The sequence below is a fragment of the Eupeodes corollae genome, chromosome 3 (genome assembly GCF_945859685.1).
Source record: "Eupeodes corollae chromosome 3, idEupCoro1.1, whole genome shotgun sequence".
NCBI classification, from domain to species: Eukaryota; Metazoa; Arthropoda; class Insecta; order Diptera; family Syrphidae; genus Eupeodes; species Eupeodes corollae.
The window spans coordinates 64,347,842-64,419,930 of record NC_079149.1 but is presented as its reverse complement, the minus strand read 5'-3'; the positions used below and the strand labels follow the sequence as shown (position 1 = coordinate 64,419,930).

Sequence of the window (72,089 nt, the reverse complement as noted above, 5' to 3'; positions counted from 1 at the left end):
TGAAGCCCGTGCATGTCACAGTACTGTGCAACAGGTTCATCGCATAACAAAACACATACAAAATAATTTTAATGTAGGAAAAAGTACGGGTTTGGTGTTGCTGGACGTTGAAAAATCTTTTGAATCCGTTTATCATGAAGGACTATTACATAAGCTATTAATTTTCAATTTTCCTATGTACCTCATTAAAATTATAAAATCGTTTATGTCTTTAAGAAAGTGTGTTGTGTCCGTTAACAATTATCTTTCCCAAAGCTTTATTTGTGTCGCAGGGGTCCCCCAAGGATATGTACTTGGTCCAATTTACTACAATGTGTTTACGTCTGACTTTCCAAGACTTCAAAATTGTGAAACTGCTATCTTTGATGACGACACGTGTATTTATTCTTCAGATTCTCGAAATAGAAAGCCTGTTTCTTACCAAGTAACAATCTTATTCTTAACAGACACACTTATTTATCTATTAAATTATGTATTTCACCGTTTTTAATTTATTTTCAAATATTATTATATGTTTATTTATTTATTGACTTTTTTGTATCAGTTTATTTTTTACTCATTTATTTAATATTTTGATTTATTGTTTATCTATATAATTATTGAAAAGTGTGGATACAAATAAAATATAATATTATAAATGCTCATGTGACTTTTTTAAATGTCCTACGATTTTACGAAAAGGAATTATTACGACTCTTTTATTAAATTCTATTCGAAGATTAAAAGTTTGAAAATTGTTCGCATTATATTACGAGTATCCTTAGGAATTAAAAAAAAAATAACGTACACACTACACACGCTATCATCAAACAATCGACATCGACAAATCTTTATTTTCTACCTTTGAGGTTTTTAAAATGATTACAAACAAATAAATGCTTGAATTCAATTGACTTAGATATTTAGCACCTTTATCTTAAATACTTTTAAAGTGATTTAAACAAACATCATAAAGGTAGTTCATTAAAGGAAGAAAACAACATAATTATGATGGACATTATTTAAAAATCTTCAAAGAATATCTATAATAGATTCTCCAAACAGCAACATTTTAACTTCCTCTATAGACTTTACACACATTATGTACATTTCCCTATTTTTTGAGAACAAATAAGACAGCCCCTGAATAAAACACCTCTTACAATAGAAAAAACATCACATCACACATTAAAATGATTTCAAGGAAATATTGTGGATTTAATTACACATTTTGAGAAGATATCTGAAAAAAAAGAAACATTACTAGTATGAACCTAAAATCAAATTATCGCTGTTGAGGTGAGTTGGACAAAGTTAAACAAAAATGTATTTAACTAAAAGAACCCCGTTTAAGGAAAATTTCTATGAAATTAGTTCTATATCTAAAATAATATATATTTTAAAAATATTAAGATGAAAATGTGTTACTTTAATTCAAAATTCAAATGTATTTTATTTTATAGTTATAAAAATTTAAACTTTATGCAAATACCAGAGTTGAGCAAAATTTATCATTTTTTCTGTGTAACTATACTAAGTAAATATCGTTTTTGGCTACGTAACTCTCCAATAGTAATAGTTTATGTATATTCACCATGAACGCTCGCTCTCTACACGATTTATGTTGCTGTGGAAATCAGAATTTAATAAGTTTATCATACGAAGCCTTTGAAGGCCTCATCCGAAGAAAACAACAAAGAATTTAAAAAGTGTGTCGGAGACAAAACGGATCCTTGGGGCACACCAGTACTTACATATTTTGTGGATATCAGAATTAAAACTGTCTAATTGTACAAAGAAAAAAATTCATATAAACTTAATTCACACATTTCAGTAAAAGAGTTTAATGCCAAACTCTATCAATAGCCTTTAAAATAACAATGAGTATAAACGCATTTTCTATAAAACTTTGTGACAACCACTGGAACTATTACTACTAAAGGCGCACTTTTATTATTTCATAAAATCCTTAAGATTTCTTTATAAGCTGAAATTTTAAAAGTGTTTAAATTTCCTTGAAAAGTTGACGTTAATTGACTGTCGTTTTATTTTTATGACCACAGTTGTAAGGTTTTCCTCATAAAACTAAGGTTTACATACCAATAAACCACAAACATCACTGACCTCAAGTCCAACATTATCTATGCCCATTTAAGTTATTCCTTTTCTCTTTTTTAATTTTCTTTAAATCTAAACTTATTTCCAGATTATTTATAGAGAATAATCTTTATTCAAAAGACAAATGCACAATTCCTTTCTTACAGACTCTCACTTTTATATAAAGAGTTTTTTAATTGGATCGGGTAGATTTTGGCGTCATTTGGTTTCATCTGTTAAATCTTTTGTTTATTATTCAGTTGCTTATGCCAAATCATCATGGCAAGTTACACGATTAAACAGCACGTTCAAATCACAAAACTTTTTTTTATCAACATTTCTCGTCGGGACTTCCTGCATAGACAACGCCACCGTTTGTTTGGCCCTAAAAGACTTTTTCCTGTGGGGTTTCTTGCAGTCGCAGCCCTATGCAAATAAACTACAATTTACCGATGACCTTAAGGTGAACATATCAAATGCCATCCCTCAAATTCAGTGGGACCTATGCGGAAGAGTCATTGAAATTCGGACCACTCAGATCCGTGCTACCGTAAAAAGCCAAGGAAGACCCGCCCTTATTGAAAAACCCTTTATTAACAGATTCTACAAAGAAAATGTATACCCAAATACCCTAAAGAATTTGTTTCAATAGAGCAAAATATGTGTGACCATAGCTTAAATTTTGAAAAAAGTAAATAATGCTTTGTCTTACAAAATAATTTAAATGCTCAAAATCAAACTTTAAACCAACTTACACATTCAAGTTTTTGAAAATAATAAACTTGTTGCCTTTCAGTAAAAAAGCCTCATAAGCCTTTACTCGTTAATAAAATATAATAAATATTTTTTTGATTATACATAATGTATGTTGGTACAAAATTCAGAACTTTAAATTGTTTCGCTTTTCATCTAAATTTAAAATGTTCCAATTTGGTTTTTAATCTACTCAGTTGAATAGTTTTTTTAGTAATGCAACTAAGTTCTTGCACTTTTTTTTAAATGTTTATTTTGAAGAAAATGTTACAAATTAATCTTTCAAAGTTATTCCCATCGTAACCTTCAACTTTTTGTTATATTTCTGGTAGAAAGTGTAAAACTTTTGGGGCTATTTAAGAATCAAAATCAAAAATTGATGTCCACATATATGAATGGAATTGGCGATGGATTATAATTACAAGGGCTGGGGTATAATATCCTATTTGAGGAATTCTATAGATAGGTTTCATCGAATTTAGGACGTACTGTGAGACCGATAGTGTTGTCAAGCTGTAGAATGCGATGTTATTGTATACTTACTGGTATTGTTTTTCGCACATGGCTTGACTTCTGCTACTTTTAGGAGCTTTCGTTCGCTTCAGCGCTTAGGCGTTGTCTGTTTTTTTTTTAATAAAAGGACAAAATACATATAAATCTTCATTTTCCTTAGAATTGTTGATAAAAACCGTACTTTTCTTTACAATATATACAATTTTTTTTTCAACACTGAGCACTGAAGATCTTCTCGAAAATAGTGTTTTTGTATAGTTCATGATATTCTGGATGGTTTCAAAATTCCAAGACATTTATTAATGTAACCATCTATTGGAAAAAGCCCGAACCTAGCTGCACACCTAAAAATAATACGTAGTAAAGCCTTATTAAAACGTTTTTCAGATTTTTTTTTCAAACACAAAACCTTAACTTACTTTATGAATAAATAAAACAAAATGTGGTAAATGGAAAAACGAAATAAGTTACTAAAACTCATAATGCATAGTATAATACCAACAACAGTCTGCTGAAGAGTTCAAAATAAATTATAAGAATTCTTCTATCGAACATTCTTAATCTTAATCCTTTGAAATTGGTAGCCGAAAACAGAAAACAGAACTCTGATAAAAAACATATCTATCGTCCATTTTTTGGAATAGAGGTAGCTGATGCATACGACACTCCTATACCCTACACACAATCAAAAATGCACATTTTGAAAAGAAAGATGGAAACATAATAAACAAAGGCACAACAAAACCATATAAAAGGTGCTATCATTTATATAAGAGTATAATCTTTACAAAAAATGTTTTTATATACCTAATAAATAAACATTAAACAATATATATTGAGAGTCGATGCCTTAAAGTTAAAACCAAAAAAATAAACTTTTTGTCAATTTTCTCAAGCCAGAAGCAGAGGCAGAATCAAAAGCAGAAGCAGGTAACATCAGAAAACATTTTAACTGCGAAAAAGGAAGGACAAAAAACTATTGGACGCATTTTAGGAAACATAGTCCTTGTTAGAGAGGAATTTCGACCCAATTAGAAAAACCAAAATGAAGAGGGTCCCTTTAGTTTAGTCTGCATCAGGCCCTAAAGAAATCGAAGTTATTGTTCTTTGTTTCATTTCGAGGAGGCTTACATTTTTGTTTAGTTTAATATCTGTTGAAGTTTACGAGACATTCAAAAATTCTATGATAATTAAAATAAATAGGAATTATGGTTTCGTTTTAAGTTTGTATTTAGTCATCAAAAAGATAAAATTGATGGCTCAACGCAGTCTGTAATCATTGTATAAGAAATCTAATAATATAATAAAATCTTAGCTTAAATAAATAATGTGTGATCATTTTCTTGCAATTTTGTATAACTTAAAAATAAAGTATGATATTGAATACTACAGAAGCATTGCTTTAAAACAGTTTTGGGTTTCAAGTTCTTATCATAAGAAAATTTAACCATAAAAACGTGCCTCTATTGACCAAAAATATATATGTTTCGTTATATTGATGTTTAAATTTATTATTTGGATCAAAAATTCATAAATTTTGGAATTAATCACTGGTGGTTCTAGGTAGATTTAATATGTGTGGTGTCAGGTGGAGGAAAGCAGTTACCTCCCTCAAAATTGTTGATCGATAAAAAAAAACATTGATTACCTAGTGAATGATTTAAGAGAAGTGGGTATTTCAAAATCGATTGTAAATAGAAACAAAATATTTTAATACTACTATTACTATTGCATAACTGGTCTATTACTGACATAGTTTATCAGCCCAACAGTTCCGAAAACACCAAATACAAAATGTTTGTCAAGTTTTACCTCGGCATTTTGTTGACGAGGTTGAGTTTTAGTACAATCTTTGAAAAGATACAAAATTATCCCCCAAATACATATATCCAAAAACTGGACGTATGCAATATTACCCGTGTTTGTTGAAAAATCTATCAATAGTATAGTAGGATTTTACACGAATAACAAAAACAATATCCGTAGTATGAATACTACCGATAAAAGTTAGTGTATAATCTTACTACGAATGGGTTTTTGACATTTATACGAATCTCGAATGGATCTTACGTGATTTCGTTCTCAAATGTTGGTACGATTGATATTGCATTTGTATTTCGATGGCTGTGTTCGTTGAGTAGTTGTGCATTTGAAATCATGTGTTTTCATTTGGGAAAAAATCAATCTGTTGCTGTTGATATTATTTAGTTTTGTTAATGAAAATGGACTGGTCTTATTTTGCAAGAGAAAACAATAAAAAAGATAATTAAGTTTTGCTATGTTTCCACAAAAGGTTTATCTCAGTTTAGATTAAATAAATCTTTTTGGTGTTTTCAACGTACGAAAAGATTTAAAAATGAAGTATGTTTGACAGCACTTTCTAAAATGCAAATTGTGTTTCGATGTTTCTTATGAAGTGCAAGTGAGATAGTTTGATTCGTGTTAAACAATGAAAAACTGAATAGTTCAGCACCATATAAGAATATGCTACCTACTATATATGCAACAAAACTATATTTTCTGTACACAAACGTTTAAATAAACAGACCATAATGCATTATCTGTAAAACCAACTACTCCACACAATTTTTTTCTTTGCAAATTTTGACTCGATTCCGATCCCCGACTAGAATCAAGGCGAATTAAGCTCATTTCAACTCGATTCAGGTATATTAAAAATTAAGGCGGGCTTCAAGTTCGCTTCAACACCATATGTTAATGGAGTAGTGTACAAACAGACTACCTTCTTAAAGTTTTTATTTTATATCAAAGCTGCAATTGCTAAATTAACTATTTTTATAGAATCTCAATTTCCAGTGGTTTTCTTACCATTTCTTCTTGAAAATTGTCCATTTTATTAGTTTAAGTTAGTTTTTGCCTTTTTCTGAAGTAAATATTAACAGATGTTCTTTTAGTCATACCAATTTTTAAATACACATAATGTGGCTGCTGATGTTCAAATGGTAGACATGTGCATTTAAGAGGACACAAGCGTCCATAGGTTTTTTCTTAAAACCAACCTCTGTCTATCAACTCCTACTCTCACCTCCACGTGGTGAACATCGGGTGCCTAGTACCTCAACTGGAGATTGGGTTCCAACCCCAGTGGAAAGTTGTTGGGGGCAGCAAACGAGAGAGGTGGGGAGAGGTGTTTCCACTAAGGCACCTCTCCTTATCCAGACGGCAGCGGAGGAATTCCCGAGATGGAATCAACGGTGGCGTCTACAGTTCCAGTAAGGTTGAACTACTTAGTGAACACCTTATAGGGCTTCTTCGACTTATTCGGAGCCCAGGCCTGTAAGGAGCGGTTTTATCCGGCTCCCCATCCTTGGAGTTATACTTAGGATCTGGCCCTCCAGGTTGGAGGTTGTGCGTCGGGGTGACTTCCTGGCCACGTAAAAGCTTTCAAAGTTGCGAAGCACCAACAAGCCTCGGATACGGACGGATTTACTGTTGACAACCAACGCAAACGAATAAAGGACAACGAACTTCGGATATGCACGTGGAATGTTAGGTCCCTTAACAGACCACGTGCGGCCGAAGAATTAGCGGAGGCCCTAGAACGATATAAAGCAGATATCACCGCCATCCAGGAAATACGATGGGATGGGCCGGGCAAAAAGAGGATGAAAAACTGCGATATTTACTATGGTGACTGCTACCACGAAAATCAACAGCGCTTATTTGGATGCGGATTCGTCATTGGAGCCAGACTTAGGCAAGAAGTCTTGAGCTATAGGTGCATCAATGAGCGCCTCATGACCATACGCATCAAGGCTAAATTCGGCAACATTAGCCTGATATGCGCGCACGCCCCCACAGAAGAGAAAGACGACAACACCAAAGATATGTTCTTCGAGCTCTTAGACAAAACATATGAGCAGTGCCCTAGCTACGATATTAAAATAGTCCTGGGCGATTTTAATGCCAAGCTAGGAAGGGAAGACATCTTTGGTGGAATAATCGGGAAGAACAGCCTGCACGACAACACTTCCGACAATGGATTCAGGCTCATAGATTTTGCTGCGGGGCGAAACGTAATGGTAGCCAGTACGCGTTTTCCACACCTCAACATCCACAAAGGAACTTGGACTTCTCCAGATCAATCTACCGTCAACCAGATTGACCATATTGCGATCGACGCCAGACACGCTTCCAGCATCATGGATGTACGAACTTTCCGAGGAGCTAACATCGACTCGGACCACTACCTCGTTGTAGCCAGGGTGGCACTTTGGATTTCCAGACCCAAGGCAAAACAGGGAGGTGCTGGGAGAAGATACAACGTCGAACGGCTACAATCGCCAGAGATCGCCAAATCCTTTTCCGACCGAGTGACAAGTAACCTCTCTCGAAGTTCTCTGCCGCCAACACAATGTATCGAAAACCAGTGGCAACATTGCCAAGATGCAATCAGAGAAGCCGCCTCTGATGTGCTGGGTTTCAAACAGCCACCAACAAGGAACCCCTGGTTTGATGAGGAATGTCGGCAGGCAAATGCAGCCAAACAACAGGCACGCAAAGCGGCGCTGCATAAAAGGACGAGAGCTGCTCGTGAGCTCTATGAGCAGAAGAGGCGAGAGGAACGCCGACTTTTCAGAAGGAAAAAGAGAGGGCATGAGAAGCGTGCGGTCGAAGATGTTGAGAGGTATAAAAGCAGGAATGAGGTTCGAAAGTTTTATGAACAGGTGAAACGAAATTCACAGGTACATAAACCTAGAACCGAAGGCTGCAAAGACGAAAGTGGAAACATCATAGTGGAAGCGCAGTCAATGCTGAGGATATGGAAGGACCACTTCTGCAGACTGTATAACGGCGATGAAGAACTGAATCCCGCTGTCAGGCAGGATGACCCATTCGAAATAGACGACGAAAGCCAACAATCCCGTCCTCCCGACTTAGACGAAGTAAAGATTGCCATATCTAAGTTGAAGTCTAATAAAGCCGCTGGAGCAGATGGCTTGAATGCCGAGCTCTTTTAAGCAGCTGGAGATAAGTTGGTTAGGAGCATGCACCAACTTATCTGTAAGATATGGTCGGAAGAAAGCATGCCCGATGAATGGAACCTCAGTATTGTTTGCCCGATCCTGAAAAAAGGAGACCCTCTAAACTGCACCAACTATAGAGGAATAAATCTACTTAACATCACCTATAAAATCTTCTCTGCCATAATATGTGAACGTCTAAAGCCCATCGTCAACAATCGATAGGTCCTTATCAGTGTGGTTTTAGACCAGGAAAGTCCACAGTTGATCAAATATTCACATTACGGCAGATCCTGGAAAAAACTCAAGAGCACCAAATCGACACCCACCATCTTTTCATCGATTTCAAGGCCGCATATGACAGCATCTACAGGGACGAGCTGTATAGAGCCATGTCTAGTTTTGGCATCCCTGCCAAACTCGTCCGTTTGTGCAGGATGACCATGGAGAATTCACGCTGCTCCATAAAGGTTGGAAACAACTTAACAGAACCTTTTGATGTCAAAAAAGGTTTTAGACAGGGTGATGCGCTGTCATGCGATTTTTTTAACATCGTGCTTGAAAGAAAAGTGCAGAGCTCACACGTCAACACTAGAGGCACTATCTTTCAAAATTCTGTCCAATTACTGGCATATGCTGATGACATTGACATAATCGGAAGAACTCAGCGTGATGTCAATGGGTCTTTTGTGAGTATTGAGGCAGAGGCGGCAAAAAATGGGTTTAACGGTTAATGAGGGCAAAACAAAGTACATGCTGTCGTCTAGAAAGGACATACAACACCGACGTTTTGGTCAAAACGTCACAATCGACAGACGTACCTTTGAGGTAGTCAAGGACTTCGTCTACCTAGGCTCCGCTGTAAACGCAGAAAACAACACCAGCGCTGAGATCAAACGCAGAATAACTCTTGCTAACCGCTGTTTCTTTGGACTAAGAAAGCAATTGAGTAGTAATGTCCTCTCTCGAGGGACCAAAGTGTTGCTATATAACACCCTTATCATCCCCGTCCTGCTATACGGTGCAGAAGCATGGACCATGACAAAAGCGGATGAAAGCACCTTGGGTCGCTTCGAGAGAAAAGTTCTTCGTGTGATCTACGGTCCCGTATGCATCGAAGGGGAATGGAGGAGAAGATGGAACGACGAACTGTACGGGCTGTACAGCGACGTAGACTTAGCAAGAAGAGTAAAAGTCCAACGACTAAGATGGCTGGGTCACGTAGAGCGCATGGAAACCAATGCTCCGGCCCGGAAAGTCTTCGAATCCGCACCCACAGGACAGCGCAGTAGAGGAAGACCGCGGATCAGGTGGCGCGCACAAGTGGAAGGTGACCTCACCCAACTTGGAGCGCGAAACTGGAGACATCTAGCTAGGGACCGAGCTAGATGGAGAAGTTTGTTGGGTGAGGCCCTAGTTCACACAGGACTGTAGCGCCACCTTAAGTAAGTAAGTAATGTGGCTGCTGCCGATGCGTTTTCTTGGGAATTTTTTTTAATTTACTATATATAGAATGTCAAAAAAACACTAATATTTTTGTTTTCCAATAATATAATAAAATATAAAAATAAAAACAAATATTTAGTTTTGGAACGGACGACAAAGAAGTACAAAATAATGTTTAAATTTCAATAAAAGATGAGACTTCCAAAAACTATGCATATTTCTTACCTTCTTTTCAAACTAATATTAATATTTAGCCATAATTGTTTATGTACATATGTACATATATACTTAATTACAAAAAACAGAGAATATGAAAGAATATATTAAACATAGCTCAGGAACCCATTGTTTTCTTCTGCCGCGGTGACTGTACCTTCTTATTTAAAGCATTTTTATCTTAAGAATATTTTCAACCCTACCTATAATTGGAGTGGATAAGACCCTGGTCACCAGGTCAGCTTTTATTTTTAATATTTGTTTTATTCACTTTTATTGATATTTAAATCGAAAAACAATGGTTTCTAATAGTAAAGAATATAGTATTATTATCAATGAAAAAAACACCGTTGGGAGGATTCTGGGACTAGACCCAAGGCCGCATTGAGAGTAGAGCAACCGGGATGGAAGCCCCAGGGCCTAAACAAACGGGGGCCCCACAATAGAGACTTCAAAAATGTTTTTGTTTTTTCAAATTCCAACTAGTAAACATCTTTTTCTTTTATATGTATTTTTGTTGCTTTTTTACTTTGGCCTACAGCCTACAGTACTTTGTACATACATGATTAATTATTTATATAAATCTTAAATAACAGAAATCATTGATCTATATTTGTTCACTCCAATTAGGCAATCAGTGAAATATCAAAATCTCAAATGGGCCTGATAAGAAGCAGTTCCAATTTACTACCTTGATGGAGTACCCCAATCGCTTAATGGCTGAGTGGGGTGGTACTTGCCCGCAACCTCGGAGGAGTTTGTGGTCTAGCAAATGACATCGGTCTTTGGCCTGCTAATATAACAAATGAAATGATCCAATATTGGGCGAAAAAAAGATTCCACAAAATTTCAAAATTGCGATCACAGCCAGTACAGAGCGGCACCCAATTCTGATTGAGAGCAACGAACCTTCTACAGAAGATGAATGGTCTCGAAACCGCTTTGTTTGCAACGTTTTGGAACTTTAGCTTGGAGCGATTTAACGCTACAAACAAGATGTTGCAAGACTTGAAAATGATTCTTGAATCGGCAATGCGTGCACTAGAATCATTGAAATCATTCATCGAATCCAAACGAAATGATTTTGAAATACGAGGAAGCAGCCAAAAAAATATCCCATACTGAGGAATATGTACAATCACGCACACGCACCAGAACGAGAAATGTGAGGTTGAATCCGCTCGATTATGGGAAAGCACAAGATGCAAATCTGGCACCCAAGGAAAAATGCAAAGTATCCGCCTTCATCCCAGTGATTGACCAGCTATCCATTTCTCTTACTGAAAGATTGCATGCTTATGAAGCTGTACGTTCGAGATTTGGATTCCTGAATTACATCGAGAATATTAATGCTGAAAATTTGCACCCTGCAGCAGAGGCATTGGTAAAAGTGTATCCGGATGATTTAGAGCTTAGTCTCTCGAAAATCAAAATTTCAGACCTACATACATTCAAAAACCTCGAAATTGCATTCAGAATGTATTTGGTTTTGATGGTAACAAATTGCATTGGAGAGCGCTCATTTTCAAAAATGAAAATTACAAAAAAGGCTTCGAACCACGATGGGACAAAACCGTCTATCGAAGCTTTCTCTCCTGAGCATTAAAAGCAATTTACTCCGAGAATTGGATTTCAACGAAATTGTCAATGAATTTTCGCGAAAATAGCTCGAAAAATTCCGTTCGTTAACCCTAAAATTTCAGATAATTCTTTTTTCCGTTTATATTTATATGTGTTTGTTCAATACTAAAGGAATCTACTTGAAAAACTCGAGTGAAAAAAATGGTTTACTTTATTTTAAAAATATTTGGGGTCAGGGGGCCTCCGCTCCTTAATTGCTCCGAGGCCTCTGAAGCTCTAAATCCGGCGCTGGCTAGGCCAAAGCGCGTTTTTTTTTAAATGTTGTTTTTAATCAAACAAAATCTAGTAAAATCCTCATTTCTTACACATTTTTAATTGTAAACTACAAAGGCAAACCAAAAATACTGCCCAAAGAAAATAAAATAAAACTAAATATAGCCAAATTAATTCAGTTTTTTAATTATTATTATTATTTGTTATTAACATTTGTAAGTGGTGAAATAAGCTACTTATATTGGTAACGTCTGGTAATAACTATCTTGATTTAAAAATCGTTACTCCTTGGATTTGTATATAAAAGCCACAGTTTCGCCATGTGCAGTGTAGTTCGTATATTATCCCAGGTAGTAGGTATTGGATATATTTAATTGATTTAAATTTGTGAAAGTTCTTAAAATTTGTTTAATTCCGATTTGATTTGGTTTTTATATACAAAGTCCTTTGGTTACATTCATGCTAAATAAACTGTTCTATCACGACTGTCTGTTATCCACTGTTATACTGAACATGATTTTAAAAGAAAAATCGTGTCATTCACAATGACAACTATTTGAGTGGTTTATTTATTGTAGTTCTGACTACAACCACTTTTTATTTTAAAAATTTTAGTGAGAACACAAACCAATTTATGTGACAGCTGCATTTCTAAAAATAAATATTTATAACTTTAAACACCGCCATCTGTGTTTATGAAAACACTCATGAAGATAATTTAATAGGGCGACATCTAGATATTTTTCTTTGCACTATTCTTTAAAAAATTTAAACCGTCGAAAATAGGGAAAGATTATGGTGTTCAACAGTAATTTTCCTATACAAAAAAGAAAAGACCAAACCTAGGTGAGATAAAAAGGATGTTGACGTTTTAGTTATTCTGTAATTCTGGTAATTAAAATACCTTTTTTTTCTTCTAAAATAACAAACAAATTTTAACGACAATAATCGTTGTTCTGTACTATTATAATATCTCGCCTTTAAATAAGAAATATTGAGTTGTGATTAATGCATTTTGCTTTATATTGACTTTTGATTCGCTTGTAATATAAACCACTTTGCTTTGTTTTGCTTGTGATAAATTATGAATATTCATTAAACCACTTTGCTTTTCTTTGCTTCGAATTGAACTTTTTTAGAAAAAGAAACTACTTTGCCTACTAAAAACTGATAACCATTGATAACGGACACGAAATCTTGAGAAAAAATAAAGATTTTTAAATTAATTGAACGTACCAAATATCACCACAGAAGATAGCTTTAATTCAAAAAAATTACCACCTTTCAAAGTTTCTTTGAAGTCATTAGAAAATAATCAGGGAAGTTATAACGATTAATTGTCGGTAAGGACTACTTTAGGACCCAAAATAAAGAAACAAACATTACAAAAATATATGATGCAGTTTTTTGCTTTGATATTTACGATATCAAATAAGTTTTCAAAAAAATCATGAAAACATCATGAATCACGTGTCAAGGATCTAAGATGTTGACCTTGATCTTTGCTAAGTGACGTATTTCAAAACTGTCCTAATACTAGTAGAACTTAACTTTGAAATTTCATGAAATTAATTGGTATACAGCTGCTAGCTAATAATAGCTTTAATATTTAAAATTTGAATTTTAAATCAACCAACAAATCCTGAAAAAAAGTCGTAATCGTCCTAAAATGTTCTGCTCATATAAATATTCCTGAAGCTTAATAAAATAAAATAGGATGTTTTTTCTTCAAGACAAAAAAATCATAGTAAATCAAACCAAAGCACAAGTTTTTTAGAAATAGTTTAAATAAAAACAAACAAATTTAAAAGCAATGGTTGCTCCAACTTGCATAGCCCTAAATAATCAAAATCCTCATTTTTACAGAGAAGACATACACATGCCAAAACATAATAAAATTTGTACAAAACTTCACCGAGTTTTTCCAAAATAACCTGTTAATCTTATAAGCGAAAATATCTAAGTCCTTCCGTCCATCCTATTGGCTTCAAAATGATCGCTGGCCTGTTCTCATTACGCGTTTCTTTTTTTTTTTCACTTCAGAATTTCAGAAAGTAGTAAGCTTATAGCAAGCGTCAAACTACGGTCAGAGGCTCATCATAAGTGCATGTGTTAGTTGTTAGTAAAAAATAATACAAATATAGCCTAACACACGCACAAAATACAAAACAAAATTAGCATTTAACCATTGAATAATTACTATTATTATTATTCAATTATTCAATTATTATTCAATTATTCAATGATTTAACTATTACAGAACAAAAAATAAAATGAGAACGTTTACGATAGTAGAGCACTGGTTCTAAACAATGATTTTAATCCCACCTTATTTAAATTTAAATCTATCGATGAACACTTTAAGTTATATAAAATGCTCATTGGACTTAAAGCTTCATTCTTCCAATAGTTAGTTCTATGAAAGTCAATATGTATAAAATCAAATGTGCGCAGGTGATGAGTTCCGCCCCGGTAATACAAATGTACACAAGATAGCAAATAAGGTGCATCAATTTCACCATTAATGAGTTGATGAAAAAATACTAAGTCATTATTAACACGCCTTTGATGGAGAGATTGCATTAGAAGAAGTAGAATATGATGTTCATAGGGAGGCAGATCATAGGGATCTTCCCAAGGAAGACCTTTTAGGGCAAAGCGAATGAAATTATGTTGAATTGATTCAATGAATTTCGTAATAGGGAGTCCATACCTGCGATGCATATTCAAGATGAGGACGAACATGGCAATTATACAAAGAAAGAGTAACGTAGGGATCATTGAACTCCTTTGCCCAGCGTTTTATAAAACCAAGCATAGAACATGCCTTATTAACAATAAAATTAATGTGATGTGTAAACTCTAAGTTGGAACAGAAATGTACACCTAAATCTTTAAATGTGGGGACACGATAGAGTTTTTGCTGCGATATACAGTAGTCAAACACGTTACTGATTAGTTTTTTAGTGAAAGTTATAGTCTAGCATTTTAAAGGGTTGAGTAAAAGGCTATTTTTCCCACACCAAAATGTGAAACTATCAATGTCGACTTGTAAAAGAATACGATCATGGGTGGACTTTATGATTTTGAAAATCTTCATATCGTCAGCCAAAGTCACTCGACCGTAGACATGATGATACATCGTTAATAGACAGGAAGAACAGAAAAGGGCCAAGATGGCTTTCCTGGGGAACCCCAGATTGAGCAACAAAAGGTTCAGAATGATAATTTCTAAATTTTACCTCGTAGGATCTGTTTTCAAGTGCCTTAAGTTTAAATAAAATAATTCCGTGGCTAAGTTGGTCAAAAGCTTTAGAAAAGTCAGTGTATACACAGTGAACTTCATAACCTTGTTCTAAAGCGTTTGAACATATGTTTGAGAATGTGAGGAGATTAGTAACGGTTGATCTTTTTTTCACAAAACCATGTTGCTGTTCGCAAATGATATTTTTACTAAAATATGCTACGCTTTCACAAACTACTTGTTCAAATACTTTAGGAATGCAAGAAAGCTTTGAAATGGGCCTATAGTTGCTTATATCCGACTTGTTACCTTTCTTGAAAATTTGTGTTAGAAATGACTTCTTTCATATACTGGGAAATTTGCCTGTTCTTAGAGAAAGTTTGAATAAAAACCTAAGGGGCATTATTACACTTTTTTAGTACTATCGGGGGAATACCATCAGGACCGGCTGAGCAGTCATCATTCAACGCAAATAAAAGATCAAGGACCGTACTCTGTAGCACAGGTATGTGACTACAGCTAGTTTGCGAAAAAGTGTGAAGATTATGAAAATATACTTCATCAACTTCTTGAGGGCTATTAACAAATGACTCACGGAAATTCGATGCGAAAGCGTTACAGATAGGTATCAAAAGTTTTATCTAACGAAAGGTTCTTGTAAGTGAAGTTAACTGGAAAGGCATCTGATTTTTTCTTTTTAGGATTCTCTTACAAAGAGGTGCCCATATCAGTAACATAACAAGCATATACAAAATTAGAAAGAGATTTAAATTGGTTAAAGAGTTCAACATAAAAAGAGAAGTTGACTGAAGACAGAGTTTTGAGATACGTTTTCCATGCCTTATTTCTTTTGTTACGCAGTAAACGCAATTCTTTCGTGTACCAAGGATGGCTAAAGTTTGTATTTCTTGATTTCTTTATCGGTACATTTTTTTCAAAACAATAATTAAGGATCCTATAAAAATTTGAAACTGCTTCGTCAATGTTAGAAAATGCTAATGTATCAGCAATTCCAGAAATGGTTAAATCTTCAGACAACTGCTGGAAATTGGTTCTTCTGAAATCAAAATTATATAAGCAATCAAAAGAATTACTGTGATTAGTAAGGTGATTACTTAAGTAAAAAAAATGTCCAAAGGGGGGTGATATTTGTCAATATTAGTAATAATTCCTAATCTAGATTCTAGAACACGAGTACTAATAGCGTCAGAAGAAAAGACTAAATCGAGAATTCGATTTTTTGAGTTTTTAATACAGCTTGTTTGCTGTAAGTCAGTAAGAAGGACTTTATCAAGAAGAGATAGTTCCATTTGTGAAGAAGAAGGAGAGGCTTCAAGGCAGGATTCGTCTTCGGATGGAATCCAGTCAATGTGTGGTAAATTAAATTCACCTAAAAGTAAGATATTGGTGTCAGAGCCGGACAAATTTATAAGATAGTTTAATGCCAAGGAGAGATCGTTACAAACAAACTCCAAACTTTTTGGAGGAATGTAAACGTTTAAAATGAAAAAAGTCTTAGTTTGTACCATTATCTTTACACATACCAGTTCAATTGATAATACAAATGGAAAAGATACAGAAGAAGAGAAATATGTATTTTTTACCGCTATGAGAGCACCTCCACCTAAATCCTTTGCATTACACGACGATCGTTTCTGTAAACTTCGAACTCTTGACTTAAAAGTTCTGTGTCGGAAAAGCTTGAATTAAACCACGTTTCTGTCAAAACGAATACGTCGTGTGGAAATGATTGGGAGTTAAGAAAAATGTCAGTAGTCTTGCTACGAAGTCCCCTTACGTTTTGGTAAAAGAGCGCAAGCCTGTTAAGTTTTTTGATTTGTTTTTCAAATAAACACCCTGTTTTTGACTTTGAGTACATATTTGGGTTGCAAATATAATCAAAGTAAGTGGGATTCGTTATTAATTTAAAAGAGGAAACAAAGCTTTTGGGTTTAATGATCTTAGTACACCTGATAGATGAGCTGGAAGGTATGCTCTTGGTAGATACTAAGTGGGAAGTTATATCTTCTGGCGTAGTAACTGGGTCCAGACGAGATATAAAAATTATTTTTGGTTTGGAGACAGCTTTGATAGGGATGACGTTGTTTATTACAGTTCCTGTAACGGTGTCACTATTGGAAGCTAGATCTGAGGCAACAACAACTTAGACCCGAATCAATTTGTTTTTTTTTTTTTGCGAAAAACATACAAAAAAATAGAGGAGTTCCGAAGGCGTATCAAGACTATGTGAATTACCGATCTGAATTTAGGAGCAGCATTAAACTATCATTTATTAAAAGTTGAAGATATTCACTGGGTGCAAAGCAATTCGAACATTTGATTTAACAATTGAAATAAATACAACATTACCCATTTTTTAATTTTGTTGATTTTCTTTTTCTCAATTTATGAAGAGTGATAAAGAGTGTGCTAAAGTTAAAACAATCAAGTGAAATTAACTCGTGATTTAAATTGAAAATCGAGTGAAATTGTTTTAATCCTATTTAAAAAACATTAGTTATACCCCTATAACCATTAGCGAGTCGAAAGAAAAAACGTATCAGTTTGAGGAATTTGTATTACCGTTCGCGAATTGAGAACCGTTGATTCGACTTAAATGTCATACATTTATCGAAGATTGATCTAACTCTATTGTCGTTATCGAATGTTCGTTTATTTGAACGTCATTCATGTTATTATTTTTTCGAAAGTTCATATTGTGTGAGAACTTATACATAAGCTTATATAAAAGAAATATCGCAAAATAAAACAATGTTAGCTCATATGTTTATTTAATTTCTTTTATAAAATAACATGAATCAATGGATTTTTATTCAGCTGCAAGAGAACTAATATATATCAGTTCGAAAAGCTAGTCGAACTGATGGAATCCAACCCAAATCTAGCGAGAGGTGTTTGAGAATTTGGTTCTTCCAAAAAAAAAACCAAAAGGAATATTGGGACCGATTTGCTACTACCCTCAACTCACTTGGGCCACCTACTCGCGATGGAAAAGAATGGCACAAGGTAATGTGAGTTTGAAAAAAAAAACTTTCCCAATAAAACTTTTATTCTTTTAAATCAAAAGAAAACTTGCAATGAATAAAGCGGAAGGGGTGGCAACTGGTGGGGGTAAATACTCTCAAGTTTCCTTAACAAACTGTGGATGGACTTGAACAAGCTGTAAGGCCAGAAGGTATGTATGTGCTTTGGTTCATCTAGCTAAAATTTCAGAGGACTTATTAATCGGCTTACAAGACATTGAAGTGCTCAATGAAAAAGACTTTGGTGAAGCCGATAAGCAACCAATTACCACCACCACCAATTAAAAGAACCACAACAAATAAAAATTCTGAAAATGAAAGCTTCGCTTGTTACAAGGCCAAACTGTAACACAGACAGAGTTGGTAAAAATCGAAAAAGAAAAGCTAAGTTTTCTGTCCGAAATCGCCAGATTTTCAAGAAAAAGTTACGAAATCTAAAGAGAGAAGCTTGCTGTATTAAAAGCATCAGAAAAAGGAAAGAAAAAGAAAATTTTGATGAAAACCGTGGCCATGTTGAATATTTGGAAATGGAAACGAAAAAGCACGAATTGGAGATGCTTAAAGTTAATTTAAAAAATTAAAATAATGTTTATTTTCTTGTACTTTTTCTTATATTATAGTTATGAATAAATTCTATTCCTCTTTTCCTGTGAATAAAGAGTTAAGAATTAATTTTTAAATTAAATATATATTTTGAATTGAATCCCAATGTTATGTTTTTTTATTTACAGAGATTCCATTATTTAATTTCTTCTACGTTCGGCTTCTGCACTACTTGAAGTTTCGAGTTGTATTCCTTCTGTTTGTAAAGTTTATTTCCTCTTCTACAATTTCGGGATCTGTAACTCGGTATTTTATACAAATGTTATTCAAGGCACAGCATGAATACATGAATTTGTTTTGCTTTTGAAGGAGCGTAATTCATTTTCCTTTCATTTAAAACACAGCGAAATCAACTCTTAAGAACGCCAATAGTCCTTTCTTGTTGTTGCTTATTGAATAAAGACTGCCTTGAACCAGAACTTACGTTTCTGAAAGGAATAATCAAACAAAACGATAGTGGTTAACCGGCGCGGCGTCTCCTTAAATTAAAAAGTGTTGAAACGGCGAAATAAAAATATAAAATACTACTTAGTAACATTGAACATTCTCCTCTTTGGTACCACGTTTCAAGAACTGACTTAAGATTACTGCAATTCCATACAAAGGAATCATGGGTTGATCCAGGATATCTTGCGTCAACATAACGAATCCACATTTTATGGTCACACGACTTAAAAACTTGCATTCAAAACCAAAAGCTTCTCTCGAGGAAAAAACTCACTATCATTGCGTTTAAACTGTAATATACTTTCCTGCTAAGATACTGATGACGCAACTCAATCGGAGGAATGATTCATATATGTATGGGTTCCGTCAACACATCCTATTTCTCCTAGTAACCTGGCCGTTAAAAAAAAAGTAGTTTCGTGCGTTTTGTTTCGCATTGGATTACATGTTGAGACTGATCCAGGTTGGACATAATTTGCCTCCAATTACACATACAACATCTTTTACTACTAAGGAAACCGAGGATTGTGACAGGCCTAAGTAAAAATCTTTTCCTACGCTGCTCTGATAACTCCCGCTATCAAAAAAATTAAGGGCAGAAGATAATTTTAGTATAGCAGGGATAAAGGAGGTGCTTGCATTTTTAACTTGTTTAATACGAATACAAACGCTTCCTTATTCAGTCGAAAGTATGATCTGAAACTTAAGGAACTAATTAGAATTAAAAGAACTTCCAGCACAAAATATTTTTCTACTTAAAGATGATTAGGGATTTCCAACACATTTCGTTTTCTTCAAAAAAAAACAAATCTATGTTGCTTATCATTTTGGTTTATATTGTAATTTTATTAAATATGAAAATTATCAATTAATGAACAGTTTTTTTTTTTTGAAATTTCATGTGTTGACTCTTATTTGTAATTAATTTTTTTTGTTGTATGGTAGCACTGAATTTCGAAATCGAATTGTAAAGTTCGCCAACCGTAGTACGTCGAATGTGTTAGTTCGCTAAAGAAAATATCTCACTTCAAACGTTCGATTCGCCAACCATAATAGGTGTATTAAGCTTAGTTTTATATAATTGATATTACTTCTTTTTCTAAAAAGAATGTCTCTTATCGTCTTAATCTGTATTTACCAATTATTTTTATTTTTAGTAGCTTTGTTCAAAACATTGAACGATTCACTTTCTTATTGTTGTATGTGTTTGTCCAATTCTTTTTTAATACTTATTAATTGTGTTTTATTAGGCTCTTTTGGTCTTTTTGTTTTTTGGAATGCGAATAAATAAAAAAAATTACTTTTACTTTCTTTTTTAATTTTTCAACAGCTGCTTCCGATTCTATCAACTTTATGGAACCTTTTAGCCATTTGTTTTCTTCTCCATGAACTGATTTTGCATTTAACTCCCCACGGCAACATTCAACATTTCTTTCAGCTTTTCGAAGTCTCTTCCCTAATTGTATTATATATTCTATCTATTAAGTCATATTATTTAAAGAGCCAAATACAATTTTAAAAGAAACACATTTTGATCAGTTATATTTAACAAAACCTACTTTTATTTATTTTATATTCTTATATTGTTAAAACATAATATATCAATACACAGTATTTTATAAATAGTGTTGTAATAATTTCGTTGTATTATTTCTCATAATTTTGTTCAAACAGTTTTGTACATTCGTGTAAAATACATAGTATCTACTATCAAAAATAAATGTTATATTTAAAATTAATGAATTTAGCATGTAAATGAGCATTTAAGATGATCTCCGAAAACCTTTAGTTTAGCAAATTATATAAATTTGAGCTGTGAGATTTATTAACTAAATAAGGCAGATATATTTTATTGAGTAAAATAAATATTGTAGTTTATTATTAATGTGATGTAAATTAATCAGCTTATATTATGGAGATAATAGTTTTAGCATGTAACTAGCTTTTGATCGTTTTAGCTAAATAAATTCGAAAAGGATCGTTGCGATAATTTAAATGTGGTATTGGAATTGAATAAGATTTTGGATTGAGCGGATACAGAAGACTTTCCAAAATCATTACACATTTCAATAGTTTTCCTTTTACATTTAATGTACAAGTTTTGAATACATATAAAAAATAAATAAATGCATTGATTTCGGTATCAAATCACCTCAAGTTTACAGGAAATTAAAAAAGTTAATTGAAATTAAGAGTTGATAATAAAAAAAAATGTAAAATAATATGGACTTAAGTACTAATTAAATTTAAAAAATATATATAAAACGGTGTCGTTTAAATGAAATGATATATAACGAGGGCTGCTAATTGAACAAATTCGTTATAATATAACAGCACTAATGCACTTTTTGTTGTCTGGGACCTAACCAGTAAAAATAATTCAACAAATTTGGAAAATGACGTAACAAATTAATATTTAGCAGATCTTAATACAAATTTTACAATACATACATTTTTCTTTTAAACATGTGTACGAGAAAATATTTGTTTTTTTTTTGGCTTATGTTTATGACAGTAATTTTTACGATAATACATAAATACACTAAAAAATCAATTTCATTTAATCGTATATAAAATATAAATTAATTTGTAGATTCAAACAAACGGGTCACATTTGGATTTGGCAGTGGAGTTTATAAGAAAATATGTTTTATATATACACTAGTTATTTACAATTTTTAATTTTTAACGTAAAACATCAAACGGGCATTTTTGTATCAACATGTTAATTTATAACAAACAAAAATGTGGAAAGTAAACGAGAGTCACAAGACGAACCAATGGCAATAATAAATGACGCTACGGATGCTCGGTATTCCTACACCTGCAAGAGTGGTAAAAATGCGGAACATTCACAAAGTCGTAAGTCACTTCTTTTTAAAAATGAAAAGCAATAATTGATTCAAACGTAGTTTTTCTTCTGATTTAAGTTTTACTTTTGAATTTTGAAAAAGAGAATTATTTAAGGCGCAAGAATTCTTGTAATAATAAACTAGGGCTCACGGGGTAAACTAGCAATCAAAACTAAACAACGCAGGAAAAGCTGCCAAAACGTGTTTAATTGCTGGTCCGGTATGGTTTCAGTAGAATGCAATTGAGTTTTAATCAAGGACTTTTAAACATTTTTTCAATTTATTAACTGATGCAGATTGTAGCCTGTACAACGTTTATTGGTATGGAATCAACAACCAGGTCCCTCATACAGTGTATCAATTTCATATTCGTACCCCTTCAATACAAAATTTGAATAACCAAGTGCAAATTAAGTAAATTCATGGTTGATATATTTTATAGAATTTCTATAGTTGGTACAATTCATTTTTCTTGAAAAGTTTGAAGAATACAAAAAACTACAGTAATACTGGGTTAATTTCGTATTCGTACTCTGTTTTAATCAGTCAAAAAATTTGGCTTTAATAGTTTGTGACATAACTTTTGGAAATAATCAGTCAAAAATTTTGGCTTTAATAGTTTCGGCATTGACCTTATTTGTTTCAATCGTCTCGGCATTGACCTTATTTGTTTCCGAAGTTATTTGTGTCCATTCATAGAGAATTTTCTCCTTAAAGTCTTTTTTGTTCTTATTTGCGGATTCTGCGTACCCGTTCGTCCCATAAATTCTCTATCGGATTAATGTCTGGTGATTGTGGGGTGGTTTCTAGACCCATTTGTGCAGCACTATCTTTTAAATTCGTCTTCAGGACATCGATGTAGACCTTGTGATCCATATTTCCTTCAATTATGTACAGTTTTCCAAAAAAAAAACCCACACCATTTCCGACCCACCAGCATGTTTTTGGGGAAGGTATATAGCATTTGGCTTACGCGAAACCATTTGTCTGCCATCCGAGCCATGAATGTGTAACTTTGACTCATCTGTGAAAATAACCGTTTTCCAGAAGTCAAAGTCTTTTGCTTGGTATTCTTTGGCGAATACAAGCCGTTTGGTTCTGTTGACATGACTAATAAATGGTCTTTTGGTTTCCGTTGAAACCATGTTCCCGTATACAATTCCGCAACGTTTCAGTGCAAATTTGCTTTTCCACGTATTGGCGAAGATTCTGTGCCAATTTTGGTGTATTATGCTTTGTATTTTTAATTATTTCACGTACATTAATCCTCTTGTTCTGTGTGCAAATAGTTCTTGTCGTATTGCGAGTCAAGTTTTCAATCTTTTTTTCCTTGGCAAACCGGTTAACAATACTTTTAATCGCTGATTTAGCTCGATTAACTAAAGATAAAATCTGTTTATATGATTAACCTTTTTTTGGTGGTATTTTACGATGAGTTCTCGAAGTTCTTTAGAGGTTTCACTTGCCATGGTTGTTAAATTCTGAGACAAATTGACTAAAACGCTTTTAAAAATTCTAAATAACTTTAGAATATTTTAAATAATTTAACAAAACGCATTTTATTGAAAATGCAAGGGAAATTCAAGCTGCTTGGCAACTTAGAACAAAGCGTACGAATTCAAAATTGACTTAGTTTTGTAGTAGTTTTTATCATTTTAGCATTTACTTAGTAAATGATTTTTACCAACTAAGAAAATTTGCTAAAATATATCAACCATGAATACAAACTTAACATGCATGTGTTATTAATGTCCTACTTCAAGTCATTTAAGATCAGGAGAACATTCAAAGTTTTAATAGAAGAGGTACGAATTTGAAATTGATGCACTGTATATTTAGATAAACTTGCAATACAGAAGTTTCACATCATTTTAGTGTTAATGAATGAGCCTTGTCGTTTTGTCTTTATTTAATTTTGTATACTAGTTCAAAGGCAGAAAAGCTTCGGTTAAGATAAGTTCAAAACATTCCATGTTTTACAGTAAAATTAGGGTTTCGTTTACGCGTATACAAAAATTGTTGAGACAAAATTTTTCAAATTGTATGCTTGACAATTTTAGTGTAGAGGCATCATTTTAGTGAAATTGACATACTCAAGAAAAATCGCGAAGTTTGGCAATCATAAAGTAAATAAAACTAGATGGCAGAACAGTCCAATGGGAACCAGGGCCTAGTAACTTAAAACTCTCAACCATTCCTGTGTGCGAGTACTATTGTCAGGGATGGAGGGCACCTACGGTTTTAACCTGAATCCGAACGGCTAATCTGACAAGAATTTCTTTTGGAGGCTTTGTCAATTCCTCGCAAGAGGTAGTACCCGTGAATGGCACAGGCAGTGATTGAACCCAAGACCTCTGGCATGACAGTCCAACACACTAACTATCATGTCACGGGTACTACCTTTTGGCAATCTATAACTTACAAAACCAACACGAGATTTTATGAGTATAAACAAATTTTCAGCTAACTATCAATTATTTCGAGCTTGACCAAAATTATTCGCCCTATTTTACTGAACTAAGAATTATGTTGTTATATGAATTAAGACTTTGGAAAAAAAACCTGACCTGAAGTTTAAGTCACAATTTCAATAATTTTTATTTGGCATACAATTGTCGTTAGAAGGTTAAAACCATACTTTTCACTGATTTATATTCTACTTGTGTAACGATTTTCATGAAACTTCAACAAGGTTTTTTTAAAAGACCAACAATCTTCCGAAAATTCGCTTTTCAATTTTAGTTATGTCCTTCTTTTTATCCAAGATATTTTATTTCACAGAAATTTGCAACACCCATTTATATTTTCATAAAGGGAATTTATAATAAGTGGAATGCAAAATGCTGAACCAATCAAACGAAAACAATCAGAAGTTGAATATTAAAAGAATGACAGTTGATTAACAAAAAAGATGGCAACAATAATTTACATAAGTAAATAAAAGAATAGTTTTTGTTTGTATACGTATACAAATAGCCCAAACAATTACGAAAGGCTTTAAAAAATACTTAATCATAACTGTTTAACTCTAAATATATATATATATATATGTCTATAAATGTATGTTAAGAACTATTTTGTTCAATATCGACTATAGCAATTAATTATATTTATATATGTACTTACTTTAACCTACTTATTGTATAATTTTTGGCCACAAATATACAAACTACATGCTTATGTGTGTAAAATATTTTTGTTTGTTATGTTGTTGTTTAAAGCTGCTGTTCTCTATCAAATAAATTCTAAGCCTTTTGTTGTGTTCTTTAAAGCCAAATGGGACCCACACTTTTTTCAATCAAATCTACTACATCATCTCTATGCATTTCCTTGAGTATGCGAACTAAATCGTGAATGTTCTTCTCATTCGTGCTCCTACACTCCCATAGATTTAGTAGATTTTCTGTTGGATTAGGTCTCGATGCACCATATTCGATGTATTCTAATAAATTTAATTTAATCGAAAGAGTTCGCCAGTCATTTTTATCAACACGCAAAGGATCAAGAGTGACACATAAAATGTTTTTGATTTCTCGTGGAATCTTCGAGTCTGTGTATATTTCATTTATGAAACGCCCCCTTTTGTTGACAAATACTACTTGTCGCTCATTATCGGGACTCACTGGTGTGATAACTCTAGTTTGTGGCACTGCAAATGAATTATAATCATTCTCACTATTTGTTTGAGAAAAGTCTATTTCTAAACTTATGTCCATAAAATGTGATTCCTTTCTTCGTAAATTGAATTCACAATGTAGTATTGAGTTGTTGCTAAGGATGTGATTATATGGTATAACTTGTTCTTGCAAGTGACTCGGGACTTCCCATTCACCTGTGGAACGTATACGAATGTTTAGATCGCTCTCGTTTAAACTAAAGGAAAATGTTTCGCTTTCTCCCATAAACGACCCGCCCAGCTGGGACTCAATACGGGAACAAATTTCACAGCTATTTGGAAAATCTTTAACGATGTACACTCGAAGACTTCCAACAGCACAATTAGGAGCAACTTGTCCAAATGCTAATAACTTCATTTCAATCGATAAATTTTCTATACTGGGATCGGGTTGAGCTAAAATAGCAAAACGGCCCATCCGTTCGGTCATTATATAGGCAAAGTGCTTATCAACTTTTATAAAAAACTTAGAAGTATTCGTACTAACACCAATTTTAGTTATTGTTTCCCATTTGACATTAATATCATTGTTACTCGCTTCTGAGCTGTACACGCTTATGTTCCACAAAGATGGCTCTGTTAAACAATGAGGAATTTTTAGGATACAAGGTTTTAGAAAATTAAATTTAAGCGGTGTGCAAGACACTATTGTGCTGGTAATCAGCATTGAGTCGAAAGATTTAACATTTATTCTTGAAAATTCTTCGCCAAGAACAGCAACGGAAACTCCTTTTTTGTCGTAGTTGCCTAAGGCAAATTCTGGAACATACAGAGATACTTTTCCTTCGTACAATCGGAGATATCCACCAGCTTCATTGAAAACATCTTTTATGGAACTCATTTTGCAGGATCGCTTAGACACTGAAAGGCATTTTTGTTTTGACGCATAGTCGTAATCCGTTGAATCAGCTGCAAATAATGAAAAATATTTTCATATTGTTTAATTCTGTTATGCCTTGAAAATCCTTACATGTGCAAGTAGATGTTTCTGCTGTATCACTTATGTAGTCAACACTTATTCCATCAATTGGATTTGTATAGCTAAAATGTGAAATTAGTAATCTTTTCTTAATTAATTACAACTAGGAACTTACTTTGCTGATAAGTTAGGTACATCATAATGATGCTCAGATACTGCCTGTTCTCCACTAAGTGACGTGTGACCAGGATTGGCATAGTCATAGTTAACATTACCATCCGCGACATAGTTTCTGTGAATCATTTTCTTATCGCTACTTCCTACATATTTTGATTCCAGAACTGTAAGTTACATTTTTTTAAATTAAATTGAGTGTTCTGATATTGCAAATCTATTTAATTCGGTTTACCTGTCCTAGCAATGTTGTAGTCTGGACTATTTGTGATCCCTCTCCGAGCAAAGCATATTACTGCTACACCAAAAGTCATACACACGACAGCTATAAATGCGAGACCCAAATACAAGGCCCAATCAAATTCTGAAAAAAAAAAAAAAATAAATAATTTAAATAATTGATATTAACAAAAATGCTTTTCAATATTCGAATTTATAAAGTGGATAAGGGCTAGAATTCGCTAACTTAAAAACAGAAATAACAATTTTGTCTATATTGAGTTTAAAAATCAAATTTTAACTCAACTCACAGTGTAAGAAGTCTAAAAAATGTTGAGGCTCAATATGAAAGGAAAGTGCAACGACATAAAAACTTTAAAGGGCGATAGCGTCATGAATTGTAAAATGCCTTTAGTGATGTTTTTATATCCATAATATTCATTGATATTTTTTAACTTCCCATAGGAAGTTATTGTAATAGGTCCCATTTGATGATAAGCTAAGTTAAGTTAGTTGATTTGGTTAGAAAAGAAGATTTTAATACTATTTTTTTAAAAATATGCATATCACTTGTATCCCGCAGATGAGTGGGTAGTGAGTTCCAGAGGCGACATGCAGCGATGAAAAATTGCCTTTCTGAATGAATGTGAAACATGGTCGTACCTTCTTAATCCAAAGTTGTATGGAATGACACTATTAAAGGCTATGTTTAGTTTATTTTTGCTGATGGAATCGCAGTTGTAAAAAATGTAGCATCCATGAGTGAGAACAGGTATAACTAGGGTCCTTGCTGGCATTAGCCTGATTTTAAATGGAGTGATATTTTGGACGGTCGTCCACAGTGTTCTAAGCGTTTCATAAGTTTTACCTATCAATTGGTTGATGTGATAATTCCAGGTCAATGTTCTATTGAAGATTACACCTAGATTTTTACTGGAATTTACGAATTCTAAAGGGTTCTCGTTTAAAATTATAGAAGGAATGTATGTTAGATCTAATTCTTTTTTGATATAACTGGGCATTTGTTTTTCCTTGCGTAGAGAATCAATCCATTGCAAGACGACCAGTAAAATATCTTTTCTACTTCTTGATTCAGGGTGAAAACGCAGTATTCAATTAAAAGGACAGCTTTTGTAAATTTGAATGTTATCGGCATAAAAATGTTTTGATACTTCATTTATAATTAAAATAGAAGAGGGGCTAAAATTGATCCTTGGGGAACTCCTTGTTGAATCGGAAGAAATTCGGAGAGATTTTCATTTAAGAAAAAGTCTTGCTTTCTATGATTCAAAAAGGAAGAATGCAGTTTAATAGCTTCCGAGGATATGTTCAATTTGTGACTCAGTTTATTCAGAAGTATCGAGTGATTCACCATGTCGAATGCTTTTTAAAAGTCTAGTAGGACTAAAAAAGTTACTTTATCAATATCGAGTTCAGTCATTATGTCTTCAATTAGTTAGTGCCGTAATACAGCTATGTTGTGAACCAATCCGATTGAACATCGATCGACTAAAAGGTTGTTGCGACTGATGAAGCTGCTTAATTGTTTTTGCATTATCCTTCCACATACTTTAGATAAAAAAGGAAGTCTAAATTCATTACAAAGCGAGTTTTTGGTTTTGGATGCTGGAAAATGCCAATGATAAGGATTGTATTTATTACATGTGTAAAGTAAGGTAGAAGCAATGGAATAATAGCTTTATTGAAAATTGGATTCAAATCATCGGCACCAGTGCGATTGGACTTTATACATATGCAACTTTCAACTATGTCTAAGGCGGTCCACGATCGAAACTAAACAAAGTGTCTGTAGAAGTTGGTGGTAAGGTATTGAGAGATACATGATCTCTTGGAATTACTAAAGAAGCAAATTTACTGTTTAGCTTATTTATATTCATTGCAGCTGCAAAATTATTTCTTTGTTTACCTTTTCCTAGCTGGCAGAGGTTGTTCCATAGTGTACGACCCTCGAACCTTAAATCTAGACGCTTATAGTAAAATTGTAATTTTGCGTATCTAACCTCTTGAACTGCTTTATTCCGTAGTGATTTGTAAAACTCATTGAGCTCGTTAACACGGAAACGTTTCCAGCGTCGGTATGCTAGATCACGCCGATTTATTAGATCTTTAATCCTACTAGTAAACCATTATTTATTTTCGCGAATCCTAGTTTGTGTTTTCAATGGAACGTGTTGATTAAATAAAATACTAAGATTAGTGTTTAAAAACTCGACTTGGTCATCTGGTGAAGGCATTAGGAAAATGTCATTCCATGCTATCATGTTTATATCATTTTCAAGATGTGTGATATTAATATTCTTGAAATCTCTAAACTGAATTCTAGAAATCACTTGGTTTACACTTGAATTAAAATCATAGCTCAACAAAATAAGATCATGTCTAGAAAAAACTGGAGTTTCGAGCTGATCATATAACAGTACTCGATTGATTTCACTCACATAGTAATGATCTAGCAGCGTACAAGATTACTGAGAAAAATGGGTTGGTTGAATAATGTTGACTAATTTTGACAAATCGAAGGATCTCATGTTTTCAATTAACCTTTTGTCAGTTAAATGGTCGCAGTTAAAGTCACCGCATACGATAATGTTTGAAATGATAACAGTAATTTCTTCAATAACTCTATACATTTGTTCCAAATCGATATACCTATTAGGTCTATAGATGGTTCCCAAGAGAAGATTACCTTCACTGCCTTTAACCTCCAAAAGCAAATACTCGCAAGAAACGCCGGGTGACGAAGAGTATAACTTCTTACAGATAAGGTTTTCCGTGACATCCTCCGCGGTTGCACCTATCAGACCGGAAAATTCTATATGCGCTAAGAGAGTAAAATAAAAGATTTTTAGAAAGATGTCTGTACGTGCGTGTGTACGTACGTTCGTACGTCCGTAGGTTCGCGACTTTTTTTAGTCGTCCATAGCTCAAGAACCAGAAGAGATATCGACTTCAAATACATTTTGTTATACAGATAAAAAAGCAGATACATGCTGAAAGGGCTCTCAAGAAAATTGCGTGGGTGGTTTTTTAACCATAGCCATTTAAAAATAAGGGGAACATCTTGGTTAACCTTAAATATCTCATGAACCAATTACACCAGAGACTTGAATTAAATTTTATATTATATATTCTAACGTGATACCAGACAAGTATCAACTCAAATATCTTTTCAAAACATTGAGATATTGGCTTTAAAATACTTTTATCTTTTAAAAAATATTGTTGTCAACGTTCAGTAAAATTTTGAGAAAAATCGAATTGACAGTTTTTGTCATAAAAAAATAAAATCTACAAAAAATAGTACGCAATTTTTGTAAAAGTTGATGTTCGGTTCATAATTTCCCTCAAATTAATTTTATTCATTCAATTTGTAAAAATTTAAGAATTAATTTACTAAAATTGGTAAAAAATTTGTTTTTGACTTAAAATCAATTTAACAAAACTAGATTTTCAAACTAAACTATTTCTTTATATGAAAAATATTGTTGATAATTTTGATTTTTTTAAAAATAATTCAGCTAATAACTTTTCTAACCCAACACGAAAACCTACAAACTTTTAAGCAAGACAAATCGACAGACGAGATAGGAAGTTACCAGTGTGGGTTGCATCATAGCCTTTTTTTTAAATGATGCATTACATTATTGTTAATTCCAACAATCCAGTGCCAAATATCTACTTTTAAAACTTTCATGAGTCATTTAAATATTAGACAAAATCAGTTCGGCAGAATTGAAACACTTTTTGTGTTAGTTATCTTTTTTACTTCAACAGACATTATGAACGCTTATGTTGGTATATTACCAAATCAAATTTCACATGATTGTAAAAGTTTCGAAAAAAAAATAATTAAAAGAAAAACATCAATTATTACCGAATCCAAACATCCGTGATTCGATAAAAATCAAATATGTAGATGAAATAACCAAATTTCTAGCTCACAAAATTGTAAATATTGTTAAAAGTATTGAGAACAAAAAAAAGAAATAAACATAACAAAATGCTCACATTATCAGGAGTAATTTTTTTTTGCTTAAACGAAAAATGACTAAAATGTTCCAACATTAATATGTACTTGCAGTAGCATAAACAGATAGAAGCTAACAATTATGTTCACTATAAATCAAACACATCAGTTGGTTTTACTCACCACTTTTTCCTATGCGGCAAAGCCCCCCTCGGCATTCAGATGTCTGAAAATCTTTTCCGGAACACAATGATTTTACAAAGCCATTGTTTAGCGAGTGTGCACTGCCACTATCCATTAAAGCATCATCCACAGAATGAGTAATACATTTCCTGCGACGTACTTGTATACATTCAGCGGAGCATGAACTCCATTCACCCCATACCGACCAGCGTCCTGCTGAAACATTTTTTTAAATATTCTTGTACATTTATTTATATATTCTTGTTTTTGGTTCTACTGCAAGGATGTGTAAATAGGATTTCGAACACACAATTTTGTGTATTGTTTTTAAGTTTCTTTACTTACCAGCATATACATCTGAGCCATCCGAGTTAATTATATGGATGTCTTCTGTAAAAATGCAAATGTTTATTATGATAAAAAGGCACAGCAAAAAGATATTTTTAGGTACAAAGGGACATCAATTTTTTGTGTTTATAATTATAGGTAATTGAGGTTTTTAGAAAAGCTTACATTTTTCAGGATCGATAAAAGGTAAATGTGATAAGTCTCTCACAAAATGCCAACTCGCAATGAATGAGGATATAGACATTAGTCTAAAAAAATACAATGCAATAAGGCTAACCATGGGATAGAAGTGAGAGTAATGTTATTAGAAGCAAGAACAGTTTTAGATTCCAAATTAAAAAATCTCTTACAAATTATCACCAAGAAACAATTTAATGAAAGATTAGCTTTCTTGAAAAAGAACCATGATTAAATTACATTGAACCATATATGAATTGCATTATAAAAAATAAGATTGCATTTAGAAGGGATAAATTGTACATAATATATTCATTGGGACCTACAGTCCCTGGCCATGTTATTAGATTTTTATAATTATGTATTAGATTATACGCAATATTTTTAACGTTCCCGAATGGAAAACCATACATTTTTATGCAAGATGGAGCTTCATGCCACACAGCCCGGTATATAATATGATGAAGAGGGAAGTAGCTAAAGATGCGGTCACTTATTCAAAGAGTAATTCACGCGTGGAATCACCACCCACAAATGCAGGAAACAGTCAAATCATGCATTGACAGTATTTCGCGCAGAATTGAGGCTCTTATTAAAGCAAGACGAGGTTTAACAAAATATTGAAAACATTACAAAAATAACAAAAAAAACTTGAAATATTAATTTAAAAAATAAAATCTATAAATCTGTTGGTTTATTTCTATAAAAAAAGTAGAAAATTGTTTATATTTGGCATACAAAATAATTTAAATGCATTACAATATTCGAAAACCTGATTAAAATAGCTGAAAATTGAGATTTTGCATAAAGCCTGAAGTGCGTCTAATAATATGGCCAGGGACTGTATGAGTGATACGGAGCAGAGCCTTGAAAATTATTATTTTATTCATATCAAAAAGAGAAACTGCTCTAAGAAAGAAGGTTTCGAGCAAGTGCTCAATTTTATTCACATGACCCATTAGAACAGGGTGAGGTCCTAAACATATAACTACTCATTTCAATTCCACCAAATACATTATACGGAATAAGACTAGAAATAAGGGGCCTACGAGTGACATACATGTTGACTTGGAAACAAATCCAATTCAGATTCATATGAATCGATTAATTATTTAATTCTATAATTTAAAACAATTTTAGGATCCAAGGATTAACTTTCAGCTACATTTGAAAAGATTTCACGAAGTATTATTAAGATAAAATCAAGACATATAAATAATTCTTAAAACTTCAAAGACAAACATACCTGGACAACTAAGACAGTCAGAGGATTTTTGAATTTGTGGTCCATTGCAAGCTATGCCACCATTTAAAGGCATAGGATTGTTGCATATTCTTGATCTTTTCCGTCCTTGACTTGGCATTCCGATACATTTACAATCTTTCCATGGACTCCAAGCACTCCAACCACCATTGACTGTACAAAAGATATTTCAAGATAATAATATAATTAGAATGCAGTACATTTAAATTAATGACATTAAAAGTAAAAAATATAAAAAACAAACTTATGTAAGTACATCATGTGTTATTCATATGCCGAGTTATTTCTATGCAAATGATAAAAGCTTAAGCCCATATACCTACTAAGGATTTTTCCAATAAGAGGTTTTATTTTGAATAGCCCACTATTTGGGTCACTTTCAATTTAAAGCTGTCATCTTTTAACATTTGACAAGTACACTCAACGCTATTAATACAAATCAAACGACATACATTTAAACAAATTTATTATAAAAATGGAGAACATTTCGCACATTTTTCTTTGCGCTACCTGAGGTTTAAGACCTTAAAATAGTGAAATTATCAATGACTTACATTGCAAATGTGCGAATTGATAATGGAACATTTTATATAATTGATATGGTGTGGCAACTATATCCAGGGCCGGCCCCAGGCAATCTTGCGCCCTGTGCAAGATTAGTAGAAAGAGCCCCTTTTTAATATTAACTTATACGCAAGCATAAGCCTTTCCCACATTACCCAGGAGTTAGACTTTTAGACTATCAGTGCGTTTTTTGTTATTGAGGTATCCCAAGTAACCCTAAACCATAAACTAAAACTCAGCGAAGTAATGAGTTACTTCTTCTTACTTCTTTGGCCTTACATTTTGCAAATTCAGAAATGAGGTCATCAAGGTCTAAAGAATTTAATAATTCCTTTTCAATGGACATTATAGATAAGACTACAAATCTCTCTTGAGTCATGGTTGTCCTTAGATAATTTTTAATAATTTTAAATTTAGAAAAACTACGTTCTCCTGAAGCTACTGTGGCCGGGATTGTATTAGGGATTTGGAGAGCAATTACTAAATTTGGAGCAAAATCTTCAAGGTTTGAAATATGTAAATTTAACAGATCTAAACTTGAGCTTTGTGGTGTAACAAACGGGGATATTACGGTTAATGTTAAAACATTCTGCAAATTAACTACCTAATGTTAAAACATTTTTATTTTTAAACATTTGCTTATGTTTTTTAAAATGAAAAATGTATGTTATATGTATCAAGCTGTTTTGTTCAAACCTTTCTGTAATTGATTGAATGGCTTAATCAAGTATTTTGAAAAACAAAATCTACTTAAAATCTTTGTTTCGGGTTTAATATAGTTTCAGGACATTAATCAGCACAAAGTCTTTTTCCCCGTTGAGATCGCAATGATGAAGCTTTAGGAAAAATATTTAGTATTTCTAGGGAACCAGCAACACGCTCGGTTAATTGAAGAAACCTACCCATTACATTTTCACCGGAACGCGTTCAAATTAAACTGTTTTTTGTATTTTCTAAAATGTGTGTGCCAGTTGAAAGATTAACGGACGGACGTTGCAAATATTTACTAGTTTTATTTATATTTTCTAAATTATCAAACCAAATTAGCGGGCAGCAAATAAATGTAAAATCAAAAATTGCATTTCCCAACGGTTCTGCAGTGTTTTTGGCTCTAGATTTTCTATTCCTATAAGAGCTTCATATGTATCTTCTAATTTTGTTTTTAAAGGCCTCAATGCTTCTAACCTGCTCTCCCATCTCAGAAAGGGGTTTCAAAGAAAGACTTGAATTTTTTTTCTTATAAATATCCTACCTCGTTACGGAACTTGAAAAAAAGTTATACAAACATTGAATTGTATCGAAAAAATTGACTGCATATAATGAGCACTGAGCAGCATCATTAACCACTAAATTTAAGGAATGCGAGCAATGTGGAACGAAAAATGCTCTTGGTTCCAGGGATCGAATTCGATTCTGAACACCCGCTTCTTTTTCTTTCGTATTTAAACCATAATCATAACTTTGGCTTGGATAGTTACTCATTAAAATTCCATGTAATTCGAGCTTTTCTAAAATATAAATAAGTATTTTGCGTAGGTAGGTAGGATTTTTAGTTCTGCTATATCTTGAGTTAAATTTACATTGAATGCAACAATGAAAGTGATGTTAGTTAGTGCGCAAGAGATAACTTATGACAGTTGTGATGGATGTTTTTTTGGGATTATTTTAAGAATACATAAACATTCATTGATTTCTCTTGAAAAACAGACAATATTTTTAATAAACCCCTTATAGGAAACCCTATATTGAGCGCCATTTGAACCATTCACACTAAATACAATCTTTGCAGCATTAATTTCAACAATTCAAAAAATACAAACATTTCTTAACTAATTTTTTTTTCAAGAAAAAAATAAACAACAAACAAGTTTTTTAAGTTTGGGTTTTGCTGATTACGAAATAATACAATTATTGTCTTTATGTTTAGTTTTATTTGTTTATTTATTTTAACGAGCACAGCTATTCTCAAGTTTAATTAAATCTGAGGATAAGCTGGGTAAGCACTATTTATTCATTTAAATAATCCTGAAAGTTGTTTCAATTAATTTTTTTTTTCCAAAAAAGGAAACCCAACATTTCTTCGTTATAAATAAGTTTTATTAAAAATGTATTATATGGATAATTTAATTTTTTTAACACTGCCGGTGTTCTTTTATATTAACAAAAAAAAAAAAGAGATTAGTTATCTTTTTATTTTAAATTGAAAACATACCAAATTTCGATTGCACATGAACAGTTTTTGTTTTTGTCGTATTATAAAAATCTTCCAATTAAGATAGGTGAGATTATGCGTCATCTGAAGCTTGTTTCAATACATTTATCAAATGTAGTTCTCATGTCACTATCATTGTTTTTTTCTTTTTAATAAATTCGATTTCGTCATTGTCATCTGATAAGTCCGATTCCTCGGATGTAATAACATTCAAAATTAATTCGTCTTAAGGAAGTCCATAGCAGCAACATTAGCATCCAATACAACATAATATTTATATTAATGTAATAGGATGATCATCGTTTTTTTAATAATAAACGGGCACTCAAGGGGTTATTAATACCCTTAACATGTTTAAAGTTTAAACACAGTGCGAGCTTTAGGAAAATAGCGATGGACTAAAGGGGAGATACCGATGCACATTGGTCTTAATGTTTTGAATATTAAAATGATAGGGAAAAACCAGAGCTGGGTAAAGCATTCAACATTCTCTATACTTGACAGACGTCCGAAATTGAGCTCAAGGTTAAACTGATGTCCATTCCTAGAAGTATGAGTATGCTAATTTGACAGAAAACTGTTTATACAAATATCGGTAGAACAACGAAAGGAATGCAAATTGCGGCGGTGTTCAAGTGACGTAATTGTTTCGGTTATAGTTATATCGCCTATCATTTTTAAAGCTTTTTTCGATCCTGTCCAAAATACTTTATCTTGTTTTATGGGCACCTGCCCAAATATGCGAGTTTTATTCAAGTTTTGGACAAATGAAGGCTTTGTAAATTACAGCCAAATCAGAAGGGGTGACAAATTTCTTGCACCGTCGGAGAAATTCTAAGCACCTAGCAGCATATTTGGCAATATCGAATATGTGATCATTCCATAAGGGGTGATCTGTGATATACATACCGAGTACTGAAAGTTGATTAGTTTTCTTGATGCAAGTGCCGCTCATGGATAGCGGCATCTAGGGTGAGTTACGCTTTACCGACAGCAGACAGCATTGAGTTTTCGAAGCATTAAATTGTACACGATTTTTGATTCCTCATTGTACAATGTACAATGCTTTCGAGATAAGAATTTATTGAGCTTATCATACGCTGCCGTTGAAGTTCCACATTCGGAGGACCAGGATGAAAATCTTAAAACGAATATGAAAAGCTGAGGGTACTGTCATCCGCGAAACAAGTTAGAAGTTTCAGACAAAAGAGCGTCGGATACAAAACGGAGCTCTGGGGCACACCAGCGTTTATTTTGTGAATATCAGATTTAAATCCGTTCAATACTACTTGAATCGAACTGTCCGAAAAGTAATTTCTAACCTAACGAAGAAGGATTCATCAATACCAAATGCACGCATTTTCGATAAGAGAGCTTGATGCCAAACTCTCTCAAATGCCTTTGAAATATCAAGTAAAACTTGGTAAAACTCTTTTAAAGTTTCAATTGTTAATAATCTTATCGTTGATAATGGAACTGAGTTTTCATCAGGCGAACTTTCAAGAGTACCAAACCTAGCTTTGTTTAACAAAATCAATTTTTCAATTAACATTTCGTTATAAAGAAACAATTAGATTTGTTTACTTTTTACAAAAAAACATTTTTAAGAGTTTTAAATAACCTATTCAAAATAGAGTACGGATAACAAAAAAAAAAAACAAAAAAAAAAAAAAAACATTTATTACGGACAGAAACTCAAAGTAGAGAGAATAAACAATTTGATACCTTGAAGCTTCATTTAATGAAAAGAACATACCATATACAATGAGTACAGCGGAATCTGATATTCGTTTTCCAGCAATATTTTCTGCATAACATGTGTAGTTGGCCATATCCTGTAAACAAATTTAAAATATTCATTACATTCATAATAATCAATCAATACAAATAAAATATAAATTACCTGCAAGGATACTTTATTTAAAACAAGACTTTTATCAGCCGTTATTTCGATTCCTTCAACATCTAATATTGGAAAATCATTTTTATACCATTGTATAGTTGGTGAGGGTATTCCATTTGGTGGTTTACAATGTAATTCTGCTCGCGATCCGATTTCAACGCGCAACGAGGTGGGTGAAACTGCAAATTGCTTTCTAATATCTGCGAAAGAAAAAAAATATGTTTGTTAAATTTTTTAAATTATACCTAGGTTTATTAAAATGATTAAACTTACATGCGACATTTATAGTAGCTGCTTGACTTTTCGTCACTCCTCTTGATGACCAAGCCTGGCATTCACATTGGAAAGGTGTTTTACCGAAATATTCATCAACCAAATCTCGATGAATGGTAGCTGTAACTTCTTTTATGTGAACACCACTATGCGGATCAACGTGAGAGTCAGGAACAGAAGGCGGTGGTTCTGAACTACCACTGCATTTGAAATGAACCTGTTGGAGAATATAAAATAATTGATGATGTGAAAAAAAAATGATTTCTTACGATGCTTTGAATTGGAAAAGGGGATTTTGAAGTTTTAAAGAAAGAAATTAAAAAGTTAATATTCTTAACGAATTAAAAAAACATATTTTTTCTAAAGGAACACGGGCATAGAATTGTATTTGAAACACAAATTAGATTAATATGCTTTTGATAATACTCAATATATCAGCCACAAATACTTGAAACCTAAACAAACTGCACAGTTAATTTTGTTGTGCCTAATTATATGAAATCCGTTGACTTGGGCTCGGTAATAAGAATTGTCTTGTTTATATTTCTAAGAACGCAGAATTTTTCTTAAATGCAGAACTATAAACTACACTTCTCATGAAAATTATGAATAGAACATTTTTTTTATTTATTTTCAATTATCCTTTATCTTACAATCCAAATAGAGGCAAACTTTATATTATCTGCTCTGTCAAGGTGACTGACATAATTCGCAGAAGTCTTAGCAATACAAACTTGCGACATTTTAAGAAGAAAAATATAAAAACGTAAATAAAGTTTACTTCAGAATAGGAACCAAATACAATTTTCTTTTTAAAAATACATAAATATGAACAAGATGTTTCCATAAGCAAACCTTTTTATTAATTATGGAACATAAGGGCGAATAGTTAAGTGACTGCCCTTACAAAATTTACAGTGGCGCAACCTGTTACTCCGATTTTACAAGACATTGTTGATGGTTTCTAGTTGAAGCTCACGAATTGCTTGTATGATAATGATCTTAACTTTGTGTACAAACTAACGTATAGCAGGCGCGGTTTGGTTTGTGCTTCATATCCAACAAAATATCTTTTTATAAATTGCACTGTTGGCTCACACCATTTACTTTTAAAAATACTTGTGCAATATTTACCATAACGATATTGACTCTTTATGTCAAAAGATCGGGAAACAGATGTCAATGTTAAAATAACCTATTTTTTAAAAAAGCAACCACTTAATGGCCCACCCTGTAACGGGTTATCCAGTTTGCGGTATAAAAAGTAAATGGCTAGAATTCATCTATGAAACTAGGTTGTTAAACCATTTTTTTTTTGTTTTCAGTTGAAAGTCGAAAATGGATCGCTTAACTATCGCACAACGCATACAAATTGTTAAAATCCACTACAAAAATGCTAATTCCTCCGTGCTTTAAGAAGAGTTTATAGTTTACATAATCGTCCAAGGGACTGGATTGGTTTCAAATATTGTAATCATCATTGAACATTATCGTTTTGCTCGTACCACTGTAAATATCGCTGATGTAAGTGAAAGTGTTGCCGAAGACCTGAATATCGTTTTTGGGAATTATGACTGTCTTACGACCCATTATGGCGTACTTTGCATTTAGATATACACCTACAACCTTATAAAGTCCAGTTCACACAACAGCTGAAGCCAGCTGAAAGTTCACATCGTCTTAGATAAGTCGAATGGTTGCTTGAACAGGCGGTGGACGGCGATTTTTCGATTTTCTTCAGCGACAAAGCACATTCCTTACTCGGTGGGTATGTTAATAAACAAAATTGTCGTATTTGGGGTTCTGAGAAATCTCAAGTAATTGAATGGAGGCCATTACATCCACAAAAAAGTCACTTTTTGGTGCGCTCTTTGGCCCGCAGGTGTGATTGGACCTTACTTTTTCGAAACTACTGTCACCGCCAATTCAGAGCGTTATGGTTATATAATAACCGACTTTTTTGCCTGCTATTGAAGAATACGACTTGAAGAATAATTGGTTTCATCAAGACGGTGTCATATGCCAAACAACTAGAACGAATATTGCTTTATTGCAAAACACATTTTCTCTCGTGGCGATATCAATTAGCCATCAAGATTACGCGGTTTAACACAGCTTGACTTAATCCAACATTCGTCAAGTTATGGCTGAGAGACTCGCCAACATTTGTCAAAAAATGGTCGAAAATTACCTCAAAAGAATCGATGCTTGCAACAATTCGCGAAAATCATGAAAAATATATTTTATTATGCCTATCACAAGACCTCTTCGGAGAAATCCCCGAACGAAAAATTCCGCTACGAATCACAAAAAAAAACAATCAGAAGATCGGAAGGGATTTGAAAAAAGCATTGCTTGATTCAATAAAATCATAAAATTCCCAAATGAGTATGTTTATTAATAATTGCTTTAAAAAAAATTTTAAACAATACTCACTTTATGTTAAAATATAATATTGTACAAATTGTACATTTCAAAAGACTGGAGTATTTTTATTTATCAGATTTTATAGTCGATTTTCGACTACTGGACAACGAAAACAAACATAAACAATTTAGTAATTTCAGTGTATGAAAATACATAAACGAGCGATATCGATTGATGGCTCTTTTAAAAAAGTGTCTATGTAGCAGAAAAAAGCTTGATCTTAACTCTTGTTGAATTTGTTGTTTTTTGGTGGGGGTGACTAATCAATTCTTTTTTTTTGTATTAACGAATTGTTTTGAATAAAAATAACTGCAAACAAATATGTTAACAAGGCAATTCACTCTTCCATTAAAACAACTATGATTAAGAATTTGTGTTATTTTAAAAATGTATTCATTTTTCAAAAAACACAAAGTTTTTCCACGATGTTAAGGAAATGCTCAATATAAAAAAATCAATTCAATTCTTCACGCAACTATTGTACAGTAAAAATTGTTTGCGGTTTCAAAGCCTTAAAGCCATAATATTTGCTCTGAAATTCAAATGTCAATTACCCCAAACTGAAAAAAAAATTTGTTCGCTTTCTTATTTCCAGAACAGCGTGAATACAGACAGAATTGATTTTTGATTTTCTATTATGTGCGGAATAAAGCGATATAAATGTCGAATATGTACAACTTGAATTCATCAAGCAATGCTACTCCAACTGAGCATCAATGAGCTGCATTCTTTTGCTTTCCACATCTTCACCCTTAAATATTTATAAAAGTGATGTCATGAATCATCAACCCACCCTTAATCTTTGCGAGTACAATGCAAAGTGAAATGATTTGTCCCCCCATTTTGCATCTTAATATTAAAAATCCACAGTCATTCACATCCAATAGGTTGTAAGTTCTTCTTATGTTTCCTTACAACTCCCATTGTCAACAGACATTACAAGGGTAGGTAATCGCTGTATTTTATTACAACAAAAAAAGTTATATAGTACATATATATAGAATAAAAACATAAAAGCAGTATTTCTTTTTTTCTTTTTTAGGGCAAAAGCAGCTAAAAATTTAAAGATATTCCAAATCCAAATATAAAAAAAAACGAAAAATTGTTTGACGCACTTTGGTGCGTAAGATTCTCTTGAAACATGACAGAGTTTGACATAAAAAGAAAGCTCATATTCAGTTGTTATGAGACGTCCGGAATAATATTATCCCTAGTCGATTTATGCATCTCTCTAATGCATTGGACTGAATCGACAGAAAAACTGATGTTTTGTCCAAAAACATAAAATTTAATTATGAGGAAATAGCACAGTTTTCGATTTTTGGATGTGAATAATTTTTTTACAAACTTATATATGATCTTTAAGCAGTCTTTTTTCTCAGTCTCATTAAATTACATTGACATTTTATTCCTAAAATAACACAGTCTGATAATGTGTTTTATTTTGCAATCAAATTTCGTTTTTCCAATTGGTTTTGATTGCCTTAATTCTTCAAGACTTCAAAATAATCCTATCCCGCAAGATTACATTTTAAAATAAAGGAGGCTGGGATGCGACCCACACTGATAACTTCCGTCTGTCAATTTGTCTTGCTTAAAAGTTTGTAGGTTTCGTGTTGGGTTTGAAAAGTTGTTAGTTCAATTATTCTTAAATTTTTTTAAAATTATTAACAATATTTTTCATATAAAGAATAGTTTAGTTTGAAAATCTAGTTTTTTTAAATAGATTTTTTGTCGAAAACTAAATTTTACCAATTTAAGTAACATTTCTTAAATTTTTACAAATTGGATGCATGAAATTAATTTGAGAGATCAATTTTTACCAAATTTGAGTACTTCTTCTTGTAGATTTTATTTTTTTATGAAAAAACTGTTGGATTTTTATAAAAAAAAAATACTGAATATCGAAAACAATATTTTCTGTGAAAAAAAAAAACAAAGTTTAAAGACAATATTTTTAATCTTTGAAAAGCTATTCGAGCCGAAAGTAAATTTTTACCAAGTTTTAGTATTTTTTTTTTTAGCTTTTTATTTTTTGTAAAAAAAACTGTTCAATAGATTTTCCACCAAATTTTATTGAGTGTTGACAGCAATATTTTTTAAAAGATAAAATTAGTTTAAAGCCAATATCTCAAAGTTTTGATAAGGTATTTGAGCTGAAATTCAATTTTTACCATCTTTGAGTAATGTTTTTTTAGGTTTTTATTTTTTATAAAAAAAAACTATCACTTTTATTTTTGTCAAAATTTTACCTGATATCAAAAACGTTATTTTTCGTTACAAAAAATTGTTTTGGAAATACAATTTTCGAGGTGACACATTTTTTTCAGTTTTCAATTTATAAAACAACCGTTAATTGGATTTTTTTCAAAAAAAATAATTGTTCGGTTTCACGATATCGTTACAATATATTATATAAAATCTAATTTAAGGCTCTACCATTTTTGGTTCGTAAAATATTTAGGGTTAGCCAAAATGTTCACTTTTTGTTTAAACTGCTATGGTAAAAAAAAACACCCACGCAATTTTCTTGAGAGCCCTTTCGGCATCTTTCTACCAAAATTTATTTGAAGTCTATATCTCTTTTGGCTCTTGAGCTATGGACGAAGAAAAAAACGTCGCGAACGTACGAACGTACGAACATACGCAAGCGCAGACATCTTTCTAAAAATCTTTTATTTCGACTCTAGGGACCTTGAAAAGTCGAGAAATTTCAAAATTTTCAATTTGATATATCAGACACATTACAATAACTTCCAATGGGAAGTGAAACAAAAACAAATACACTTCGCGTCACATGGATAGGGATAAGCTTTTTTCATTTTTTATTTGACGTTGTTTTTCAAACCCTTAGGTTTTTTATAAAAACCCACAGGTTGAAGGAATTAGGTATGTATTAAGTTTGTATTACGAAAAATGAGTTGGATTAAGTTGATAAATACAAGTCGTATGGCGGCGTTTCCAAAGAAGGTCAGAAAAAGTGTCTGTTTGTTTGTGTCGCATGAATAAGGGCAAGACCCTAAAGGAAAGAAAATAATGTTCCAAAATTTGTTGCGTTGGCTCATGCGTGCAGCATTCAATGGTGGTGTTTTCTTCAGTTTTTGGTGTAGTATATTGTCTGCCTTCTGTATCACCCCAGCAATAGCCGATGTACTAGCATTTGACCCAGCTTCTGTCTTGATTTTTCTAAAGGACAGTCTTGAATTTGAAGCAGCTCTCACTATCGCCCGCCTTTCCTGAAATGATGTGGCTTTCTTGACTCTTCTTTTTTTTCATATCTTTCTGAGTCCTATAAAGTAGTTGTATACAACACTTGAACTTCTTCTTATTTTTCTTCCTTTATAACGGATGGTTCGCCGAGATACCAGTAAGCTCGAATTTGGCCTACTTCTTCCTTCATTAGACCCTTGCTTCTTGATTCCATCAAATTAATACTAGTACTAAGCTCCCAAACAATCAGAGTATCCTTTTATCTGATTTAAAACACGCTGATAGGTAAATTTAGACGTTGTTTCTATCAATGTGACACAACAAAAAAAAAACAGGTACTTGTTATGACCTTCTTTGGAAAAACCGTCATAAAACTTATATTTATCAATTTAATCCAAAAATGTTTGCTTGCAATATAAACTTAATACATACCTCATTCGTTCAACATTTGGGTTTTTTCCAAAAAACCTAAGGGTTTCAAAAATAAAGTCAAATATAAAAAACTCGTCCTTATCCACGTGACATATAGATTAAAAAAATGCTCATGACCGAATGAGAATTTCCAGAAACTAAGTAAAGTTCTTTAAATGATTTAAACTGTATCTAGACATTTTAACTTCGCAAAATAATCATCCAATTATTTATTGTTAAGGGATATGTTAAGTTTTAAATTAGCCCCCCGTGATTGTGTCTCTAGCATTTCGAAAAACTTAATGTTATAGAAAAATTTAAAGGCAATATTTCAAGACATCTTTAGTCCTGCAAAAAGTATTGTTTTGTTTATGCAGGAGAAAAAAACTTAATTTTGTAGACAAATGTAATTATTGTCAGCAAAAAGCAGAGGACACCTGAACTAGTGAAATTTTGTATAAGGACATTTTTTGATATTAATAATTGGCCAAACAAAGTTGGAAATTGTTTACTTTTTTGTGAGTTTTCTATATAAAAAGTGTTTATAAATATACAACTTATTTAATTTTAGAAATATTTTTTAAGAAATTTTATGCAGAATGATTTTATATTACAACAATTTTACCTGAAGAGCATATGCAGCTTTACACTTTAGAGTAACAGGTTTGTTTTTAACAACAAAAGAATTCTGAGGCTCATCTAAAAAAACAGGCAACGTCGATCCAACATCTTTGGCACTTATTTTCGATCCGAAAGCTGCCAAACTAGTACCCAATGGATTTTCTTCATATTCTTGATGTTTAAAAGTTTTTGCATCTTCAGTTTCATCAAAACCATCGGGATATTGAAAAAAGTCCTGCTTTTCATCTGGATCAGGCCTTGCAATATATTCATCATTATTTAATTGGTCACTTTCATCAATATCATCTTTAAAAGCTGGACTATCGAATACTGGATTTTTTTCTTTTGTTTCATCAAAACTTCCACCGTCATCGTTTAATAAAGTAGAAACTGGTTCGGCTTCAGAGAATTGAGTTGAAAAGTTGTGATAGTCGAATGTTTGTAGTTTATGACCGGAGTTTCCAGTAAAATTCGAAATTAAAAATAACACAATTAAATAATTTAGACTTAGAGAGTGCATTGTTATGTTTTATCTTCACAGATGCTTTTTTCGTCTTTATAAGTTTTGAAAAGTCTGAAAAAAAATGAAAAAATATAAAATTAAGTTCGGTATTGTTATGTTAAAACAAAATTCGAAAAAAAAAACACTAAAATCTACAATGAAAATTATGATTTTAACATACAATGATTTGAATTGAATTAAATAACTTTGAGAACCGAAAATGTCCTCTTAAGTTTGTTTAAAATTTCAGTTTGTGTATTTTATGTACTTTGCTTATATGCAGAATCGAAATGTGTAGTTTTTGACTCAGGCTTTGTTTACATGAGAATGGACACACATATACCACAAGAATCAGCTCTTTCTTTTTGCTAACAAAAAATGTCAAACTGTCGTATCATCTGGTTCTATGACATTTTTTGTGCAATTTAACACTAGGTAAGGTTAGGTTAGGTTAAAGTGGCTACGAATTCATAATCCACAAACTTAGGCCAAAATAAAAGGCCCATTGTGATACCACATAAATCTAGAAAGTTACTTCCCACTAGTCGAACCATTTTGAGCCTATTATAAAGCGAAGGAGATATTTGATATCATTTTTAGCTAGTTTACTGGGATTATCAAAAGAGTATTCTCCCAGATGAAGTTTGCGTCTTAGTGAAAGAGTAGGGCAAGTGGAGGGGTGTTGAGAGATTGTTTCCTCTTCTTCCTCGTACATACAGCTCCTGCAGAAGTCATTTGAGGCTACACCAAGTCGTATTGCGTGTCTGCCTATAAGACAGTGTCCCGGAAGGACACCTATTAGGGAGCTCATAGTAACTCTGCTTTGAGATAATAATTCTGTAGAGTTCTTTAGGTCCAGTGAAGGCCATATGAATTTTGTGGCTGCGCGTGTTGGTAAATTGTGCCACCTAGAGTTTGCTTTGTGTTTTTTTTGAGCAGAAGGTTACATGTAGCTATCGGTATACCTATCTTCTCCCTTTAAGATGAAATAGGTATGACGGTTCCATTTTTAGCGAGTTCATCGGCTCTACAATTTCCTGTGATGTCTCTGTGGCCCGGCACCCAAACAGAGGTGAATGTTAAATTGCTGCGCCACCTCCATAAAAGACGATCGACAATCGAGGGCCGTTAGAGATTTTGTTTGAGAAACCGTCAAGGGATTTGATAGCAGACTGACTATCAGAGAAGATGCGGATATCAGGAGTTAATATCACGTTTTCTCTTAGCCAGGAGAGAACCTCTTTGATCCATGCAGTGCGTTGGACTCTGCTGAGTTTGTCACAGTATGTGACTTTCTCCAGTGCAGTCCACCATACTGCAACCCCCTACATAAGTATTGGTAGGATGACCGATGTGTATAGCCAATAGGTAATGTGAGGTTAAAAACCTCATTTACTTCCTATGGCTTTCTCGCAAAGGAAAAGAGCTACTGTAGTTTTTTTTAGCTCTTTCCTGAATATTAGGTTTCCAACTTAATTTTTTGTCCAATATAAGACAAAGATATTTGGTTTCATTGGTAAAAATTAACATTAAACCTTTTATTGAAGGAGATACAATTACTGGGGCTTTGTATTTCCGTGTTAAAAGGACGAGGTCTGTTTTTAGAGGATTAATACTAAGTCCGCAGTGATCAGCCCATCTAGTGAGCATATTGAGTGCGTTTTGGAGGAGGCCTCTCAGTGTATTAGGATGTTCCCGTGTGACGGCGATAGCAATATCATTGGCATATGCAACCACTCTGTAGCCTTACCTCTCAAGGGATATTAGCAGTTCGTTAACCACTATGTTCCACAGGAGAATGGACAGAACGCCACCTTGCGGAGTGCCTCTACCGACAGACCTTTTCGTACAAAAATCCTCCATCTTAGAGTTGATGATCCTGCTTTTTAGCATTAGATTAATCAACTCACTGAGCGTGTATTCAACGTTTAGGGCCGTCATAGCAGAAATGATAGCGGATGTGCCCACGTTGTTGAAAGCGCCCTCAATATCCAGGAATTTTTTTTTAACATGTTGTATAAACCCCATCGTCAATTCGGTGTCCATAATCTAAAATGATGCGAATCCGAACGGCTAGTTCTAGAGACCATTTTTCAACCTCTTAAAGGATTTGTCAGTTCCTCGTAAAAAAAACTTTAGATTGCACAGACAGGGATTTCACCCAAGACCTCTCTCAAAGCAAACGCAACAAACATCGAAAAATCTCATGCTGCTAAAAAAAACATCCTATAAATATGATGCTTTTCGTTTTTTTGTAGAATAACTGAACAAGTTGAGCTAAACACATCAAAATCTTCATTTTGATTTTTTTTTAAAATAAATTCTTGTTTAATTATGATTAGTTTATCCATTTTAATTAAAGTTTTGAATCTTTATTTCTTGTTTTTGTAATAGAAAAAGCAAATTGGCAATTCTCAAATAGTGACGCCTAATGGCTATACCACAACTATGAGGTAATTCGGTCTGTCGTGCCTTTGACATGAGGTTTTCCATGGATAAATTCAGATTTTTTTCAAAAATTGATTTTTGTTGGTGCGATTGGAATAATTCATAAAGTTGTTCGCTGTTGTATTAGTGTAATTTGAGGTATGTGTTAACGAGCGCGCTAGAGTTGTCTAATTTTCATATACATTTTTTTAAAATGGTAGTAGTATTGGTGCATAGAGAAGACATCCAGATCTGCAGATTTGATCAAAAATACATGGAATGGAATGCAGAAACAGGCGAAGTTTGTGTTTTGACAGATCTGGATAAAGAATGAGTTGATTTATTTTACCCATGGAAAACCGCAAAATGCTTCTTACCGACTTTACGATATTTAAAAAAATGTTATGTATCATAAAGCGCGACCAAAGAATTTGCAAAAAGTAATGAAGCTTTAAACCCCGTGCGTTGAGAAGTTAGTTAAGTTTTTTTGATAAATTATTTTTTTTTTTTTATAAATAAATAAAAACTGCTGCTATACACAGATTCTGAAATAAAACAAACAAAATTGCAATGACACTTGTCTAAAGCTACCTAAATTAAGACAGCTTAAAAATAAAAACAAAGATATACATACATAGATGCAGAGGACGAAAAAAAGATACAAATTTCAGTTTTAATTTTAGTCCCTTTTAAAACCATAAGTCAGTTGTTCTGTCAGAAACCCAGAAATTCTTGGATACCTTTGAATTCCTTTTTTGACATCCCAGATTTTTTGGACCAGCTGTTCTTTCACACGTAAAACACTAACAAAAGGATCCGGATAGTTTATACGCATAATCCAAAAAGTCTTCGTAAATCAGACTAATTTTTTTTTTTGTTGGAAAAAAAAGTAATAGGATTAATGTAAAAACCAAAGTGGTAAAATTGAAAAAAAAGTTAGTTTCCGCCTTCACCTTTTTACCTAGTTTTATATTATTCATTTTCCTCACAAATATAAACTGACCAGTTCTCACTGCTCAGAACACACTTCAGAACATTCTTTTTCTGAGCTAAACAGAAAAACTCATATTCCAAAGATTTCGTATTAATACAAAATTAGTTTCATAAATCTTAGTGGCAAGAAATTGTCTGTTTTGCTGTCAAATACAAGGTGGGTACATTTCACTATTCTAAATATACAGTGAGTGTCAATAATATTAGTTTTTTTTTTCTTAAAACTACTTTTGGTGTTTTTCTCATAGTAAAACTTGAATTTAGGTTACTTATTTGGTTATTTAATAAATTAGTTTATTATTCCCAAAATATTTCATTAAAAAATGGTGCAATCATTTAACTGCATTGCGATATACGACAAAGAACGCAAAAGGGACACATGTAAGCGCTTCATTAATATTCGGTTTTTTTTTCTTTGCTGAGTTTGACATTTGCCCCGATTAACAGTTTGTCTATTCAAGAGTACCGTTAAAATAAAGTGTACTCTAGTAAAGATGTTTGCATACATTTTTAAAACAATTAAGTGTAGGATCGTTTGGTTTTATTTAAAAATTAGCAAAAACGAAAAACGCCCTGAAAAAAGAAATCTTGTTATTTTTCACCACAATAAAGTTGAAACATACAAACAAATTGCTGATATTTTAGACATGAAGTCAAACACTGTCGGTGATATTGTTTGGAGGTATAAAAGAGAAGGAAGGATCGAACCAAAGAAGCAGATGGGTCAACCAAAAAAGTTAACAACGAAAGAAGAACGGCTTATAGTAAGAAAAGTTAGAGCAAATCCTTGTTTAAGTGCACCAATCAATCTGCATCAACGGTACGACGAACCATAAAGACAAATGGCTAAAATGTCGAGTTGCCCGAAAAAAGCCATTTATGAATATGCGCAACAGGCAAATTCCGATCAAATTTGCGAGATGATGTAATATTTGCTGACGAGAAGAAGAGTTATGGTGTGGCGTAAGCCAAATGAAGAGTTTAAAAGCAGAAACATACAGCCAACAGTGAAGCATGGAGGCCGTCAGAGCATGGTTTGGGGGTGCATTTCGGCAAGAGGGATGGGAAATTTAGTATTCATCGACGGTATATTGAATAAGGAATACTATTTGAGGATTCTTAAAGAAAATTTAAGGCAAAGTGCTGAGAAAATGGGCATTTTAAGGGATTTCAAATTTTACCACGACAACGACCCGAAGCACAAAGCTCATGTTGAAAGAGAATGGCTTCTGTATAACTGTCCAAAAGTTATCCAATGACCTCCACAATCTCCAGACCTTAACCCAATCGAGAGTCTGTGGGATGAATTGGACCGTCGGAGTTCGTGAAAGCCCTGTCTCGTCAATAATTGCACTCAAGACATGGCTCAAGAAGAATGGAGCAAAACAGACATTGAATACGTGCAAAAAATTATAAAAAACATGCCCAAGCGACTGAACGGAGTTTTATCCAATCAAGGGTATCCAACGAATTATTAAAATCAATGGTAAGAAAGATTAATTAAAAAATTAATATAAGAAAGTATGTAAAAAAAAAAGTTACCGTATTCTTTATTTATTTTATTTTGTTAATTCGCTTTTTTAATTAAAAAATGTTTATATATTGAAATTATGAAAACAGAAATATGTTAAAGAGAAACTAGTTTTTAACTTTTTTTAAGTTTAAAGTAAAGTGTTTTTAAGAAAGAAACAAAAAAACCGAATATTAATGGGACTCACTGTACATACAAAATGTAAATGTCTTATAAATTGTGCTCCAAAAAGGGATTCTCCTAATTTTGTTGATATTCAATTTACATCACAATTCTTTTGTGTAATTTTATTTTTTAAACAAAGAGAAAAAAACATAAATATTGTTTTGAGATCATAAACATTACTTTGTTTCACTTCAAATTTATAAGAGGCTTAAGCATCAATAAATAATATTAAAAAATACCTACTGGGAAAAAAATGTAAAACAAACAAATAATATATGTGGGTATTTACTCAACAACAATTGTGGCTTTTGAATATTTGGTTTTTCTGCTCAACGATCCGGGAAATACTAAGAGCATCTTGAAGTATTTGAGTATGCGTAGAACGTTTACTTGGGGCCCTGGGCAAAATATGTAAATTGTATATTGCCTTTTCTGACAACACCCGGGCACTTGCTTAATTTTTTTTTAAATAATTGTTCAAGCAAATTGTTTGCTTTGAAAATATAATAACTTTAAAATTCTCTTCAATATATTAGTTAACAAAAAAAATAACTCTAACTTTGTTGTGTGGAAAGGTAAATATTAAAAAAAAAAGTTAATGGGTAGGTACGCATACTTAAGTGCGTGTATTAAGTATAACTCAATCTGCATAATGTTCAAATAGATTCGTGCTTGCAATTTTTAAAATTTTAAGAGGTTGAATCTGCATGCCGCATTTATACTTCATGCGATATTTTATTTCAAAGAGAAAGATTAAAATAGGATATTGTATAGTTACTGACATAATAAAGTAATTTCAAATTTATGTAGAATTGCATATTCGACTTTAGAAGAGCTCAAGTTGAAGTTGAAACAAAACATCTTATGGGAAACTGATAGGCAATCGTTGTCATTGATTTCCTCTTTTACAAGAAATTCAAAGAAATAATCAATTTGTATTCAGGCCGCAACGAAAACATGCACGTCCTGTACGCTGCTGTACCCACAGTTTTATAAGAAAATCACTGACTAATCGTGTATAATGTATATGTTGTATAAAAATGCCGGACGGCGCGGCGTTTAGGTGCAAATGAACGTTTCGAATAATAATTCAGAATGGAGAAATGCTTTAAAAGGAATAATGATGCATGTAAAAACGTTTTGTTGAAAAAACAAAAATTAAATAAAGAAAACTACGTGAGCAACCAATGAAAATGTTTATTACTCTTTGCAAACAACGCATTTATTATGATAACTAATGGTAATTTTTATATTTTATTCAAATGCTTCCCCCGCTGCAATATAAACTAAGACGCATTTTTATTGATTATAATGCATATAATTTATATTTTTTAGTATCTTTTAATTATTATCGTGTTTTGATTGATTGTTAGATATTTCAGAAAATTGTGTTGTTAACCCATATGATAATAAATCACTTCCAAGTGTCTCTAAGCGAAGTCTACCTGTTTTGAAATAAATATTGAAAATTCAACTTATTAAAGCTTCACTTTTTGTTTTTTGTTTATTATTCGTGGAATAGGAAAACTATTCAACCGATGCGCTTTGAAAAATTAGCTGATTCCATTTTAGCCTATAGTTGACTGATAAAAATGTTGTCCCTTTTGTGATGTAAAAGCGAGTTCAGTTCTCCATTTGTATTTTCATAATAAATATGTAACGGAAACATATTTTTCATAACGAAAATATGAACACAAAATTGAAAAAAAGGAAAACTTTTTGAAAACTTGTCGATCTAAACACCCGATTTAAGACCAACGTCATAAATGCCTAGAATTGCCAATATCTGATTTTGTGTGCCAACTCCTTTTTCTGAAAAATTATCCCTCGATTTCATTTTTCTGAAATTACCCCTCAAGCCAAACAAAGGGGTTATAGACCCCCTATTTCATACTTTTTTGTATATTTTGGTGTAATCTTTTCCCTACAAGGCTATGGTATACTTTATGGTCAATCGTTAAATTTTGTTAAAAAACGTATTTTAGCTATTTTTTGAATAACCGTAATATCTTTAGACACAACTTTAGGGTTAATTTGTATAGTTAATTTATTTGCCTTAAGATCGTAAAACGTAATTATTGTATTAAAAACATATCTTTCAGGTTTAAAATTACCAATAATTAGCGAAAAAGGTGCCTAATTCTCAAAGTTTTTCTGGTTTTCGGACATCTTGCGTTCAGAGTTCGAGGTCGAAAACTTGGATTATTAATTAGGGCAACAGAACTACCAGATTCAACACTTACTCTGATGTGTGAGTAAAGTTAAGCATTACTCTTTGTTTTTTTTTTACGGTTCAACCGATGAGCTTTAAAAATTTACTTGGGTTTATTTTCGCAGTTATTTCTATATTATGTACCCAAATTGGATGTACGGAGTACAAAAGGTGCCAATTTTCAATCCGAAATTCGTTTTTTTTTTTAATGAAGATTGCTGACTAATGTTTAAGTTTTTTCTTCCTAAAATTGCTTTGGCCCAAACCTTCAAATAAATGGGACGCTGAAATCTGTGAAAAGCATAGATATTCTAAAGGAACGATTAGTGGATTCGACTGACAGCAATATACCAGTCATATAAAAGTTCAAATAAGAAAATGTAAATGATGAAATCATAGAAAATCGGAATGAGTTTCTTGCTTGCAAAGACTTTGTTATACAATATTTTATTGTATTTTCTGAAATTAACAAAAGCAAACATAATCTCTATAACATTTCAATTCTTATGGGGTTTTCCATAGGTAAATTCAGATTTCGGTCACAAATTGATTTTGTATTCGTGGTGCATGGAGCACAATTGCATCTGTTTTTTGTTTGTCTTTATTTGTGTTACTTTGTGTATGTGTTATAGAGCGCGGTAGAGCTGTCCAACTCGCAGCTAAACATTTTTCATTAGTATTGGTGCAAAGAAGGGTATTCTGCCGAAAAATCCAGATTTGCAGATTTGATCTTAAATCAAAAATAAATCAACTTATTTTGCCCCATGGAATGCATAAGGGGGCAAATTTGAGTTTTAACAGACATAGATCAAGAATAAATTGATTTAGTTTGCCCATGGAAAACCACATTCAAGTTTTATTTACATTTACATAGCAATACTAATATGTAGTTTAAAAATTCATGGCCAACTAGGCTTGAGACTTGGAATAGAAATATTAATGCTTCTTTTATTTTGCGTGCGTTGTTATACACTCAAACAGAATGATGGCCGACAAGTTTAGACCTAAATTCAATGGAGCATCTTTGGGCGGAAGGCAAATAACCGATTGAACGTACAAAATATCAACTTTGATGTTCCTTCTTTGAAAATAGAAACCATTTGGAATGATACACCCGTGAAGGTTGCTTAATGAATCCATTCAGAGAGGCAAGATCTAAAGCAAAAAGACTTAAGTCGAATTTTTTGTCAATCAAAGTGGAACATAACTTGAGCATTGTTATGTTTAACTTGTGATTTTGTTTTAATTCACTTAAAGTTAACGTTTTAAACTTAAGTTTTTCCAGTTAATAAACTTAAGATTGTTATAACCCCTGAAAAAAATGTAAGTTGAAGAGCGAACTTGGGTATTGACATAGAAATATTGATTTATTCATGGAATTTTGTTATTTTAATTGATTGATTAGATTGATTTTATTTAAACATACACTTTTAACAATAATTTGGTTAATACAATCAATATGATGCATGGCATTGCCGTCTGCCTGATTGACAACTAAAAGTATAGCTTTATATAGATTAAAAAAAGAAATTGCAGTTTAAGATTAAAACGCTTCATTTAAAATTTGATGTCTATATTTAAGTGTTGTTTTGCAATATGCATATAATTTTGTGACTTCCATTTTCGAAGAAGGCTATATGATTTCAGTATTTGAAAGAAAGTCACTGCCTAGGATAAGCCTTCTTATTTCTCTCAATATCGCATATCGCCCAACCTCATTCAAGTTGCACAGGTTGCATAAAATCGATAAGTCATCGCGGTGAGGAATGTAGTTCAGATTAAGGAGTTCTCCTTGCTTCCATGCTAAGTTTATAGCTGTTTTCGCCTTAACAAGTTTGTCAATGAGATGTTTTTCCAGGCTCAAGTTTTTAGTAAAGCAGACTCCTAGATATTTGTATACTTTTACCAACTGTACTCTTTTACAATTATAGTGCCATTACTCCCTTGCACCCGATCTTTTTACAGTATTCAGCAAGCTTATTTATCATTAGCTGAAGGGACTGCGGTGTATAAGCGAGTAGGACAATGTTCAGCGAAAAGAAGAGCTGCTGGTAATGCTTCGACCATATCATCAATAAAAGTGCAAACAAGCTTGGACTAAGTGTACAGCCCTGTCTAACTCCAGATTTCGTTTGAAACCACTCTGATAAGCATTTGCCATTCCACACTGATGCTTTGGTAGTCTTGTACAAATTTTTCAATACTGTACCGAACTCAAGCGACATTCCTAAATGGTACAGCTTGAAAAATAGGGCATTGCGATCCACGGTGTCGAAAGCAGCTTTGAAATCAACGAAGAATGCAAATAGCTTCTTATTTCTCGATAGAAACGAGTCGGCGATCGAGCGAAGGACAAAAATGTGATCGACGGTGGAGTATCCCGGTCTGAAGCCAGGTGGAAGCTCACTGAGCAGATTATTAGAGTGTATCCATTCATTTAAACGGCTGAGCAGAATCAAAGTAAATATCTTATTTGACGAGTGCCAAAACGAGAATCCTCTGTAGTTTTCCGGTTATTTTAATTGGTTAAAGCTCGACAATCAAAATCAAATGGGGTGGCGCAACAGTCCGTTGTGAACCAGGGCCTAGTGACTTACAACTCTCAACCATTCCTGTGTGCGAGTAATGTTGTCAGGAATGGAGGGGACCTACAATTTTATGCCGAATCCGAACGGCTAGTTTGAGAAAGCACTTTTTCATGACAAGAATTACTCTTGAAGGATTTGTCAATTCCTCGCAAGAGGCAGTACCCGTGAAAAGACTTTAGATGGCATAGGCAGGGATCGAACCCAAGACCTCTAGCATGACAGTCCAACGCACTAACCATCATGCCACGGGTACTAAAGCTCGACAATGGGCATACAAAAAAACAATACATTCTAAATATGAATTAGAAATTTTCAAAATGGAGCGAAAATAGATATTTTTCAAAACGATTGCAGCTTAAGAACCGAATTATAAATAACATATCAAACATTTGAAGCGATTGATTTGGAAACTCAAGATCCTTTGGAAAACACGAGCTTGCCATAATGCTCGCTTTGAGTTGAACAAAAAATAAGTTTCGAAAACAAAATTCTAAGAAAAGGACAAAATAAATAATATTGTTTAATGACATGCAGTTTTTACTGTAAACAATAAGGCAACTTGATTGGAAAATTTACTGCAAAGTAAGTCAAGAAACATATTCCCAAATATCAAGTCAAGTCTACATATATCAAAATGTCAGTTGATCAGATTTTTTTTATTCAACTGAAAGCTGAAATTGCTCTATGAATTATTTATTTTCTGCACAATTTCATTTCATGTTTTGTTTTTCCTTCTTATTAATTAATTAATTACTTTAAAATACAAAATATAAATCGTGATAGACTTTTAGCTTGCCTGAAGATTGTTTTTTAGACATAAAGGTCTTTGGTAATCTTTGTAATGAACTGAAGCAGAGGTTTGTGAAGTTCTACGTTTGATTATTATTTTTTCCATCACAGTATGTGCCTCAACTACTCCCAAGACGTTACTTCGTCATAAATACATAATATTTTTTTAGCAATTAATTCTTTTGTCCTAATAATGCTCTCAAATGGCAAAATTGTTTTGTGGAAACAACTTTTTGTTTTCACTTAACGGTAAAAAGTTTGAGGCCAATGATGTTTTCGCCTGGAAAAAATAATAGAAACAAGCTATTTTAACTGTTATTCTATTTTAAGGGTCAGTTTTTAATTTATGCAAATAGGGTTTTTGAGTTTGTTTATTAGTTTGTCAGATATGTTATTTTTAATACTAACTTAATTTTTTAAAAGTCGTCTATAATTTTAATAAGTATGGGTCGTGAATTACATTGTACTCATTTTGAACGCGAAGTGATGAAAAAACTAGGACAAGCTGGAAAAGTGATGGTTGACATTGCAAAAACCTTTAACTGTGCGAAGAAAAAAGTATTTGAAACTTTACATTCACGCCTAAGAAGAAAAAAGATGAAAAAAAAGATACAACTTCTTCGCGTTTCGATAAACTATTGGTAAGAATATATAAGAAGAAACCATTTATAGCTAGAGCAGTAAGAAACCAACTTATAGAAGCAAGTCTTCCTGGTAGAAGTCCACGAAAAGTGCCATTTTTTAACCAAGAAAACCATTATACTAAACAATACTTGCAACAAAACAAAAACAATGTTATGGAATATCCATCATAATCGCCCGGCCTAAGCCCAACCCCAACATTTTGGGGGCATCCTAAAGCTAAGGATCGGATATTGTAAAACCAAAAAGAAATGCAAATTGTGGTCGAAGATTCAAAGGGAATGGTACTCCATACCTGTTGAGACATGTGCCGAATTGGTGAATTCGATGGGGCGAACAGTGGATGCAGTTATTAATAATAAGAGTGCCACTATAAAATACTCAAAGAATTTGAAATATTTTTACCGTTAAGGTATTTTCTCTCTACAAAAAGAGCACCATTCTAATTTTATTTCTATTATTTTTTCCAGGATGAAACAACATAATAATCACAAATCTACTTTTTATCATTATTTCCCTTCCCATTACTATATTTAAAAAAAAATTGTTGCATTTAAGCAATACATATATTATTAAAAATCTATCTGTGCAGTTTTTATTTTCCTACTCTTCACAAATACCTTTTTATGTGTTAAAAAAATGAAAACGAAGCTTGTTTCTATTATTTTTTCCATCACTGTATGTACATATATTCAATAATGAAACAGACAGTTCTTACTTAATTATCAAAAATAACCCCATGGATAATATAAAATTGTAAAATAAGCCAATATAAGATTTTGAAATAGCCACGTAAGAAACAAATTAGTGATTAAAAACAAGTCTGGAGTGGTAATTAACTCTAAAGTTGATTTTCTTGAAAGTTTGTCTTAAGTTAAACAATAGTGAAAAAAAATCATTCTTAATTTTAAAGAGTTAATCCTATGTATTGTAATGAAATTTGTTTGTTTCATCTATGACGCTCGTGTTTATAAACTTTTAAATCTTCCTTTTGTTAAAGAGAAGTTGTGAGGACCTTAAGTACATTTGGAGTGCAGTACTTCCAATAAGAAATGATAAGATTGAAAAAGAATTTCCATTGATAGTCCCCGATTTCGCCTTATTTCACTGAATTAAATACACTCAAATACAAACTTATCCATCTCTGATTCAAAAAAACTGTCATCCCCTCAAACAATTGATTTAAATATTGAAAATCTATTACTATTGTTTAGTCTGTAAAAAGTGAACTAATTGCATTAAATCGAAAATTCAAATAATTATTAAACCAATTAAAGTGTAATAATATATCTATTTAAGATTTCCCAAAAGTTACAAAGCTCATATCGAAACTGTTAAGTTGGTAGGGTAAATATATATTAGCACCTAGCATTTTTTTACTTTGAAGTTAGATGAAAATTCAGTGCTTTTGATTTATTTTGAAGTGTTTAATAATATAAAATATAAAAATTAATTGCGTTCATATAATTTATTTTAAAAAGCCTTTGTAAACAAAAGTGTTTTTTCACCAGTATCCGTTCAAGTAGTTTCAAGAACCGGCCACTTTGACCTAGTACTCGACCATTTTATTTTACGTATACATAAAATGTACAGTGGCTCCCACCACTAATCGGACACCTTAAATTATAAATTTCCGAAATATATTTTCTTCAAGAAAATTATAGAGAATGTAAAATTGTATAACCATTTTATATGATATTTAAACATGTTTTTATTTTAAATAAGTCAAAACTACAAGTCATTAAACAGCAAACTAAAAACAAAATCAATTCTATAATTTAACACCTCACACATAATCGGAAACTTAATATTTAGTGCTTAGTTGCGTATCCTCTCGATTTAAAGGCTTCTTCAAGGCCTCGGGTTTTTGAAGAAACAAGATTTTAGCATTCTTCAGGACTTATATTTTGCCTTTTTTCTTGAAGGCCCTTTTTAAGGTCCTCAATGTTTTATCCCATATATGATGTACAGCATTCAGATCAGGTGTTTCAAAATATTGTTGTTAGCCATTTACCTTTCACAAAATGTTAGTTCCGAACACCAGACCTTGAAATACATCCTCATCCTCATCGCAATGCTTCATCGAGGTTATTTACAGTTAGAAGCATGTCTTAAAAGTATACACACCAAGTTTTAGCCAGGTCGGTCTATTGGTTTGTGTTTGACATTTTGAATTAAGGAAGTCAAAAAAATGAACTAAAAAGAATTTCGTACGTTGATTAAACATTACTTTATGAAGGCAGAACTCCTCAGGAGACTAAACAGAAGCTTGATAACATTATGGTGACTGCGCACCTTCTAGTAGAACAGTTTACAAGTGGTTTCAAAACTTTCGGAGTGTCCATATGAGCACAACAGACGCTGAACGTTCTGGACGCCCTGTTGAGGTTACAACTCCAGAAATCATTGATAAAATCCATGATATGGTTATGAATGACAGAAGAGTGAAGGTGCGTGGGATTGCTTGTGCTGTGGGTATCTCGAGTGAACGGGCACATAATATTTTGCATCAGTATTTGTACATGAGAAAGCTATCCGCAAGGTGGGTGCCGCATTGCTCACGATTGTTCCAAAAACGAGATCGTATGCAGTGTTGCAAGAATGGTTTGCAGCTGTTCCAGCAAAATCGGCAGGACTTTAAGCGTCGTTTCATCATTGACTTGGCTCCGTCGGACTATTATTTGTTTCCCAATGGCTACTTTACAGTTGGACGAATGGTATAAGCCTGAAGGGAGACTACGTTGAAAAATAAAAAAGGTTTATACAAACAAAAAAAAAGCAGTTTTTATTTTCGCACGGACTTTTCAAACGACCTTCGTATAGTCATAAGTCTAACGGTTAACTAACAATCCTAAAATATGTAGTTGCAATTTATTCCAAAAAGACGTTTCATGTGTTGTATTTTCATTAACAAACCGAAGTCTTTCATTTCATTTCACTTTTTTTTACTGATTTATAGCTTTTTATACACGACTATATACGGTCAATACTTCGACGGTGATGCTTCTTCTTCTGATGTTTTCGTTGACGACTTCTTTACTCGTGGTCTCTTTCAAAATAATCTTTAGAAATTCTAAAGATAAGAAGGTATTTTTGTTGATTAGCCTAAAAAGTAGCTTCTCATCGTATGTCTCCAGCTTCTTTCCTTATTTTTCTGCTCACATTATAAACATTTTTCGTTTTTATATCGTGAATTATGTAATGGACTGTGGAAGGACTTCGTTGTACAATTTTTGCTCTTTCTCGTATTGATTTACCGTTCTGGCTATGCAAAATGACACATTTTCTAGTTGCCAAAGACGTTTGCTTTTTGTCATTTCGACGTGGAGCAGGACTACCTTAAATTTAAGTTATGCCTAATAATGGCATTGTCATTTGACGGGAAAAGTACCCTTGCAGAGTTACTACAGTACAAAAACAGTGAAAATCCGATTAAGAGTAAAGGCCTGCATTAACAAGTTGTTTTTTTTTTTTTAATTTATTTACTAGCAACTTTAAACTTTATTTGAGCTTAAGTATGTGATAAAATAATGATTAAATTCTACTAATTATATACATTTTCTTTGAGAAAAATGTACATTTCTTTTCTCTGATTAGTCGCAAAAGCCACTGCATGTACATATGTGTAACTATGTATAGTGAAAACTTTTTTAAGATGAGGCTAGGCTTTCATTTTAAGTACTTCACAAAGTATATGCAAGGAAAATTGAAGTTTAAATTATTTTGGGTCTACATATTCGTGCCGTTTAACTACAATGTAATATTTTTTCTCTAAGATGAAATAAGTTAACATCATTCTTTGTTTTTCAGACTGAGGAGAAACACAATTTTAAGTATGTTTTTTTTTTTTTGTCAAAAAAAACTGCCAATTATAATTTTCTTATAATTTTACGACATACACTCACCGCCACTTGAATAGGACACCCTGTACACTCTTTTTACTTTGCTTATAACTCAAAAGCGGAATGATAAAATAATTTACCTTTTTGCAACTCTTTTCTTCTTTCTCTATGATAAATTGCAAGTTCTGGAAAAAAGCCGTATTTTTTTTTCTCCTTAATGTTAACTTTCGTCTTTATTAAATCAATTTTTTGCGCCACTTAAATAGGCATTTAGTTTAATCGTTATCTTTGTCACGCGGAATTGTATTTTTCGTTGATCGAACTATTTTGTATATGTCGATTATTTAATTAAAAAAAAAAAACGTTAAATGGGTCGAAGAAAAGTGTTGACCGAGGCGGAAAAAGGACAATTCAAAGCATATAAGGACGCTGGCTTACCTATTGCCAAAATAGCTAAAAAAGTCGAGAGAAGCTGACACGTGATACTCAAATTTTAAGGAAATGAGCTTAAATATGGGAAAAACATGAGAGGCCGCTTACTAATGCGGAAAGGCGACTTACATTAACAAAAGCGTCAAATTCTCACGACTCTTTGGCAAAAATCAGATAAAAATGTGGTGTTTAAGCAAGTCTTACAACCATTCGTCGTGTTATTTCGAAAGCTAATCACATAAAAAAAACTTAAAATCAAAAAGAAGCCACCTCTTAACCCAGTTCGAAAATAGCAACGCCTAAGTTTTTACAGCGCACATTTTACCTGGACTGCTGAGTGGCATCGATTGGTCTACTCCGACAAAAAAAAATGTATTTTGGAAGGTCCCGATTGATATAGCTACTATTTCCATGACCTCCGTAAAGAAACTCATTATCTAGACCGGCTGCATAGCAGAGCTATTTCCTATTATGGCAACTGCAAACTACATTTTGTGTCAACAACAATGAATGCGTTGTCTTGCAATGGTATATCGAAAGAGGCCTTTCCATACTTTCAAACCCTTTTTGGACCTCTGCCCTGGATTTATCAACATGATAATGCACCACTACACAAAGCCCCAGTAGTTAAATCGTATACATCATAGAAAATGTTTGGGGATGGCTGACACGTCAAGTATAAGGATCAGGAAAACAATATTCAACTATATCAGAACTAACCCAAGCCATCGAATTGGCTTGGAGCTCGATTTCGCTAAATTATTTGGACAGTTGTATGCATCCCTTCCAAACAGGATGTGCGAATTTTTTGAGCAGAAAGGTGGCTCAACACACTATTAAAACATTTTCGTTTGTTAAATAAAATACTCCAGTTACCTCCAATTAAACTAAGTTCGTAAAAAAAGAATAGTAATACTCCAAAATGGTTTTTTATTAAAGTGTCCTATTTAAGTGGTGCTATTGGACCTCGCAGTTTGCCTGTTTTTGATCAATCATTTTTCATTAATGCTTAAATCCTTAGCAGTAAATCTTTTTTCAGGTGAAATGAAAACAATTAACTTAACTTAAGATTAAAAAAAAAATAGGTTTCTAACATGTTTGGTTTGGGAACTATGGGCGATAGAAAAAAACCTAAGGGTTGTCTTATTCATGTGGCGAGGAGTGTAGGTACCAAAAACGTCCTTTTAAATTAAATAAAATGTATTATGTAGCTGACAAATATTTTTTTAGGGTTTTTGATTTATAAAAAATTCCAGAGAGAAATGTTCTTTTTTTTTCCTACCTGACTTTAGGGATATTTGTAAATTCCTTTCAGCACAAAAATGTACTTGTATAATATCTTTAATGGTCTTTGAGATATGGAGGACAAAAAATGATATACACAGATATCTCTCTAAAACCAATGTCAAAATTTAATTTGTCAAATCGGACCGATTATAATAACTTCCTAATATTTGACCAAAAAAACCAAAGGACTTTAATATACTTTCATCTCACCCTTTGAAGTTAACCGCCTTTTGCAGTACAATTACTAATCCCAGAACCACTATTCTCATATAGAGTGCTTCTCAAATCAGCCGCTATCATCAACATTAAATATGGTAGGTATATTTGTGCCCTAATAAACACATGAAATCAACTGAGAGTTGTAACTCACTGTGAGCCTTGATTGCTTGTTTCTTTACTTATTGTTGCGTTACCAATTACATTTACTTTATGTTAAATATTTGGGGTTCTAAAAATTCTTACTAGAAGTTCTAAGCATCATAAATAAGATAAGAAATATGCACATGTTCTTTACGAAGTATTCAATCCTTGAAGAATGTTGCACATCTGTTGACATTACGCGTTAGAAAAAAATACCAAACAAATAACGCCCTAGAAGAGCCTTATTCTTGTCATTCTTGATTGATGGCGCCAAATTAGTTGGAGAAATAAAATAGGAGAACTAAAATAACCAGTTCAGATTTAAATAATGGAATACGAAACTGTGGCCATGAGAGTCTTCAAATCTCGTATTCGCGAAAGGCATTCATGTCGGAGAAAGAGCGCTTGGTCTGGGAAACAGAAAGCAGTGTCTAAGATTGACTACAAAGTCTTCTTCGACTCTTTCAAATTACAATACAGTTTCAAATGTTTTTACAAATAATACTTTATTTTAAATATTGTATGTATTGTATTGTATTTTTGCAGATTTTGAAAGATATATCGTAGGTACTCTCGATATTATATAAAAATATTCGAAAGGCAACTTTTAAGTTTAAGTTTTTTTTTGTTTCAATCCTTCGAAAGTCTATTTTGTTAGTTATTTGAACCATGATATTTTATTTTGACATTTCCTGCAATGTAGGTATACAATAAAATTAAATTACTACCCAAGTAGGTCTAGGTAGGTAACAGGCTTTCTCAAGTGGCGAGCTTTGATTTTGTACCTACCATTTTGTTTCTGTAAAAGGGTACATATGTATATGACATACATATGTTGATGTTTCCACAGGCATTCAAAAAAAGAAACAATGCCATCGTTTTACATTATAGATAATGAAATTTATTCAACTTTTGTAGGTACCTAACCTACCTACCTACCAAGTTGGCACTGCAGTGTTAATTTATTCGATTGCAGCTTTAAAATTTTGTACAATAAGACTTTAGGAAGCAAATAAATATAGGTGCCTGTGCTTGGATTATCATTTCTTTATGATACTGCTTTGTTTTGAAACTAACCTAGTTTTGTTATAAAAATAGATTGAAACTACTTTTTGGTTTTCTTCACTTTCTTACCCGAAATTAATTTTTTTTAATGATCTCTTTACAGAACCCTTTCATACACTCATGAATTATTTTGTATTCCTTTTCCTTTCCCTGGTTGCGCAATTCCAGCCATTATCTTCTCTAAGCTAAGGTAGGTACTCTATGTTCAGCATTTCGGGTAAAAACGAACCAGCATAACTTCCTTATTATAATAACAACTCCATGCAACATGATGTTTAATTTGTATTGAATCAATCAATTAATTATTATTAAATGAGATGAACAAGAACATGAAGGCTTTTCATAATTATTATGTTATGTACTTGGTTAGGGTATGGGCTATGGGGTCCGAGGGCAGTGCGTACATTATTATAAATTATTAGTCTTCAATGTAAACAAAAAAGACACGAAAACTGATGCAACTTTTTCAATCGAGTTTAAACACTTCAGTGGGCCCTGTAGGTAGGAAATTTCTTCGTCGCAGTCGGACTAGAGGCCCGTAATTATTCAATTATATTATGCCATCCACATTTCTTTCTTAAATTAAAGCAATTAATAATTCAAAGGAAGCAATTTAAAAGTTTTATAGACATAAGACGGTAGACCTTGTAGACTCACTCGACTCAACTCGACTCTATACTCTTTCATGAGATACACATGAAAATTAAATGCGTACATATGTTACAAGATGTTATGTAGGCGTAGGATTTTTGTTTTAATTGCGGTTCCTTCTTTTTTTTTTGGTAGATATAATAAACTCAGAATCACAGAAAAGATAATCTGCTCTTTTCCCTTAAAGAATTCATATCTTATTTGAGGTTTCTTATTATGGCACATGGAACTAAAGCTATAAACAAATATAATATGATGTTTAAAATGCAATAAATTTTTACCTAAAGAAATAATCCCTTGAATAAATTTAAATGAAACATTGTATGTATATCAACTACATCACACACACTTTACATAAAATAAGGAAAAAAACACAGCACTGCACTCCGAGGAAAACATTCCTCCTTAAATTCAAATTTTAAGCCCGGACCCGAGATCCGCGAAGCATTCGGAATCGCAAAATAATTATTGAACAATAACACCGCATTGAATTCTATTCATGATTTTTTCCAATTGTTAAGCCGCAGCTCAAAAAGTTACTTGAGATATTTTTTTCACAAAATATAATAACAAAACAAAACCAACAACACGAGAAGTACACAATTCATCAAATTCAAATACAATGCTCTACCCCTACGCGTCTTCAACTACTAAAATCGGTGGCAGCAGGCAGATGTAAAACAAAAATTAAACCAGATTGTGTGCGAGAGTGAGCAAATAAGAGGAAAATGCCGAGTTTTCTTTCTCTTTAGTACATTTACGAATGAGATGGAGATGTAGTTATATCCGAAATGTATCTCTCTGATGCATTCATACAGCTTGAATGGTCGTTGCTCGCACTCTCGCAGTGTTTTGAGAAGTACTTAAGGCAGTGCTTGCATATGTTAAATAAATTGTTGTTGATTGTGAATGTGCAGAGGTAGCGTTCAGATAGCTATCGCAATGATTCTTGCAGAATTGTCGTTTTCGATTTCGATTTGGAATCAGGAAGCAAAAATACCAACCGAACGCTTGAAAAAAAGCTTATCGATTTTTGTTCTTTAAAGTCAGTGTTAGTGATATTGGTGCAAAATTTTAAAAAAACCCATTGTTAAGGGCTTAGCCATTTATGGTTAGCAATTTGCTAAATATTTAACAATTTACTAAGAAAGTCGCGAATTTTAAACTTTTTTTTCGTTTCGTAACTGTAATCTTATGATTCACAAATGAATTAATAATAAGATAAAGAATTGTCTTTTGTGTATTAAAAATGAACTTTATTCTCTCAGATACTAATTGGGAATAAAGGCAGACATAGTTTTGGGAATGATGGCAGACATAGTTTTGGGAATGTAAGAATGAAGGAATAGATGTAAAAGAGGAAGATAGTTTAAAAGGAATGAGATCTGCGTTTGACTTAGGGTGCAAACGGAATGATCACGATGTATCTGTTAGATGTCGTCTCACATCCCCCTTTTTTACAAGTCTAGTCGGAGTGGGCGTCGGATGATCCTCCCAGAGCGAGAAGATTTCTGTGGTGAATTCACTTGTTGATTCTCAGCTTGATTTGTTGTTGTTGGATTAGGTGATATCCATTTTTCGTAAATCGGGTTTTCTGAGCTCGGTACGTTTTGAATTTCTTCGTTTTCGTCAAGGTCAAGATTCGGCTTTTGATAAACTTTGGCTTTTGTTGGCTTGATGTTGGTGATGTTTCTGCGCAACTCTTTGCCATTGTTGAATTTTAGGTTATAAGATCTGGAATGTATTTTTTCTTTGACTACTGCAGGTTCCCATTCTTTCTTATCGATCCGAGTAAGAACATTCTGTCCAATATTTAGCTGTTGAGGTGGTGTGGAACCCTGACTATTGTTTATAGCTTGGTTATGTCTCATATTGTTCAGTTCTTCTGTGATGTTATTTTGTTGACTTGGTATAAGTGACTGAGTTGTTGCTGGTATTTGCGATCTGAGATTTCTGCAGTATAGACGTTGGGCTGGTGTACCGATATTTCCTCTAGGTGTATTCATGAAATTAAGTATAGCCAGGTGATAATCGGTATTGTCGTAGTGACACTTCTTCAATAGTTGTTTAGTGGTTTGTACAGCTCTTTCTGCCAAGCCATTTCCTCTTGGATGATGTGGTGAGCTGGTACGGTGGTCGAATTGCCATAGCTTTGCGAAATTTTTGAAGTCAACAGATGAAAATTGTGGAGCATTATCCGATTCCAACACTTTCGGGATTCCATGGTAAGCAAAAATGTTTTTCAAAAACTTGATAACATTACTTGCTGTTGTTTCTTTCAATTTTTTAAATGTGATGAATCCTGAATAACTGTCAGTGAGGACAATGTATTCTTCTCCCAAGAAATGGAAAAGGTCGGTAGCAACAATTTCAAATGGAAATTTGGGTACCACTTTAGTTTCTATGGGGTGTTTGTTGTTGCTACGCTGATGAACTTGACAAGATGCACATTTTTGGATGAAATTCTGTAAATCCTTTGTCAGTTTTGGCCAGAATACGTAGTCTCTTGCATGACGTATACATTTTTCGTAGCTGAGATGACCTCCATGAATGTACTTCAACATCTCATAACGCATTGCTTCAGGTATGAGCGTTTTATGTGACTTGTGGATTATACCATCGCAAACTGAGAGTTCTTCGCGGAAGTACCAATATGGTTTAATTGATTCAGGTAATTGTTGAATATCATTTGGCCAGCCTTTTGAAATGTATTTAAACAGTTGTTGACATGATTCATCGGCAGCTGTTAGCTTTGTCAATCGACTGTGTTCTGCATCCGTTATGGCCAATACTGATTGAACTTGTAATTCATTGCTTTCTCTGTCATTAACTGGGGGTGGATTTTCAACATCGCGACTTAGTGGATCTGCCAGGAACATTCTTGATCCTTTTATGTAGATCACCTTTGGGTTGTAAGTCAATAAGCTCAAGCGAATTCTTTGGAGTCTAGCTGGACATGCATGTAAAGGTTTTTGGAATATTGATTCCAAAGGCTTGTGATCTGATTCGACAACTGGTTGCTTACCCCACACGTATTCATGGAACTTTTCGCATCCGAACTTTATAGCAAGGGCCTCCTTCTCCAACTGAGAGTATCGCTGTTGACATTCGGTTAGTGATTTGGATGCATATGCTACCGGCTGTTCCTGTTGCAAAAGTACGGCTCCTAGTGCTGAAGAACTTGCATCAACTTGAAGCTTGACATCTTGATTTACGTCGTAAAGTTTGAGTACGGGTGGCTTTGTGATAATTTCTTTTAATTCGTCAAATGACTTTTGTTGGATTTCATCCCATACCCATTGAGTTGATTTCTCAAGGAGTTTTCGAAGTGGTGTCATCATCTGCGAATAGTTTGGTATAAACTTACTTAAATATGTGAACTTACCAAGAATGCGCTGGAGTTCTTTTCGGTTAGTTGGGGGCTTTAGTCGACGGATTGCTTCTGTTTTTTCTGGATCTGCTGACATGCCCTTACGATCGATAATATGTCCAAGGAATTTTATTTTTGACTGCTCGAACTGACATTTGTCTCTGTTTAGTTTCAGACAGTTTTCTTGGATAATCGTTAGAACTTTTTCAGTAGTGCGTCTGAGTTCCTCTATTGTTCTTGCGTGTATTAGGATATCGTCAATTGCTACTTCTACCTTTTGTGAGATCAGTAAAAAGTTCTTGCATGATCCGTTGAAATACTTCTGGGGCTGAGGAGATGCCAAATGGAAGACGTTTGCAGCAATATCGTCCCCAAGGTGTTGCGAACGTAAGTATACGTTTGGTACGATCTGAGACTCGAACTTGCCGAAAGCCTCTCCTGCAGTCCAATAGAGTGAAGAACTTCGATCCATTGATTCTCGCAGCGATGTCTTCAATTGTTGTCATCGGGTGAAGTCGACGCAAAATATTCTTATTGACGATGGTCGGGTCAATACAGATTCTGATTTTGTTGTTCTTTTTGACAACTACCATGGGAGAAACAGCTGGTGTTGGCTCTTTAATTGGTTCGATGACATCCAAATTAACCATTTCGTCTAGAGCTTTCTTGACATCATCTCTTATCTTGTACGGAATTCTTCTTGGAGTACAAATTTCAAAACACGGATTTGGTATAAGGTCAATGTCATACTCGACGTTTTTTATACAGCCAAGTCCATTAAATATGTCTTCTTCTTTGATGGAATAAATTCTACGAACAAGACCCAGCTTTTCGCATGCATTTGCGCCCAAGATTGGCATGATGTCTTCTTCAACCACCTTAAATGCTATTTTGCACTTTTGATTAGCAATAGTGCTCTTGAGTATAACTTGTATAACTTCTCCTAGCACTTTAATCTGGTGGTTGGTGAAAGAACGGAGTGACTTTATATTGCTTTGTAGCAAGGTGTTTTTAGAGCCATTTAACAATTTTATTGGCAGTACATTACATTCTGCCCCAGTGTCGAGATGTATGTTGCACTTTTTTCCAAATTCGAAGTGGATTTCTTCCGTCCATAGCTTCGAATCCTGATTTGATTTCTTTGGTGTCGTTGGAATGACAACTTTTCCAATGAATGCTGACCAGCTGTTGTCATCGCTTGTGTCGCTTTTTTGATCGCAAACTACTGCTTTCACCGTCTTTTTTTTGTTATAAGAGAATTTACTCGTAGAAGATTTATTTGACTGTTGCTTACTACAGCATGCTTCAAAATAGTTTTCTCTGTTGCAGATTTTGCATTTGTGTCTAAATGCGGGGCATTTTCGGAGTTTGTGCCTTTTGGCACAGTTTCGACAATCGATTAAATTATTTGTTTTTGATTGATTGCGTACCGATGAGACACCTTTTTCAGTTTCCTGAGTGATGTGCGCAGTTTGTTGTAGTGCGATTTCTGTGGCTTTGCATTTTACAATTGCCTGTTCCAATGTGATATCTTGGGAAAGAAGGCGGGTTCGTAGTTCGTCATTCTTAATCCCTAAAATTAGCTGGTCACGCAACATCCCATCAATTAAATTTTCGAATGCACAATTTTGTGCCTGAAGTCTTAATCTAGACATTAGTTCATCGATGCTTTCGGTATCACTTTGGTAGATCTTGTGGTATTTATATCGTTCAAACGTAACATTTACTCTTGGTATAAAGTAATTTTCAAAAACATTTTTTACCTGAATCAACGTGAGCTCTCCTCCAGCAGGAATGTCGGGTTGTGGCAATGTGTTATACAGTTGAATAGCTATTGGGCCTATTGTGGACATAAACGTCGCAATCTGTATATTTTGTGGTTTACTAACCATCATTGCCGCCGTCTCAAAATATGTGTATTGTTGTTTCCACAATTTTCATGTTCTAGCCATGTCTTTATCATGCTCTATTATGAGAGCTTTTGGTGGACGGATAAAATGATTTATATTTCCGTTCTCGGCTGCAGCTGGTGGATTCGCCATTTTGTGTACACAGAGGATTTTTTTATTTATTTTTTTTCTATACGAAATTGATTGCAAAATCTGTAGATTTTTACTCGTCTACTCGAAATTTATTGCAAATTTGTAGGTTTAAGTTAGATTGGGTTTCGGCACCATGTAGTCTTATGATTCACAAATGAATTAATAATAAGATAAAGAATTGTCTTTTGTGTATTAAAAATTAACTTTATTCTCTCAGATACTAATTGGGAATGAAGGCAGACATAGTTTTGGGAATGATGGCAGACATAGTTTTGGGAATGTAAGAATGAAGGAATAGATGTAAAAGAGGACCTAGTGGCTACGGCAACATTAGCTATTGTATTTTTTGAGAAGAGTACTATAACTCAGGCGACAAAGTTTGATGACGGAATTGTATAGAACAGTTAAAACAAGTTAATGCACCGCATCGAATTGTTGTTGGATTTCGCATTTCAAAATGGACGTAATTTCAAAATTACAAATACAACAATGTAAACAAATGGGTGTTGGAGGGTAACACGTACGAAAGATTCCGGTCTTTATATGGTGTGTCTATGGTTTAAAAGGAATGAGATCTGCGTTTGACTTAGGGTGCAAACGGAATGATCACGATGTATCTGTTAGATGTCGTCTCACAGTAACTAGTAATTTGCTAATTGTCCTTTATTAAACAAAATAGAATCCAAACATTTTTAAAAAGTGACAATACGTGCAAACAAACAAAGCAAATATAAATACAATACAAATATAAATACGCTTAAATTATTATTGTTTGCCCGATCCTAAAAAAAAGACCCTCTACATTGCACCAACTATAGAGGAATTAGTCTACTTAACATCGCCCATAAAATCTTCTCTGTCGTAATATGTGAACGTCTAAAGCCCATCGTCAACAACCTGATAGGTCCTTATCAGTGTGGTTTTAGACCAGGAAAGTCCACAGTCGATCAAATATTTACATTACGGCAGATCCTGGAAAAAACCCAAGAACACCAAATCGACACCCACTATCTTTTCATTGATTTCAAGGCCGCATATGACAGCATCCACAGGGACGAGCTGTATAGAGCCATGTCTAGCCAAACTCGACCCTTTGGCTGGAAACAACTTAACAGAACCTTTCGATGTCAAAAAAGGTTTTAGACTGGGTGATGTGCTGTCATGCGATTTTTTTAACATCGTACTTGAAAGAATAGTGAAGAGCTCATCAACACTACAAGCACTATCTTTCAAAAGTCTGTCCAATTACTTGCATATAAGCAATATAGCAATGACAATGACATAATCGGAAGAACTCAGCGTAATGTCAATGGCACTTTTATGAGTATTGAGGCAGAGGCGGCAAAAATGGGTTAACGGTTAATGAGGACAAAACAAAGTACATGCTTTCGTCAAGAAAGGATCTACAACACCGACGTCTTGATCAAAACGAAGAATAACTCTTGCTAATCTGTTTCTTTGGGCTTAGAAAGCAATTGAGTAGCAAGTCCTCTCTCGAAGGACCAAAAAGTTGCTATTTAAGACCTTTATTATACCCGCCCTGCTATACGGTGCAGAAGCATGGAGAAAGCAACTTGGGTTGGTTCGAGAGAAAAGTTCTTCGTATGATCTACGGTCCCGTATGCATCGAAGGGGAGTGGCGGAAAAGATGGAACGACGAGCTGCACGGGCTGTACAGCGACGTAGACTTAGCCAGAAGGGTTAAAGTCCAACGACTAAGATAGCTGGGTCACGTAGAGCGTATGGAAACCAATGTTCCGGTCTTTCAGCATTGTGGCGCGCATAAATAAAAACTGGAGCGCGAAACTGGAGATATCTAGCTAGGAACCGAGCTATATGGAGAATTTTGTTGGGTGAGACAGGACTGTAGCACCACCTCAAGTAAGAAAATACGCTTAAACTGACCTACTAATTGGAATTCCCAATGTTGACTAGAGCATTCCAACCATTGTTCTTATAAGAATAATTGTACAGATTTTATGTGGATTTAGCAAAATGCTAAAAGTTAAACTAGCCATTCCGTAATTTAAACTTTGGCAAATTGTTAAGAGATGGTAAGATATTAAAATCGTTTAAAATTAATTAAATCTTCTTTTAAGATTACTAAATTTGCTAAAAATTGCTTTAACATTTTACTCAATCGTTTAAAATGTTGCGTCATTAAATTAAATTTTTGTATTGACATTGACATTTCAATAGTGATTTGTTATTTTTAAGCTTTAAAGCTGGACTTAAATGATGTTTCCTAACAACACGTTCTTATACCAAGAAATTATGTTATTCCGTCACATGGGGCGTATTTTCAGATTTTAATCCCACGCAAAGTGAATATGGCTTTAAAAAAAACAGTAATCGTTAACGCGGACTCGTGGTGTTTCAAATAATTAGATTTTATTCACCTGAATAATAAATTGGAAAAATGTGTCCTATATAATATAATCCATGTATGCAAGGCATGGTAAATAAAATTAGTTCTTTCCAAACTGTTTGACATTTTCCGAACTCTTAAAAAGTGCCGTTCTTTGACACATTAGATAATCCAATGCAGTCACTTTAGAGCAGTTAGTAGAGCGTTAAATTCTAACAAAA

The 72,089-nt window shown here is 33.2% G+C and overlaps 2 protein-coding genes across 3 annotated transcripts; both read right to left on the bottom strand.

The window, feature by feature from the left end:
• Positions 1 to 22,836: 22,836 nt before the first annotated feature.
• On the bottom strand, positions 22,837 to 64,722 carry LOC129949751 (netrin receptor unc-5). Of its 2 annotated transcripts, none has more exons than XM_056061386.1 (12): positions 64,370 to 64,722; positions 44,607 to 45,176; positions 37,934 to 38,150; positions 37,661 to 37,860; positions 37,514 to 37,592; positions 32,964 to 33,134; positions 31,538 to 31,582; positions 31,193 to 31,408; positions 27,038 to 27,166; positions 26,804 to 26,969; positions 26,680 to 26,750; positions 22,837 to 26,618 (listed from the first exon to the last, which is right to left on the bottom strand). In XM_056061386.1, exons 2-12 carry the CDS (start codon positions 45,120 to 45,122, stop codon positions 25,300 to 25,302), a joined length of 3,129 nt encoding a protein of 1,042 aa, XP_055917361.1. In that variant the 5' UTR covers positions 45,123 to 45,176; positions 64,370 to 64,722; the 3' UTR covers positions 22,837 to 25,299. The 2 variants fall into 2 exon arrangements, with proteins under 2 accessions (XP_055917361.1, XP_055917362.1); XM_056061387.1 differs by having other exon boundaries at positions 31,193 to 31,405.
• Positions 64,723 to 65,545: 823 nt separating this feature from the next.
• Positions 65,546 to 69,350, bottom strand: LOC129950518 (uncharacterized protein K02A2.6-like). The gene is made up of 3 exons (XM_056062451.1): positions 69,222 to 69,350; positions 67,779 to 69,149; positions 65,546 to 67,732 (listed from the first exon to the last, which is right to left on the bottom strand). Exons 1-3 carry the CDS (start codon positions 69,348 to 69,350, stop codon positions 65,546 to 65,548), a joined length of 3,687 nt encoding a protein of 1,228 aa, XP_055918426.1.
• Between the last annotated feature and the right edge of the window lie 2,739 nt (positions 69,351 to 72,089).

Excerpts from the sequence above, each read along its gene's own strand:
- LOC129949751 (XM_056061386.1), bottom strand. The coding sequence starts at position 45,122 with ATGCACTCTCTAAGTCTAAATTATTTAATTGTGTTATTTTTAATTTCG. Across the intron at positions 37,593-37,660 it reads TAAATAAAGTATCCTTGCAG|GATATGGCCAACTACACATG; the intron begins GTAATTTATATT and ends ATTTGTTTACAG. Across the intron at positions 26,751-26,803 it reads GTACCTAACTTATCAGCAAA|CTATACAAATCCAATTGATG; the intron begins GTAAGTTCCTAG and ends TTCACATTTTAG.
- LOC129950518 (XM_056062451.1), bottom strand. The coding sequence starts at position 69,350 with ATGGTTAGTAAACCACAAAATATACAGATTGCGACGTTTATGTCCACA. Across the intron at positions 69,150-69,221 it reads GAGAGCTCACGTTGATTCAG|ATCTACCAAAGTGATACCGA; the intron begins GTAAAAAATGTT and ends AAATACCACAAG. Across the intron at positions 67,733-67,778 it reads GCATCTCCTCAGCCCCAGAA|GTAGAAGTAGCAATTGACGA; the intron begins GTATTTCAACGG and ends ATCTCACAAAAG.